Consider the following 72,089-nt stretch of genomic DNA (forward strand, 5'->3'; position numbering starts at 1 on the left):
TTTTACATTTCGGTTCTTTTTTTTACAATTATGATATCAAAGCGTAACACATTCTATTAAATAATTGTCCTGAGATTTGTTACAGACCAATCTGGTGTACAGTCCCTTTAAAAGACAATAAACTTAAACTTAACTTATGAAAAACGGAAGATATTTAAAACCTCACTATGGCAATGTAAGGAAATGAATTACTTTGACAATTGTTATGACAATTGTTTATATAGTGCATACTATGAAAAATTATTTTAAATTCAGAAAAGCAATTAATCTCAAGCTGTTCCATATATTTACATATATATATGTATAGAAAATAATGTTCATGCGATCTTCGATCATTGGTGACTCGATAGAGACATAAGCATACATATAGATATACAGTAATAAGCGGAGTTTAAAAGATAAATTGAGTTGAAAGCATCTATCTTTTAAATTCAGCTTAAATGCATGTGTACATCTATCTGTATGATTATGTCTTCCCCTATGATCGGAGATCGTATCAACATTTTTTCTATACATGTATACGCAAATACATAATCATTGTTTTGATGTTAACGCAAATACACGGAACAGCTTGAGAATAATTGCCTTTCTGAATTCTAAATAAATTGTTATAGTATGTTAAAGTAAGTTAAGAGTCGATAATTACCAACAAAAGTGCATATAGTTTAGAAGATGTCTTGTGTCTATATGTCTTACTCATAAGTTGGAGCGTTTAGGTCGATAAAATTTGATTGGGTTATGTTCTCCGCCTTCTTCATTCTAGTATTTGTAATAACAAGACTCGGACTAAAATGGGTTTTGTTTTGATTAAGGGCCAATTTTGTTGGATGCTTTAAACGAGTTTACGAGTTTTCCTAGAACGGTGAGCTACATTACTACACCCTTGTGCAATTCGAGTGCACTTCTAGTTCACAATTAGTACACTATGGATAAACTAATGTAGTTTGTAGTTTATTAGATAAGCCAGTTTTGATTCATCTGGTCCACTCAGATTGGCCTTTAAGGCCATTATTTTATACTGTATTGATTTAATGTCACTGATAACAGCATTTCCTTTCTCGGTTCATTTAATCTTCTAGAGCATTTCCTTCCCGAGTTCATTGTTTTACTTGTGATATAACAGTTAACCATTTATTGATGACCTTTTGATGTAAAGCCATTTTACTAGGCTATAAAAGACAATGGGTTTCTACCAGTCATTTACTTGTCATATTTGTCTCTTTCTTGTAGATAAAAAGAGTAAAACATTTATACTTTAACTTAATACATAAAAATGTATTTGTAATCCAATATTTTTAAATGTACATTTGTACATAGGTTGTAGGTGTACGTGCACCCTACAACAGTTTGTTCGTGAGATAAGTTGGCCCAGTAACTCGAGAGTTATGTCCTTTTTGCCCTAGTCTAGAAGGGCGGCACATTGTTATCTGACCGTCCGTTTGTCCATCCTTCCTCGCGTTTTCTGATAACTTAATAACTCTTAGCCACAGGGACCAGGTTTTAAATGACATTTCCAAATGTTCCGAATTGTTGAAATTTTATTCGGTCTTACAAATTTTCTTTCGGACTGACAATAATTCAAAGGCTGTCGGACCAAATGACTGACACATTTTTTTGTAATTTTAACGATGTCTGGTATATGTATATGTACTGGCTAAATGATAGTTGTCAATGCTGGATCTGAGAAAAAGGTCACAAACAAGTTTAAAATATTTTATTTCATCCCCATACCATTTTTAAATACACCATGATAAAACTTTGGACATTAAAATAAATACAGCATAAAACACAAAATAAAGTAACACATAATAACGATATAAAATAGTGTGATAAAATGAAAACATTTAAAATAATAGTATGGGAACATTTAGGCATTTTTATATGGAAACATTTAAACATTATAAAATTAAAAAATATGGTGCGTTTACATGACATAATATACCCACAGGGGTAAATTTATCCCAACTCGAGGCTAATGGGGCAAATTTGACCCTGAATTTTTACCCCAAATGGGTATTTGTGTTAATATGCACTTATTTGCCCTGGGGTAAATTTGCCCACTGGGGTAAATCTTGTCATATAAATGCATTTCAATAATGTCAACAGTTTTCTACACATGTGGGCAACTTTATAACAATGCATAAATGACGTGTAAATAAGTGGTTAAAAATCATTTGTTTCAGGTTACCCCCCCCCCCCCACACCTGAAACAGTGATTTATTTTTGAAGGCCTAATGACGTGTTTAGTGTTAAACCAAACATTGTTATTTCATTGACAAGGAGTGATGCAAAATGAATTTACATCAGATGCAAAAAACAACAACAACGAATCATTCAAAGATTTCAAATATAAATGTAGTCACCGAAATCAAATTTTTCGCTGAACCAGTTAGCCCAGATTTTCAATGCACTTGTGACTATGCATATAGTAATTCAAACAATGTTGGCATTTAAACAATGTGGAAAATAAAATTAAAATTATCTGTACAAACACAGTCCTAAGACAGTTATAATGAGGTGTACATTTGCAATTAAACTTGGCACTGAATGAAGACATACTTACACATTAAAAGTAAAACACTAAGTCTGGCCAAACTAGAGCTATCACAGAAGTGATAAATATCCCCATAATGATTAATGACTGTAAGTGCAATAATGTTGGTACTTCATTTGATACAATATTTCAGACCACTTTTTACTAAGTGCCAAAACTCTATTTATTCATAACCAGTGAAATGTGACAGAAATGGCAGATGCATGACAGTCCATGCAGACCAGCATTCCATTAAAGTTTCACGTGTAAAACCTTGAGAGATAGATGTGACACAACATTTTGTTTACACATTTTTACTTAATCAAGGGTCAAACACTTGTTAGACCTTAGTGAAAAGTTACATCAATACCAAGAACATAATAACCAATGCTTATCAACATTCCTATAAACTTTAATGAGTGGATGGGCAATACTTTTGAGGTACATAAGACCCAATCACTTAATGGACCTTTTTTTTAACTAAATCGAGGGCCATTGCTCTTGAAAGACCATTTTTCACTAAATCAAGCGACATAACTCTTGTCAGTCATAGTAAGTGAAATTTGACATAAATGGTAGATGCACAACATCATTTTCATGCTGATCAACATACCTATTAAGTTTCATGTATGTAGGTACATTACTTTGGGAGGCACATGCAACACAATGTGTTTAGGGACATGTCAAGATGTAATGAACGCAACTCCTATATATGTATTAGTCCCCCAGATATATCCATCTGGGTTTTGTAATGGTATAAGATGCCTTCAGTACTTGACAGTTACAATATACCGTACAAGTTTAGCAAAGCGAAAATATAAAAACTCCTGTTTTGATTCGGGACAGCGTTTGTGAAAATGAGCACAAAAAATATTCGAGTGTAAAAATTACAATACAGCTTTAATGACTAGACTATATTTCCATTTTTCTCTTTGGATAAATCAATGAAAACAAGGTCAAACAAAAGAAAAAAATAATCTGATACACAAATATTTGCACCTGATCCTATTTTTTATTGCCACTTGACAATTGTTTTTTACTAAATTTTTGGGTAGAAATAGACCTGTGAAAAATAAATAAATTCATAAATTTCCAATCGACTTAAATACTTGTAAGCTTACATTACAACCAAAATAAAAGTAAAATCCTTTATTTCTAAACAATTATCAAGTCCCATTAATACCACACAATATAAATATTGAGGATTAAAATCGACTAAAATCTTTTATGAAATTTCAAGTGACAATTAAATCCTCTAAAATCTTTAATGAAATGGCCCTCAGTTTGTTTAAATACAACAGCAATAGGGGCAAAACAAATTGATTCTATGTTTAGTATCAGATTTGAATTTAAAAAAATACCTAAAAGTAGGAAACATAAAATAATAATTTTGATTCTTACCGTATTTACCATAATACTACAAATGAGATATTTATCAACAACCAAATGTATAAAACTTTGAATTTTTTGTTGTTGTTATTGGGGAGTTAATCAAGGTCTGCCAGTGCCCTATAATGGCTGTATTACGGCTTGACCCCGTAACATCCCCAAGTGTGACTTAAAACAAAATTTTGAAGCCAAAAGGGGGAGTTTTAAGCCCATCGATTGTCAATGTTATATTAATGACCACATTTTCATTTAAATTTTGAATTGAATTAATAATTTGAACACACTTGACTTTTCACAATTTGTCAAACGTTTCGCACAATAAGAAAATAAAAAATTGTGTTTAAAATTCCATGTTTGGGAAAAAACTTTCAAAAGTGATGGCAAGAAAGTTCAACCTTCCACTAAAAAAATCATTATGGTGGCCCTGCCCAAAACTTAACCAGTTTTACATAATAAGTTGCAGAAAAATACATTATTTTGGACCTCATCGTAACATAAAAACATAAAATAGCATTAACAACTTCTCAACTACCTAGTAAAATTAAATTGATTGTATTTTCAATGACTAAGTCTTGATATAGAATGGTAATTGTTAAAAGATACATTCAGTGTTTTTTATGACCTGAAAAGTTTGAGATCAAACAGATTGTTACAGAAAAAGTATAAATACTTCAACATTTTTTGTTTATTTGAACCCCTGTTTTAAGCTGAACTTTATAACCCATGAAGTGTAAAACACCGAAGAAAAAGTGAGAGCCCAGACGTAGACTTGAAAAGTGTGAGTTAAGATGCAAAAGTGTGAGGTAAGAAGCAAAAGTGTGGGTGCAGCAAGATACTGGAAAGTGTGAGTCTCCAAAGAAAAAGTTTTGAGTTCAGAAGCAAGTGTGTGAGTCCAGCTAGAGACTGGAAAGTGTCAGTCTCCAAAGAAAAAGTGTGAGTTCAGAAGCAAGTGTGTGAGTCCAGCTAGAGATTGGAAAGTGTGAGTCTCCAAAGAAAAAAGTGTGAGTTCAGAAGCAAGTGTGTGAGTCCAGCTAGATACTGGAAAGTGTCAGTCTCCAAAGAAAAAAGTGTGAGTTCAGAAGCAAGTGTGTGAGTCCAGCTAGATACTGGAAAGTGTCAGTCTCCAAAGAAAAAGTGTGAGTTCAGAAGCAAAAGTTTGAGTCCAGCTAGAGACTGGAAATGTGATTTAATGAGCGCCAAGAAAAAACCCTGTTTTAAATGAGACCATTCTTTCAAAAGCAGCAAAACAAACCCTTAAACAAAGTGGCGTGGATGTTCAACAGTTTCATTACAATCTATAATATATTACATTTAAAAATACATCTTTGTTAAAATACATCACAACACTTTGTAGTAAGAAAATCCATCCATCATTTATACAAAAAATGCTAGTGGTTAAGTTTGATCATGAAGTCACAAAATGTTAAGTTTGAATAGTTTTAAAGTTAGTTTTCATTGAGAACATGATTGATATATACATGTACATGTAAGCATCATGTTATTTAAGAATGCAAATTAAAAATAAAACTGCTATATAATCATAGTATTTTTTTCTGTTTTATTACCATCATTTTATATATCATATCATAATAGTAGCGCCATTATGTTTTTATTCGAAAATGTAATCCATGCAAAAATAATATAATGGTTAATTCATTAAAGAATTTTTATCATAATCTTGTAGTTAATATATCTTAAATGCACTAAAACATCTTTGCATCCTAATGATGGATGGCTTACCTTATTAAAATAGAAATAATCTGGGAATTAAATAGCAAAAAATGTCCTCATCACAAAATTGCTGTAGGTTAATCTACCGGGGGTATTAAAAACTGTTATTGACAATTTCACAATTTTTTATGTGTACTTATTGCAAATAAACATAAATATTTTAATATAATATAATATTGTGATTTTTTTTCATATTATTTCAATTATACTACAATAATTATTTAGTACATATGTATACAAGACAGGGACAAATTAATAAGACTACATTTCTAATCAAAATTTATGCAAATATCACAAAAACAATTATGGCAAAACTTTAGAAAAAAAATAATTCCTAGGTCTTAGCACAAGCCCATTGTTACTTGCTATATAAACATTAGGGACAAAGTTCCGAGGGCACAGCTTAAGACGGTCGTTTAGCTACACATATAAAATCTATCGGTCGTTTAGCTACACATATAAAATCTATGTCTGTTTTTAGCCAACCTCTCAGAATTTTTAATTAAAAGGTAATAGAAAATTCTTCCATTCAACAGTTTTACACATTATTCCGTTAAAAAACTGTTAAATAAATAATTATAAGTGCTATTTTGTTTGTTTTTCAAAAACTTTTTGGCTTCCTTATCTGCCCTATTTCTGTGAATGCCAGAGCCAAATTGTCACATCGCTGGTATATACCATTTTAAGTAAAAACCCACAATTGGTAGATTCCATATACCACAAGACGCCTTAATGAACTGTTTTTAAAAATTGTCTGATCAACACTGACAGTTTTGTGAAAGTGTGAAAATGAAATTCATAAATACACAGCTGTACTCTAAAATTAAATCCTGATCTACCATAACATATTTTTTGGCAGTAAAAAATCGGACACAATAATGATATTTTTTGACCCAAAAGACAAAAAAAAATAATGCAGATAAATTACAATGCTATTCATTTATGGCATTTGATATTTATTGAACGTTGTCCATGACAGCAAGGTATGAAACAGTTGCCTCACCCTCAACCCTCATGATTGAAATTATGCACTACAGTGTTTTTTACCACTTTAAAGGGGAATGGGAGCAGGGCCCTTTGATATGGAAAAAATAGCTTTATTTTGGCAAAAAAATTGTTGTCATACCTTTTTTAACAAACCTATCAACTTATTCATAAATGAAACTTTATTGCTACATTGCTCAATATAAAGATGTCAATGCTGCTCAAGAAAAAGAAAAATGTTTTTTTACTTGGGTTGTGGAAATTATTTTTTCAAGAGGGGAAAGGGGCCGAAAAAAAGAGTGCTCGTTTATAATTTCAATAACTTGGATTATGGGTGCTGTAACCATTACCAAATAAATGATTTTCTATTGGCAAACATCACTAGATTGAATGATGTCAAAAAGAAATGCAATGCTATTGCCTATTCCATGACAAGCATGATATGAAAACAATGATCTGTTCATACTGAACTGTCCTGCGTAGTGCTTTAATACTGCAAGTGGGATAAATTCCTGCCAAATGCTAGTTCATTAAGTGGGACATCATATTCCAATATTTCACAAAGTGCTAGAACTTAGTGGGATATCATTCTGTCCATTATCTAGCAAATTAAGTGGGACAGCAAACTGTGCTAACTCTAAGTGGGATAATATCCTGCTCATTATACTAGCTTTTAGTGGGACAACTTCCATCAAAGTGCTAGCCAAAAATGGGATAATTTATCACCTAGCACCACTTGCTGACTTAAGCTGCTGGCTCATTGTGGTTTCCTTGTGAACAATCTTTTCTTTTAACCATCGATAAACACAACAATATCACAATAAATCTGCTTCAGCACAAAAGCCGGTTTTTCTCCCATAGTTTCATCCATTGATAGCTTCTCCCATTGTTTTCCCACGTAGCATCCATTGCTAGCTTTTCCCGTTGTTTTTCCCATGTAGCATCCATTCCTAGCTTTTCCCGCTGTTCTTCCATTGTGACATCCATAGCTAGCTTCTCCCATTGTTTTTCCCATGTAGCATTAATTGCTAACTTTTCCCGCTGTTTTTCCATTGCAGCAGCCATTGCTAGCTTCTCCCATTGTATTTCCTACTTAGAATTCATTTCTAGTTTTATCCACTATACCATTATTCTTCTGTTTGCTAAGCTATTTATAAGTCAGCAATAGTTTAATACATACAATATCACAATATCTGCTAAGCATGAATGAAATTTCTATGACCTAGCACTTATCACTAGATTTCCTAGCTAGCACCTATTTCTAGCTGGCACTGCTAGCTCCATGTTGTATCATATCCAGCCCAGTCACTAGGTGGGGCTACATGCACCCGTTGTCCCTGGTAACTAAAACTGACCACTCCCATATAAGCTGTCCTTTCTACACCTGCCTGAAAAATGGGAGAAATATATTTTTTATTATTTACCACATTGTAAAAGCCAAACTACCATAGTTTTTTGGGGAGGGTGTATGTTCATTTTACCACACTTCCAGATCTATGGGCATCTTCACAAACTGGAGTATAAGTCTTGTTAAGTTGTAAGGCACAGTCCACAGATAGTGAGAATTGATGTACCGTATTATACTCCAGATTATTGTCTAAAAAATGTCGGACCGCAGAAGAACGCAGTATTGGTAAGTACTGGTACAGTGTCCATCGAACAGAACAACTGATGTAGGTAACTCTGGTGAGAAATACTAAAGTTCTTTAAAGGGACTACCCCATGGTTTATAAAATGCACTTTTTTCCCATTATGGCAGTGGGTTTGGAGATAGGAAAAGTAATATTTGGCTAAAATATATTGGGAATGTTATTGTGAAATTGCAAACTAAACTAAATAAACCAAAATACTCTATACCTTAAAATCATCCATAATGCCCAATTTCTTTGCAGCATCCTTAAACTGCTCTTTAGTTTTGTACGTAACTCGGACCTCTGGAAGAGCTTTCTTGCTTTGAGCTTTTACCTCCGAGGCTGTCACCTCTGGCAGGTTGTAAATATACTGAACAAACTTGGGGTCGTAATTTTCCTGAAAGAAAATATAGAAATATAATACTAATACAACTCGTAAGGCAAGATTTTTTTTACTTTTTCACTATTATCCATGCCTGCCCCCACCTGCCCCCTTCACGTAGCCCTAACATTTATTTGAAAAAAAACAACACCTTTGCAAATGGTTAAAAATGAGAATAAATGCCCAAAAAAAAAAAAAAAAATGCCAATATTGTAATAACTTCCAAGTGGTCTGTGCTGTTGATGAGTAAAAACTCTCAGAAATCATTATAATTTACAGCAAACTTAAATGAAGCAAACTTAAAGAATTTATATTATATGTGACCGAACCTGAACTCACAACCTCAAAAAAACACATCACACCATACTAGGCAACGCCATTTTTTACTGCCATGGGAAACTTTAAATTGGTATTTCTCACTTCCATAAAATGTGATACAAGACCTATCTGTGCTTGTTACCTATCTGTGCTTGTTGCCGGTAAATTATTTTTCCTACTGAGCTTATGCATATTTCACTAAAATGTATACATTTTTATGTATTTACTCAAATAATCATCCAAACCCATGTGCCTGAAACTTACCTTGATTAGATATGAAAGGTCCCTCTGTGTAAAAGGCACAACTTTGTCATTGAGCTGGATAAATTTCAGGTGCTTCTCAAAGAACAGCCCCCTGAAACACAAAACAGCATAAGTAAAACTTGGTATCTCAATAACATGCCATTGAAACACAACACAGGGTAAATAAAACTTGGTATCTCAAACACTGCCGCCCCTGAAAAACAACACAGTATAAGAAAAACTTTGTATCTCAATAACAGGTCGAAGAACACAAATCATAAATAAATCTTGGCATCTCAAAAAATGGCCAGCTTCAGAAAAACTTGGAATCTCAAAAACTTGCCCCTTTTACACAACACAGCATAAGTAAAACTTTGGATCTAAAAAAACTAGGTACTTAAGAACAATACAGAATAACAAGTTAATGAACTGTTTCCTGAAACACAACACAGCATAAGTAAAACTCATAGACAGGCTTCTAAAATAGGACACTGCAATCATCAAATCCACAGAGCTCCTTGAAAAAAAAAATCATACAGCTTATCTCGTTTTAACCACATTAATTATTTTCAGAGTTTTACAGAACTTGAGAAGCGGTAACCTTTCTTTTTCTACCCAAAAAACAGAACAGATGAGAGAGCAAGGTTCTTTCAGTTAACAGAAATTCAAAAGCAACAAGTATCATTCAAACTATAATTAAACATGTCTTACTTGCTGACACCTTTCTTGCCAAATGTGCTTGTTCTACTGAGCTCAGGACGTATACATGACCGGCCCTGTCGCTGGTCCGGATGTCTCATCCAGTCGTCCCAAAACCTGCACACAGGGAATAGAAGACATGGTTATAGCAATGTCTATATGACCTGTGTCTTGCCAAATATGTTTGTACTGTATACTGCTGAGTTCCGAACGTGATTTAGACCAGCCCTCTCCCTGGTCTTGGGTGTCTCATTCAGTCGTCACAAAACATGTTCTTATAGGATATAAGACACAATTGTAGTAATATCTATATGACCTGTTTCTTGCCATATATGCTTGTAACATTTAGAAAATATTGTGTACTTCAGGGAGGTTTTAAACATTGTTCAGCGCCCACTTGTAATGACGTGATATCTTGTTATGTGTATTAAATTTATATGAAGCTAAATAGATCAAGACATGTTCAAACTTACGTGTCAGGCCATTTGGGTCCAAGCTCCAGCCAGAGTTTTCTCTCAAACATCCAGCCAAGCCCCGGGAAGAAGTCTGTCCGATGAAGAAGCTCTGGAAAACATCATTATTAAAGAGTTACACTTTGCTACACAATTGTCTTTTGAAAGATGTGTACCAAGTTTATCTGCTTTCTTTAACGATTTTCTGAGTCAAATGATGCTGTCAAAGCTATTTCAAATATTTTTTGCTTCAAATAACAGCTAAAAATAGATTCTGATATCCACTTGGAGAATAAGATTTCCAGAGGGAACCTCATCATTTTATGAGGGGAATAACAACATGATTTAAAGGGAATTTGCGAACGGGAAGACACCAATGCAAGACCTTAATATAACTTCACCTTAGTGCAAGAACTCAATATCTGCTTCTGTATCTATATGCATTTATTGAGTTATTGCACTAAGGTCATGATTAGTCGAGTTAAACAATTTCTAACCTGGGTCATCTTTCACCATGTTGAGTTTCCCATTATCATTCCACGCGGACACACACCACAACGAGCTGTCTTGATGAAGGACTCGGAATGTCGCCGCAAAATACTCATAGAAATCTGGGCTGATGTCAAGGTCATCTAAAATAAAGTGGAGACAGAAATTGAATCTTGGAGACAGATATTGAATCTTGGAGATAGATGTATTGAATCTTTTAGATGAATATTGAATCTTCAAGAAGAATATTGAACCTTTAAGATGGATACTGAATCTTTGATAAAGATATTGAATCTTTGAGATGAATATTGAATCTTTGAGATGAATATTGAATCTTTAAGATGAATATTGAATCTTTAAGATGGATACTGAATCTTTGAGAAATATATTGAATCTTTTAGATGGATATTGAATCTTTGAGAAAGATATTGAATCTTCCAGATGAATATTGAATATTTAAGATGGATTTTTAATCATTGAGAAAGACATTGAATCTTTGAAGATGAATATTAAATCTTGGAGAAATCTCTGAATTTTTCAGATGGATATTGAATCTTAAAAAGAAAAGATATTAAATCTTTTAAAAAGATACTGAATATTGAATGAAGATACTGATTTTTTTCCCTTTTACCAACCAGCTTATAAGAGTGATTTTTTGAGTCCCATAGAACCATCCTCACCTTCTACGATGATGACCGCTGAATGGTTGAACGTATGGAATATCTGGTTGAGAGCCCACTTGTAATGACGTGATATCTTGTAGTAGCCTTCAAATTTCCTCTGAGGCCATGGGACGTTGACTTTGCCTAAATCTGGTTGCTGATGAAAAAATGTGAGAACATTTTCAATATATGATGAAAAATCTGGTTAAGGGTTCACTTGTTATGACGTGATATCCTTTGAGGCCATTGGACATTGACAAATCCAAATCTTGTTGCTTGGAAATGAAAATTAAAAACAATTTAAACATATGTAAAATATCTGATTCAGGGCCCACTTGTTTACTAATAAATGTATCACTGCTTTCCATTAGATTATAAATTATATATCCCTGACAACTGTACGAATTAAAAAAAATATTTAATCTAACATGTATTTCCTCATATTGTGGGACACTCAAAAAAGGTACTATGATACTTATTTACAATAATGTATGTTCCTCAGGCAAACCCAGGTCTAGCAATACCTTTATATGCACAACCCCATGGTCTTGTACATATTTCTGTATGGCGTCTGACGTCTGCTGGTGACCACAATCCTGGCTGACTATCACCGGAAAGCGCTTCCTGTCTGGTCGGTGCCTGGAAACAAACAGTATTGTTAGGCTCTCATAAAAGTACCAGAGACTCAACCCCAATTTGTCAACCCTGAAAGTCCCAGGACCCAAAGCAAAAAACTATGGGTTTATTTTCATCTGATTCTCCATTTCCTCAGTGGTTAAACTAACAGTCATGAAAATATACATTTGAATATCTGGCAACGCTTTTTTGAACAATGAAAAAAAACTTATTTAAAAAAAGAGGAGCAGGGACGGTATTCCGATAATTCAATATTGGTCTAAATTGGATCTAAGATCAATGTAGCTAATCGGATTACTTGTTATAACTAACTTATAAGAGTAAATGAAGTCAATAATGTATGACCATAACATTAACTTATGTTGAATATTGAATACAACTGCGGAACTCACTTCAAAACAAGGTCCAGACTCCTGCTCACAGCATCAGCTCGATCACACGCGATCATTAAAATCGGCAAGACAATATCATCCACTTTGTCTGTGTCTTTCAACTTTAACCACGACTCATTCTCTCCTGTCGAATTTGGTCCTTTCGCTTTCGGCGGTGCTTGTGTCACAACTGCCTGCGTCGGTTTTAACTGGCTTTGCTGTTTTTTCTCTGAAAAAATGGAACGAAAAATTATCAATGGTATAATATCAATACAAATAAATACTTACAAACAGATTGATGATGATGTTTTAAGCTGAAGAGTAAAGGAAGGGTGCTGCACCCTGTCGTTTATGGTAGCACCCTTCTGCCCTCATGGAGACCAGCAGGGGTAGCCTTCTGCCTTCATAGAATTAAATGCTCATGACTAAATATTGATCTCAATTTTTTTTATTATAACCTACAATAAGATTATAAATACATACAAACTTTACTTATTTATGGTTTGAACCAAAAATTACTTCAATCAAACACCATTTCTAACATTTGGATGAAATTCATAATGTATAAGTTCTTGACAGCCCCATAGTATGGTACATAATATTGCCCTTTTCTCCCTTAGAACACTGTCCCTCTTCTGTAGCACCCTGGCTAAAACCATACTGATAGTGACTTCCAATAAAACGTTTTTGGTGCCAAAAGTGACCAATTTTATGTTTGAAAAACAGTTTTTGCATTGCAAAGTTGGTGCAATATTTAAGGAAACCATCGTTGGCAACCAAGGTACTTCCTTCCGTTATACTTCACAAAAATCCCGGGGACAATTGACAGCGACTAAATGAATTATGCATGAGGCAGGGGAAACAACTCTTTTTGCCAATGAATTTGTAAATGAAAAATTAAATATTCTTAAATATCCCTGAAGTGTCAGTATCCTTTATGGCCGAGTGGTCTTGACTGCCGTCAAAAATGATTGTACTCAAAAGGACTGACCCAAAACGATGATATTTTTCACTGTATCAAAGGGCCCACTTCCATTCCCTTAAAAGTGGAAAAACGTTGCACTTATAATAATCTTATCACAAAGAGAGCCATGGAGCAAACATCAGCATTTGTCACAGGTTTAAGTCTCAAGTTCTTTGTTTTATAAAAAATAATATCTCAACTTATCGACTGAATATATATGTTTCAAAAACTTCTATGGGAAATATTTAATACTTGGTTACATGAAATAAGTCGACATGGCCAACCTTCTAGATTAAATTACTTTCTTTATGAAGGCAACAACATAACAATTTCCTTGTAGCTTTCTCCAAATGGCCTGAGGAGACGGCATAACTCAGCCAATCCTTGACAGATAATCATATCCAATGTCTGCCATAATTTTAAGAGCAATCTTGTAACTCAGAATTAGAATCTATAGTCTTGAAATACCTATATATATATATACATACATACAGTGAACATTTCTAACATAGATATAGTGAACACTTTTGTTTTTTACAAATTTTGGGGATTATTTTAAGGGATTGGATAAAACATAATCATAATGCATCATTTAGGACTAGAAATTGTTTTTGGGGAGTAGCCCTAAACCTCTGTGCCAACATTTTAAACCATTTGAAACTCTGTTTTGAAGGAGGGGCAAATGTCAATAGGTTATGCCCCTAAGTTACTCTTTATCATGAATTTCTGGAACCGCCCCTGGAGTATCATATGAATACCGACCCTGACATGTAATGGGAAAGTGAATCATTTGTAAATAAAGCCATTATACCTTGAATTGTTTTTATATTTTAAGTGCCAACCATTAGTACGAAAATATGTCTAGCTATTCTGAAAAAAAAACAACAACACCCCCTCTTATTTTCTTTTACTAAATGAGTTATAAATCACATGTAGAATATAGACACCTGGTGAGAGCCTCTGGACATCATTCTCAATTGTAAGATAGATTTCATAGTTTAAAAAAACTTTATAATGGGAATCACACAGAATGCATCATAATCTGATATCAAAAGGCAAACTACTTGAACAAATACTTCTACATAGTATGTAGTTTGTATTTGTGTTAAATGTAGTATATTATAGTAAATTGAAATTAAACATATTCGGCAAGATTCTTGATCATATACTAAAGATGTGTTTAATATTTTGTTTTTATCGTGAAGAGCAAAACCGCTACATCCTCCCTAGGGACCCTTAACATACACGCAGTTTTGTATGGCCTAATATGGGAACGAAAATAGTTTAATAAGGCTTTACAGACCTATTCCAGTCTAGAGAGATCTATAATACCTTACCCTAGAGCAATAACACAATAACTGTTTATAGAGATTGTAGCAGATAGGGAGTTCTTGCACTAATATAATGTTTTGTTTTATGTACACACATATATATTGAACTGAGCATTAACGATTGTCGCAAGAACACTGCTTGTATCAGTTTTAAATCAACAAAAAACACTAAATATTGAAATGTTCAAATTGATTTTGGAGTTAATATACAGTTTTAACTTCAAATACTGATAAGAAAAACCAATAATGCGGGGATGATAACTTCAACGTGTAAGGACTACTGGCGAAATTTAGATGTATTTATTGGACAACATTGCAAAATATTGTGTTATTACTCTTGTATTTAAGATTGATGTCAAGATATTATTGGTTAAATATGTGACCAAACTGTTTTAAAATAATATTGATTTTAAATAACTAAAGAATTAAAATTCAACCACATAGATTTTTTTTATTTCAATATTCTGTGATCTTCTGAATATGATCGTTTTTTATCTACTGTTACAAAATAATAACTTATTATTTTTGCATAAGATTGATGTTTAGAAATTATTCAAGGTTATTTGTATGTATAATATGTTTTCAAAAATAAATGGTTTCATGTGACCAAACTGTTTAACTTATGTGTATAAGATTATATCAACTGAAGAATTAAAATTTAATCACATAGAAGTGTTGTTTTTTTATTTGAATATTCTGTAATCTTCTATCTACAAAATGTGTTGTTATTCTTGTATAAGATTGTTGTTTAAATAAATCTTCAAAGGTAATTTGTATCAGTGGTCGCAATTAGCACAAGCCCGCAAGCCCTGCACTGGCAAAATGTCATTTGGGCTTGCTCAATTTTTTTGATTTTATATAGTAGGGCTTGTTTAAAAAAATTGAAAAGCAATATGAAATCGGGCTTGTTCATCCAAAAGTCTAATTTCAATGACTGACTGTTGTATGTATGAATTTTCCAAAATACATGTAAATGGTTAAATGTGACCTAACTGTTTTAGTGTTTAAGATTATATCTTGTCAACTGAGTACTGACCTGGTCTCTGTTTATTATCTACCTTTAACCTGATTAAAATCGGTATAAAGACTGACTGCTGATTTACAAAAAAATAAATCTAAAGCAAATTTGATAAAAAAAACCTGCAGTCCCATTAGATAAAATATAGTTTTGTACACTAAATAGTCATCATTGTAAGTTGGCAATAAAACCTTAATCCAGGTATACATACAAATTTCAATGTGTACTATTAAAAATTGTCTGTGAAAACAACATGTTATGTGTCAGAAACAGTCATCGAAATAAGACTTTAAAATGTCCTTTTAACGTGCATGCACTTAAATATAAATAGAAACGGTAAACTCGTTGGTACGCTTCCTGGACATCTTAAAGGACATGTGCGGTTCTTACACTAGAGCTCGGCATCAAATATTTTGATCCTAAGGCCTTTTACAATGTATATATATTATATTCTGAATTTGAGCAAGCCCGGAAATTGTTTTTCCACTGCAGGGCTTGCAGGCTTGTGCTAAATTCTCTGCAGAGACTGTCAAATTTCGACTGACATTTATCCTTTTCCAGCAAGCAGGGCTTCCATTAAGAATTTGAAACTGGAAGTATGAACTTCCTGTCAATCACTTTTGGAAGTTTTACACTGAAATATGGAAGTTTTAAAGTCTCCATAATACAATATCTTTTGCAACTATTTTTCAACAAATATATTAAAAATCAAATAATTTTCACTTTAACTTATATTATTATAATTCATTTTACTTAAAAACACTTAAACTGATTGAAATTATGACTATAAAAGTAATATTGACAAAAGGTTTTGATTTTTTGAACTTCAAAGCTTTCAACTTTGGAAGTTTTCTTCAAAATTATGGAAGTTTTTGTACTTCCAAGGAATCAATTTTGGAAGTTTTAACCCATTTCTAGGGAGTAATATACTTCCCAACTTCCTTTAACGGAAGCCCTGGCAAGTTATATCATATGTTTACTTGGGCTACATGTAAGTAGCAGCAAAAAAAGTTACCCAATACCCATGATATTTTAAGGAAATGCTACATTAAGAACCAAATTTTACAATTGCACGAGCCCAAATGACTCCTGACTTGAAAACAGTTATTTCGCAGACTGCTATAATGATTAATAAGCCCGGGCCCAGATACACAATTACATATACATGACTGAGTACCTGACAGCTCCGATCGTAACTTACGAAGTTCCGTCAGCAATTGTTCGTTATTCTTTAGTTGTTTTTCGATCTCGCTCTGTAACACTGACAGCTTTCCTTCGACATTTTCGTGATTGTGAGGCTAGAAAATAGTAAACAGTTCAAATATCGACCTTCAGCTTATTATATAAAACTAGTAAATTCTTAGGTTTGGTCAAAGCAAGCCCAAATGTTTATCAATTGCTTTTATGTTTGAACAAGACATAAAATAAACTGGTTATGCCCATATACTAGTGTTGGGAATCCGTTGCAATTTTACTATCGATGATCGGTTCCACTCAAGGAACCGATTATCGATAGTACAATCGGTTTTTAAAATACTAGATAGTAACAGAGTTGTAGTTTTATTCAGGTACAGTATTAAACTCTTAATCATTATATGCATATACCTTATGTCTATAATTGAAGTTATTAAGTGTTGTTGTATAAAAAAAAGTTAATTTCCTTGCTCATTTTGGCTTTCATCAGCCATATTGTTAAAGATAACATCTGACCACTTACAATTTTTTAATTTTTTTTTCGATAATCGATTATAACTAAATACTATCGATTGTCGCCGATTTCAGGCCCAACCAATCGATTTTTGATTATAATCGATCATCGGAACATCACTACCATATACATTGTATTAGTACCCCTACCTTATATAGGAGATTGAAAATTGACCCAGGCTATGCATTTTTCAACTTATGATTAAGCCAGTCAAATATTTCATTTAAAATTTATTCATTAAAGCAACACACATGTACATGGTTAGAGGGGTCATAACATCAACATTTTTTTAAATCCAATTTTTCTTCATCGTTTACTCTACTGGTAGATTTAGATAAATTTACAAGTTACAGCTTTGATACTATTTCTATCACTCGCTCCAAGTAATGAAATTGTGATCTTACACTATGTTTTAAGCAAATGTCCTTATAATTTCATTTCAAATGAAAAGAAACACATTTTTTTCATCAAGGGAGATGACCCCTGGTTCACAGACATTAACAAAGGGGAGTAACTCTCACCTGTACACCGTTGCTTTTTCCGACGATAGTTTTGTACATCAGCATGTTCCAAGTCAGAAACATCGCCACTACGAAGAATATTATGTGTTTCCTCCGCATCTTGCAGTCTGTTTGCCGATTTCACAACTCGAAATTATTTTACTGCCAGAATGCTGATTTGACAACTCAAATTTATAATACTGCTAGTCAGTTGATTTCACAACTCAAAATTCTGATACTACCAGATTGCTGATTTCACAACTCAAAAAAAAGTTTCAGACACTGCTTTTTAATTATATGTTTTTTCCTTTCACAGTGACAATACTTATTTCAGAAATACTGCATGTAAATCACCTTCTTAGTGTATATATTTTTAGTTAATTGCAACATTACACAAATTTTTGAAGTATATATTTTCACAACTTTACTATTTTTTTGCTACACACTCCGATAATGCTAATAAAAATATACTTGAATAGGAAACTGTATACATGACTAGAAATTCAAATTGAAATAAATCTCACTTTCACATCTTTTAAGCCATCTGCTTCAATCTAAGTAATTTAAAAGCAAAAAAACTTTCAAAGCGCATCCGTGAGCCGCTAATCCATCATTGTGAAACTGTGCACTGAAATTGCCTCTTTTTGTTCAACATCATTACATAAACAACTTCAATCCAGTTTAAACTTCATTTCTTTGCAATTCTTTGCAATTTATTTTTTCACTCCCATCTGAGAATTGTAATGTTTGTGTTGTTGTTTTTTTAAACCGTCTTTTGCAAGTTTCTTGCATCTATCTACGGCTGCATGTCGTTGAGAAATTTCATCCTGAAAATAGAAAATCGAAACTTATTTGTTTATAATCAAATTATGATTTAGTTATTAACATTTGTATAGACTGTATAATATTTCTAATGGATCAAAGAAGTCCCATACATGTCGGTGTTTCATAAATAAGGCAATGCATGTCTGGTATATTTCTTAGAGCTTTTTTTATATAATTTTTATTTAATGTTTTCCGTCTCAAGTGATTAGGCCAAACAAAAAATTGGTTTGGTTAGGGTAACATGAAACTTGCGATGTCAAAGAAGGCCAACAGATCCCTTCAGAGAAAAACATGCTCGACACTGAAGGGGTCCGCTGGTCTTTATTATAACACAGTAAATTCTCAATCCACAGAGCCCGGGCTTTGCTAATTTGCATATTACCAAACATCTACATCAACATACTATCAGTATGAATGTACTCCCAGGGCTCTTTCTGCCCATTTTGGGAAAAAGACCCTAGACATTTTGGGAAATTTCGCATCATGAAAATGCGCAAATTGGGAAATTTTACAGTGAAAAGAAAAAGCTGTCTAGTCTCCTGTGAATTAGGAAATGATTTAATATTAGTTTATTTTCCCTTTAAAAGACCCACAATGGCTGAAATATCAATCCTTGGGGTGTATATATCTATTGCAATAAATCATGACAGATAATATTTCATATCTCTGAATGTGATGAAAACAATGATTTTTTTTGGATTTGGATTTTTTTCTGAAGATTGGGAAAAATATCTTATATTTTGCTTTGGGAATGGGTCCGATAGTCGGACCCGTGGGTACTATAGAAAAAGCCCCGACTCCCATCTATAAGGAATGTTATAATATACAATGAACGCACATCTGCCTTCTGCAAACTGTTACACATGTTTTACAAAAACAGGTGGGGTAGGTAGGCCATTTATTTTATTTATTTTTTGTTGGGCTATTTTAAACATTATTGTCACTGGAGAGGTTTTGGATGCTTTTTTTATTATTTATTTTGTATTTCTCAGTAACAAAAACTTTATTTAGACATACAGTCTGTACTGCTCGTGAATCACCTTCTTAGCTGTCATCATTGGAGAATGGCGTTAAGGATATCTTCTGTATAAAGCATTAAAAGTTTTATACTACATATTAAAAAACACTAAAATAACAAGAGCTGTCACAGTATGTGATGAATGCCCCCGAATGTGGCATTGACCTATGAACAAGGTCAGTACATGAAAAGTTAAAGATCAAACAAATACATATGGCAAGTTATTTTAAATTGCCTCTGAACATAAAAAAATACCACCCATACTTGACATCCTACATTCTTATGTCCTTATATGCAGCATTCCATTGTGAATAAACACTAAGTGTGACCTTGACCTAAGAGGTAGGGACACGGTTCTTGCACCCGACACGTCGTCTTGGTATGTCAAAAACATGTGGCAAGTTATTTTATTATCTGTCTATACAAGGGAAAGTTACAGCCCGGACACGACAACCTATACTCTATGTCATTATATGCAGCATTCCATTGTGAATAAACACTTAGTGTGCCCTTGACCTAAGAAATAGGGACACGGGTCTTGCACGCGACAAGCGTCTTAGTATGCCGAACACATGTGGCAAGTTATTTTAAAATCTGTCCATACAAGGGAAAGTTACAGCCCGGACACGAGTTATTGAGCCGGACACACGGACGGACGGACCTTCGGGGCATAAAAAGATTACTCTCGCTCCAAAATAATATCTACCATAATTTATAATCTTGTTTTATTATTCCAAAAAGGATGAATAAATGTCGAAAACAATGGTTCTTACATGTATGAAGGATACCGAGTTTAATTTGAAGGAAATGGTCATAAAAAAAACAGTATTTCTACCTTATGAGACTATATAGTAGACCACAGTAAATCTTTTAGCATTCACCAATCATTTAATATTTTTGCGTTTTCAGCTATTAAATAAATGGTTACAATCTTGTTATCAGTAATTAATATTTTCCATAACATTAATGCATTATTTAGTTGGTAGTTAAAGGTTTATGATTCAAAATTTATGTTTGTTATACATGTGTATGTATTGATTTTGAATAAGAGTGTCACTTAAATTTATTAGGATATCTTCTGTATAAAGCGATAAAAGTTTTAAACTACATATTAAAACACACACTTAATTTTTATCTTTTTACTTACTGACGACCGAAAAATGGTTACTAAGGGTTGAAGCGTATTTCGTATGCAGGGCAGGTAACCAGCTGAACCTAGTGTATTTTATGAGGCATAAATAGTATATCTAAATAAGAAAGAACATGAGGAAGTGTAACTTAATAATCTAAACACTTCATGTCCATTGATGTAAGTGTTATTCCGAATCATTAAAAGTACCGGTAACATGATATTGTGAGACATTAAATGTGAGTTGTAAATTATTTGCTTTTTACAATCAACCAGGATCCACAAATGTCCAACGAGGAGGGAAAACTATGATAAAGAAATAAGTCAAGTTTGAAAACAGTATTTTATTTGCAGGAGCAGGCATCGGCTTTATCAATATGCACTTCACTTTTGCTGAGGTACTAAAGTGTTTATGATAAAAATCAGAGAAAATGTTGACATTAATATTTGATTCACATTTGACGTTTATTTTAAATGAAGATGGCATTTGATATTCACCTATTACAAGCTTCACCTACTGTAACATCAGGGTCTATTTTAATGAAATGTTGGACCTTTTCATCTGTTACAGCACTGAATTAGTACTGAAATATTGTTGGGGCCATCATGGGCCCAGAGGTCCCTCCAATTAAGCTCCTAGAAATAAGCATAAAAATCTATATATTAGATAGCAACCACAGACCATTTTTTAAAAGTTAAATATAGCTTATTTATGAAAACCATTGAAAGCAGCTTATTAAGACCTTTACGGAACATTTTTATTTTTTTAAATAATATCTTAATAAATAAAGAAGTTATGGCATTTTAAAGTCAACAATTTGGGGCGGCTTTAATGAATTATTGCCCTTATACAATCCTATAATTAAAACACATTTCAAAGCCACTCCTGAAATATATATATCTGCCTGGCTCAAAAGTAACAAGTTACTAAAACCACATTTAACATAATCATTTATTTTCTTCCTTGAAACTCAGTCTATTCATTAAGTCCATAGAATATCTTCGGTAAACTGACACAGAAAATATACTTATAATTAAAGGCGTACAATATACTAAATCTGATTGATGCAAAAATAAACAATTTTAATGCATTATCATGTTTTACTCATTTGCCTTTATAATGATAAAAAATAATATGACTATGAGTCAAAAAATATAAGCCTTAAAAATCTTTTTTTTTTATTATCAACCTTTATAAATTGTGCGCCTTTCAGGAAGTGAAATCTGAACGTATGATCATATTTTTATGGATCAGGTGAACTTTTTTGGTAAAACCATTAAAGAAAAAAATAATATTTGAATATTACCTCAACCATTTCAGACAATTATTTTAGTTTTCAATGTGTGTGTATTTCACTTAACATTTGTTAATTTCCATTTCTAGCCTACACTTTATAACAGCGCACAAACTCGTAATAACATTTAAATTTTATTTACCACTAAACATAATTTAATGAAACAACAATTAATTTTACAATTTGCTCCAGGTGAAATTGACATGGTTAATAATTACTTCTGGCTAGATAACATCAAAACATGACAACCAAGTTCATCTACTTCCTCAAAGTTTAAACGATAATGCATTTTCTCCTTTTTCGTTTACATATGTACACTTTCTTAATTTTGCTCAATTGTGAAGAATTAGTTTTTATTATTATTGTACATTCAGGCACGTAGCTATAGGGCCAATTTGGGATCACGCAGATCGATTCCTTTGGGGTAGGTATGGGAGGGAGTATTTCAAATTTGGGTTTTTTGGTATGACAAAAACTTCAACCTGTCATAATTTCATTACACAACTGCGTATTTGCGTACAGTCAACTACGCGCCTGATATTTTTTATTTAATTGAATCATTCCTAAACTTAGATCTTTTCTGTGAAAAAAAACACACAGACCAGGTAATACAGCACCTCTGGTGTTGATGTTATTAAACATTGATGTCATTACTGCTTTAATTATTACTTTCCGCCATTAGATATTAACTGTAATGTTTACAGCAGAACGCTTTAAAACTTGCTTACTGATAAACACATCTGCAATTAAATTGTTGCAACTTTTTATTTGAAGCCTTAATGTTAATCGCACAGTTTAAAGTATGCCTTTCAATAAGAAGAGCACAGTTTTACATTGTAAGGCATGATATTACACCCTTCAACCAGGAAGAACTTAAGATTATTTAAATTTTACAGAATTTAATTGAAGCGATATAAGGTTTCAATTGGCAAATATGTAAAACCTGTATGTATATATGTACAGGGTTTCCGCCAGGAATTTCCAAAGGCATGTCGGAAGGGGAGGGTTTGGGAGGGGTGTTCTCCCGTACGTCGATTTTTTTTATTTTCGTATCCAAAATGGTGCAATTTCCTGCATTTTAAACAAGTTTACAGTTATGTTCCTATGATTTAGAACTACCAACTAAAGTCCGATTAACATTAAAATTATTTGTGAAAAGGTTTAATGGTTTCTCTTCCTTAATTATTGGTATTTCTCAAGTTTTCCGACAATACAATATCGACGATATCGATCGACTCATGTTTCGTTTAGTGCGGGTATTATTTATATTGACACCGTTGACGTCACATCAAAACTTGTAAAGCACGCTGCATGCTGGAACACAAAAGAGCCTGGAGCAAAGCGACTGCTCGTGTATTCGTATTTAAAGCTGCAACAGCTAATATTTTTAAAGCCGGGTTGGCTAAATCATAACTTAAAGGGAATGTAATGTGCATTTTCAGATTTATTTATCTTTTTTCTAAATAAATTAAAAGAACGATAAAATAATCAAAGTTTAATAATAAGCAACACAAAATATAACTTTACACTTTTAAACTAAAGACGGGAACGCGACTCAATTAATTACGACGACATAGCATAACCCTTGTTTATAATAACACAGATATCTTAACACGGTTCTCAATTATAATTTAATAATTGGCTAACAAACGGACTCGGGATTAAGAAACAAAATAAAACGACACATGACTTATGTTACCGAAATCAATTAACACTTATTGTTTACTTTGCGTTCATAGATGATTATAGGGATGAAGATCGCAATTACGACGGTGGTGTTTTTCACACATTCCCATTCTGATAAAGAATAGGAGGAGTTTGGTTAATTGGCACTGTTGAACCTCACCGACACGCCTTCATGCTGTTGTCGATCCTGAATGGCTGATACAAATGTCATAATAGTCCCGACACGCCTTCTGGCTGTCAGTCAACCGTTGCAACCGTTGTAATCGCAACAAAATCGTGTATTGTCAAAACTGATGATTGTTTTCAGGGCTCTCACTAGGCTGGAAATTTTGGGAGAAGTGACTTCTCCCTTCAGCCAATTTAGGGAGAAGTGGGGAGACTTTAGGGAGAAGTGATACTTTTCGTAACACCTGATACAAAAACTATGCCATACCACTCACCTAAGTTTATATTCACATTAAAATTGATTGCTATAACTATATAAAATGTTCATTACATAATGTATCATTTTTTGGCTCAGCAAAAGTGTATTCGTTAATGTCACATAGTTTATCTCAAAAAAGCATCTAAAATGAAACAAACAAAAAAAAGACAGCTAAGGTTTCGAAATTATCAAAATGACCTTATAAATGAACTGTCAATATAGTAGGGGAACGAATGTTGTTTTGGTACATTCGGGATAGGCTACGAATGTCACATTCAGCTATGCTGTTATTTACTTGTCTCTTGCTAAATAATTTTAAATATACTGACATTTAAAAAAAAAGACATTTAAATCAGTGTCCTTGATAAAAAAAATTACCAATACATAATGGGAGGTTGAAAACTTAAATCGGAAAATTGTTTTGACAAAATGGCGATCTCGCCGATTTTTTTTGACATCGTAACTGTGACAGGAGAAAATCACTGTAAGTAAACATTACATAAAGCAAAAAAAATATTTTTTTGTGTTTACAAATCAATTTTTATCATGGACATTTCACTAAAACCAATCAAATATTTGGTGATACGTCATGTTATTGATTTTCTTAGCCTACTTGCCGAGAATGCTATATGACCGTCTGCTTCAAAAGCAACAATGTTTAAATGTCTTGCATTGTTTGTTCAATACATATATATTAATTACTTTTTAACTTCATTAATGCTTGACTCGATTTTTCATAATTATGTCGCCTTTTCTATCTCTTTTTAACGAACTTATATCATTTGATCGGGGTCTTCTCAATGTACATTCTTATTGGTTAGCCTTCAATAGCTCCGCCTTCTGGCGATGTTTTGGTAATTGGATGACACGGCCCAATTATCGGATTAGGAGATTACCAATTTGTACGAATGACTTAATTATTGTGATGTTTTGACTAATGGGACATTGGCCAAATACTCGCTGATTGACAGATTTACAATGTGCTAAAATTTTCGGCGAAGTGAATGTCGCTTTGATGATACAAATGGGCGAAGTCTGGGAATTTTAGGCGACCACTTCGCCCAAGTCGCCCCCTCGCGAGAGCCCTGGTTTTGATAAGGACTGTCGCTATGCGGATTAAAGCATGTCGGCATAATTAACTCGTGTCGGTAATAGGCCTTGCCAGCGGAAGGCACGTCGGGCCCGACAAGCCATAAAGGGCTGGCGGAAACCCTGTATATATAATCAAATTAAAAGTTTTAATAAAAGCAAATGAAATACTTGATTATGTTATTGGCCCACAAAATAGGTTTATGCAAAAAAAAAAAAAAAATTAATGTTAAATCATCATTAACTCATTTGACTTTAATAATAAAAAGCATATGATTTAGGTACTAATATTTTATTTTACTTAATGTCATCTTACTATTTAAGTCAAAGAATTATGAAACAGTCATCGAAATTAGCCTTTTGGATGAACAAGTCTGAATTCTTATACTTTTGCCTGGCATCAAATTTTTTAACAAGCCCTGCTACATGCATATAAAAGTCCGAATTTGAGCAAGCCCTGAAGACATTTTTTGTGGGCTTGTGTTAATTTCGACCACTGATAAAATAAAATCAAAAGAATTATAAAGGATCATTAAACATGACAGCCTAAAAAAAATCCCATTAAAAACCAGCACATATTTTTATATCATTTTATTAACTGTGATCATTTTTCACTCCTGAAAAAAAATATGAATAATATATTAGTATCGAGATGTTTCACACAGTTTAAACAAACAGCGACTGAGTAATTAATCACTTTGCAAACAATTTTTCAGAAACCAAAGTGTCAACTCCATTGAAGCTTTACAATGTTATAACACCGGTCCATCTATTATTCATGGAGCCAGACACAAATATTAAACAGAATTCTCCGGGATAAAAGAGATGCATGTATTTAAAAGCCCTCACAAAGGCCAGCAAGTTTATGATGTTTAAATTATTAATACTTATTACTTTTCGACTGTATTGTATTGTTTTATCAATAAATAGGAATAATAGCTCTCTATGTAATTCAATAAGTAACCTTTACAATTGGTTTTCATATTTTAAAATACACTAAGAAATAGATAAGGCCTATACAAAAAATGTTCCTAATGTACCTAATAAAAGCACCAACCCTATTACTTCTTTTTGAAAAAGGGTGTCACTTTTTTTTTTAGACATTAAATCTGGCATTAGTTTTTTAAAGAATAAAACAACACCAAAATATGAGTGACTTTTGCAAGAATATGCAGGGCTTCAGTTAAAGGAAGTATATTACTCCCTAGAAATGGGTTAAAACTTTCAAAATTGATTCCTTGGAAGTACAAAAACTTCCATAATTTTGAAGAAAACTTCCAAAGTTGAAAGTTTGGAAGTTCAAAAAATCAAAACCTTTTGTCAATATTACTTTTATAGTCGTATTATTTCAATCAGTTTAAGTGTTTTTAAGTAAAATGAATTATAATAATATAAGTTAAAATTTAGTTAAAAGTTAAGATTTTTAATATATTTGTTGAAAAATAGTTGAAAAAGATATTGTATTATTGAGACTTAAACTTCCATATTTCAGTGTAAAACTTCCAAAAGTGATTCACAGGAAGTTCATACTTCCAGTTTCAATTTCTTAATGGAAGCCCTGAATATGATCTTGACATAAAGTTGTAAAATTGTTTGATTCTGCATTTAATAAAATAAATGGTGCAATGCCAGTAATATTGGATGCTTTGTTTGTATTTTGAAAGTAATTCATGTATTTTCTTGGCTCTGGAGTAGATGAATACTAGTTTAGTTCAAGATAGCAGCAGGATTTTTTTCTGCCCATTTTGGAAAAAAGGCTCAAGACAAATTGGGAGGATCTGCATCATGAGATTTACATATTTGGGAATTATAATTCTGGACTTTTTTGTCAATTTTGGGACAAAGTACCCACAAAATTTGAGTGTTTTCAAGAAGAGTAATAATTGGCAATATTGGGAATAAAAGAAATCATCTTGGGCAACATTTCGCTATGAAATTAATGTAATTTACCATGAATGTCACCAAAAGGTGCAATGTTGATAATGCATTTGTAATTGTCAATGAACAAATGTTCCAAAAAAAATTGTTCCCGCAGCTGAACCCTGCACCTGCAAGAAGCAGCTCGGTGTAAGTCGAGAAGTAAGGATTTTCATGATAGCAACTTCATATTACTTGGGATTTTTTCTTGAAATTGAGAATATATCTACATATTTGGCATTGGGAATGGGTCAGAAATTCTGAAGCCTGACATGGACAGAAAGACCTGAGCAGTGATGTCTCTTTCTTGTATTTGTTGCACATTTTGCACATGTTTATAATATGTTGACTTATAGCTTAACAGTGCACTTGACACCACATTAATGGGGTGAGATTGGAGACGTTCGGGAGATTGCTAAGGCCTTTGGTTCCACACACCTGTAAGTGTTCATCATCTTTATGTCAAGTTCATGTCATATTATTTTAGCATTTTAACTTTTGTTACGACCACTAGACGTATTAAGAATTCAGTATTTTTTGTGTACAAGATTATCTAAAGTAACATGTTTAAAAGTATAACCAGGCGATACAATGTATAATTATAACTATGTATCTATTGTCATGACATTGTCTGTAATCAGTATTTAAGAAAAGAAATGTTATCTTCATGGTTGTGAATGTAAAACTTTTGTCATGGAATGTCACATAATGATGAAAATATCTTGTGGTTATAAATCCATTTATCCACTTTGACATTAATCTACCTGGACATTACACCATAACCCAAACTTTTTGTGTATCCGTAATCGGAAATGTCAGCTTGTTAGACAATAAATTTGCATGTGAACATTGCTGCAAACGATAATTTATTATGATAATAATTCCCTTCATTGTATATATATATTAACATCTCACATTTGGCATTACAATCGAATGGGATTCCTTCCCTTCAACTTGATAGATAATTTGACATATTGGCGTAAAAAAGGACTTTTTTGGAATCGTGCATCTATGGAAATCAGTGTTTCACAGGTCAGTAGTATGCATAAGCAAATGAATAATCTCATTGTAAACAAGCCATTTTTTAAATGAAAGCATTATTCCAGTGCAGGTTTGCAGGCATGATCCTAATATCAAATATTTCTAACATCAGTAATCCATATAAACAGCCACTTCAGTCTCATACGATTTTTGTTTTAATGACATTGATACAGTACACTCCACGCGGAACTACCACTTTCCGTTTTCCTCGGCGGATTTTGGTCATCGCGGACACGACATCCAATTGATCATAATCCTCTTTCCTCGGCGTTTTTACTCGTTCACCCACCGAGGCTGATCAGTGGACCGTACAACTACAATCGCCGCGTTACTCGGAGGTAAAAACACCGCGAAACTCGGAGGAAAACCGATAAGAATCTCCCACTGTATCTAATTTTGTTTAATTTATTTGATATTTTTTTGCTACACCCGTAATTATTTATAAAAAGAATTTATTTCGCGTACCTAATTTTCGGACATCCAAAGGACATCAATCGTAACTTTCACACTTACCAAGTTTCAAAGACGAAGATTATCTATCTATCTACCTAACCGTATACACCACTGTTGACAAGTTAATTAGTAAATACCCATCCCAAACGATGTATTGCATGTAGAAACAGGAAGTGTGAAATATTTATTGTAGGATTAAATAAACAACAAGGGCAATCAAGGGATTAAGAAAACAAAGACATGACATTTTTGTAAAACGATCTGCCAATAAACTTGTACCACACTTATAGACTGTAAGAAGCAATTATGTACAGTTATACTTATTGAATCCTCAATAAAAGTCAACACATTCAATGATATAGGTAACTAATTAATGTGATGAATTAAAGTTGGAAATGCAATACTTCAGAAAACACCACTCATACACATTAATCCTGCATAGCAATATACATGCTCTCCATGAGATCATCGTGGGTAAAACTGTGAGTTATGTGACGTCACACAGTGTGACTGTTTGATCTGAAGCCGATAGAATGTGTTATTCATTTCAATGCATGTATAAAATGGTGTTTAATGGGATTTTAATTAACTTGATGAAGGATTTACACTTATATGCGTAATAAATAAGTTTAGAACCATTGATAACTACGGATAAATTAATAAGTGTTAATAAGTGGTAAAATGAAAATTAAGAAATAATGACCGAAAAATATTCACACTTGCAAAGTTCTCAACACCTTCATTACTCCAATCTAATTATGTTCTCAACACCTTATTATAGTAAGAGAAAGATGACAATAACAAACACAAACGCACGCTATGGTATATCTTTTAATTACATAATGTGAAAAACAACAGTTGTTTGACGATGCTGATAAAAATTTATAATAATTATTTTTAAAAAGAAACTTACTGTAATTTGAAAAATTAATTATCTAATTATTTAATACTGTTTTAACAGAAGCAATGTACTGCAGTAGCTATGCACAAAACGCGGAGTTCCGCGATAAGGTCAATAAATCGATACGATCACCGGCGCTACCGGCAATAAAACCCTCCATAGAAAACGATTAACTCGGTGCAACTCGGCGAAATTTAGCGAGGAAAAAGGTTGCGTACTCGGCGGAAATCCGCGATAAATTAAAAACGCCTCCGAGTCACCGAGGAAAGTGGTAGTTCCGCGTGGAGTGTACTGTACGTGCAAGCCTAACAAGGCCAACAGATCCTTTCAGATAATGTGTAACAAACATGCGAGACCAACAAGGCCAACAGATCCCTTCAGAGAATAGCATGCTCGACCCTTCAGGGGTCCACTGGTCACAGTAACTTCTCAATCCACACAGAGCCCGGGCTTTGCTTATTTAAATATATTACCAACCAAGTAAACATACATACTATGAACCTACTTCCGTCTATAACGGAATGTTATACTATGAACACACATCCGCTGCATATAGCGGATCGTTACATTATTATGAACGAACATCCTCCGCCTAAAGCGGACCGTTACAGTTGTACTATGAAGCACATCCGCCGTCTACAGTGGACTGTTACATTCAAATGTTAAAAAAGTTCATGCATCAGGCATTATTGTGGCTAAAAATATAACAAGCAAAAAAAGCAATCCATTAAGACTCTGCAAACCAGCATCATTTTATATATCGTTGTGTATAGATATACATAAGATTAAATGCAATAGATCGTGGCTATCATCATAATTGCCAAACAACTCTTATTTCAAAAACAGTACTGTATAGATATGGTAATGTCAAAATTTGGTACGAACGATATGAGTACGACAAATCATTAAAGCAAAATTCTACTTTTATAATAGAAAATCGGCTACAAAAGGTAAATGCATTTTTACAGTACACAAAATGTCAATAAAAACATTGCCAAACCTTACATTTAGTGATGCTTCTATGCACTAGAGGTAATCTTTCCCAGAAAAGAGTGGTGACAACTCATTCCCGTTAGGTACGAGAACCTACGTGACTTTCACTATAGGGTAAAATATGCACCGAAATTTACGGTCAAATCGGCCGCGATTAGAACGGGCCTTCAAATATTGGTGTATCCATTAACGGGAAACCGAAATTTTAAGGAATGGTTGAAAAAAGCATATATAATACAAACAAATATATATATACTACAGTATGTTTCTCTTGTTTAACCGTTTAACGAGAATACAGGGGAATAAGTGGATTACAACCACCCTGAGATCGACTTTATGTAAAAACGCCGAAAAGCAACTGAGATTTTTTTTTCAAAATCACTACTAGTTTCGACTTCTTATCAAACCTTAAGCCATGATTTAAATAGATTTGCAATGATTGAAATGATTTGAATTGAATGACTCACTATTTTTGTTTTTCAATAATTTGCTTAATATTTACTTCTTCAAAAGTTTTTTATATTTCAGAGAGGGTGTATCTTTGTGATAATCACAGCAAACCTTTTTTAATTTATTAAAAATTAATTCAACTATGTATTTTTACTTATTGAAATAAGCTACTTAAGCATGCTAACCTTAAGAAGTTTCGAGAAATTGGGACCAGATCTTGGTCACATTTGAACTGAATCAGATAAACTTTATGTTCGCCATAGTCCAAACTTGATGGAATTTATCTCAAAATATGTTTCTGTGATAAACCTATCATAACCAATTTCTATTTGTAATTGGTCTAAACTGTATTTATTACTTCAATATTTTCATTACAAACCAAATCTTTAAGGAATAGCTGGTTTTCAAACTTAAAAGACACTCAGCACCATTCCATCCGATGTTGAATGCTCTCTTTTTCAGTTAAACACATATCTTGAGCATAAATTAAGAATAAAAAGGAACGCTAACAATAAAATGAGCAGTGTATATTACATTTCTCTCACACAGTATGGGTTCATGGACACTCTGATCCTAATTTCTCGAAATGTCTTAAGCGTCACAAGCTTAAGTATCTTATTTCATGAAGCTTACTTTCTAACTTGATATAAATGTCAATGAATAAAGACAAATGAATAATATCTAATCGTTATAAACATAATTAAAACTTCATATAAAAGTCCCAATAGACTTTAGAATGTACATATTACACAAAATATGCCAAAACAAAAATAGTGAGCGAGGCTTGATCTTGTTATAACGGACTTAACATATTTCGAGATAAAGAGCCTGGTACTAACTGGAGTTCATTGTCACCAGTGTTTTGAATCGGTTCCAGTTTGACTATCGATAATAGGTTCCGCTCAGAAACCGATTATCGATAGTACAATCGCTTTTGGCAATACCTTCATTGCAGTTTTATTCTTGTGTAACGTTCCGCTGAAGGCGGAAGTGCATTCATAGTACGTTAATGTTCTTGGTTGGTAATATGCAAATTGGCATAACCAGGTCTCCGCGTGGAGGTTCAGGGCATATGTATATTATAAGATGAGTGTAGAGCAAGCTTTTCTCTGAAGGGATCTGTTGCGTCTTTGGCCTCGCACGTTACAAATGGTGGCAGCGGTTGGGTGAAGACAACTGCCGGATCGGAGTTTCCTTACCCACGAGGTTCCCAGGTGATCGTAACCGATTGAATCGATGGTCGATTATGACCAAATACAATTGGTTGTCGCAAATTTTAGGCCCATCAAATCTATTTTCGATTATAATCGATCATCGGATTCACTAATTTTTATCTCTCTCTTTTTCGGATGATTTTTTTTTGTGCACTGTACATAGCCTCTGTAATAAATTCTAAACCAATTTCCCTAATTTCGCAAATCGTCATAAAGATTCAAGAATATATTAATGGATTGACACATACAAAAATCAGCTGCAAAATTTTGACGTTAAGAAAATCAAGTATCGAATAATTGGCGATTTCAATTCACAATACATGTACATCAATTCAAATTCAAATGCATTCGTGAATAATAAATGGTCCTATGTCGGGCTATCTCATTATAACAATAAATTTGAAACAGCTATAGTTCAACTCCTATACTTTAAGTACCAGCAATGGAATTAGGTTGTGTTGCATAAAGTAAATTCATTAAGCGGCTGATCACTTTCAATGTTATCTGTTTATATCATCTTAATGCGTGCATACTTTCTATCAAATAATCATTAATTATCTATAGCACCGTTTATCTCATTTTCAACAATCTCTAGAAATTTCATTTGTCATGCCCATTGACCATAGTTACATTTGATTGGTTTAAACACAATTTTTATATCCACATAACATTTTCAAATTCGATGTAAATCAGGTTTGAGCACAATCAAAGGATTGACTATTAAGTAGACAAGTGATTTATGCCATTCTGTTATTAGATAATATTTATGACAGAATACAGAAGAAGGCTTTGGTCTTCTGTTAATATTTTTCGCGTATAATTGATTGAAAATTGAAATGTTGGTACAATACTGTCATTATTAGTTTTTGTTTCGCTGACATGCTTAAAATGTTGCGTAAATGTGAAAGGAGGAGAAACAAAACAATATAAACAGATCCAAACACAGATTCATCACTTAGAAGCTGATCGATATGCATTACAGCAAAATTGCTGCTTAAAACTCGCCAATTTTGTTCGTAAACAACGCCAATCGGATTACCTGGATCATTTTCGATTTTAAAAAAACTCGGTTGTATATGCACGGTTGACAGTGTTAGAACTCTTTATATCACACTAAGCCGAAAGTAAGTAGATCGCGTAGTATTTACATTTTAGAAGTGAAACCTTAGGAGTTTGCTCTTACAAACCTTAATCATTTATGGAATAATATACATTACCGGGAATCCAATTGAACGTTATAAAACAAATCCGAGGTGATCTTTGATTGAAAATGGGTGAGTTCCGATAAAAATACTCAGAACACCCAAAATGTGTAATGGGAATGTTCCGAACGTAATGTAACTGTGAACTTGCAGTTTTAAACAGAAGCTGGAACAAAATAAGTATGCGAATGGAAAATTAACAAGTTTTATTCAGTTGTGAACAAATTAATACCCAACAACTAGCGTGACCTTAGGTAGTTAAGATACTAAAGAATGGATTAACAGATTGTCTAGCAATATGCAGGGTTATTAGATAAAAGCCATATGATATGCTGTTTCTATGTAAACTAGAAATATACCATTAACGGAAACTAAAAGTTGACACTGTTCAAAACTTCCATATTTTTTCGGGTGCATGGTATTGAATGGAAAACGAAAACAAGCTAACGAATGTCTTTAATTATTAATGTTTAATTTTTCGCTAAGAAGAAAAGTGAATCTTTCGTAATTTTGTATATCAAACAAAGTGACAAACAAATAAAATACGGCTAAACAAGTTAACGCATGGTTCTCCATTCCCGGTATTTTAAGTATAACAAACGTACCTTATAGTACAAACACGACTGGCCCTGCTATGATAGGAGTGCTGCTTTTCGTACTAGGAGGAATGTGCATTGTGGCAGTAAATGCTAAAATAGGGACGTGTACCCGGATCTCAGCCCCGACGCCAGTGACTTCGGGGTCCTGTCTCCAAGGGGCTACATTCTTTCAATTTGAAACGTCAGATGTGAACATCTGCATCGCGCGGTGTCTTCAACAGCACCTCTGCAGGTTTGTGGACAATCAGTTATAATTATAACAACAATTATAATAAAAATTATAATAAAAATAACAATGATGATGATGATGATGGTGGTGATGATGATGATGATGATGATGATGATGATGATGATGATGATGATGATGATGATGATGATGATGATGCTGATGATGATGATGCTGCTGCTGATGATGATGATGATGATGATGATGATGATGATGATGATGATGATGATGATGATGATTTGCGATTCAGATTGCCATCAAGCTTGTAAAATGTCAACAGGTGTCAGACGCCAAATGCATCTGCCAATAAGCAACCCAAGCTGTATGAGTACCTCGATTTATATACACCTTCGGGGATTGACTGAGCTGTCCTTCTACTATATATGGCCCCTAATCCACTTAATATGCGGTTCTCTGAATATGGACTTTAAATAACGTCTACTTCAGCTAAACAACGCTGATTTGTGACGCCAGTTATGAACTGTGAACATAAAAATTGTTGAAGTCTTCTTCATCAAATACCTTTGCAGGTCTGTGAATATGGACACCACTCTTGGTCTATGCGAGCTAAACACGATGTTCAACGCTTCAGACTTGGGTATATTTATGGTTCAGCGAGACGGGTGTTCGTTTTACTCTAATCTAACTGGAATCGAGGTATTTATGTTAAAAGCCTAGTTTAAGGAATGTTTGGCATGATGATCACATGCTATGCAGTCCCCCTGTTAAATGCATTGGTGTCACAACAGGGGCCAGTTTCCAGTGTATTTGTTTATTGGCTCTGTGCCATAAGAGGTTAAACTAGGCCTTTAATATTTCGTGCAAATAAAATACCGTGTATGTACCAATGCTAGTATGCGTTGTCTGTGAAATTACATACACATTGATATCCATCAACGAGCAGAGAAGTTTTCTGCTTGAAATAGTTGGAGATCAGCTATGTACGCCTTTTCTAATCTTCATTAACACGACTTCATGTCATAAATTGTACGAGTTGTAAAGTTCCTTTAAATAACATTGTTAAATTATTTCAAAGGACTGAAAAAAACTTTTTGAAAGATGTATTTGTCTTATCATTTCAACATGATAAATATGTGTAAATGCCTTGTGGCCGAGATCTTCTCTGTCCGTCAAGGGAGATCACTGCGTAGCAGATTGTCAACGAACACTCTTAATCAGACGGAGTATGTTGTTTTCACACCTCGTGTATATTTGTGCTTCCGAATAATCGACACACTTGAATACACATGCTTATTATTTATTGGAAAAGGAGACTTGGTGACATTGTTTTCATGAATTTAAAAGAAAACATTATTTTTCAGTAAGCCTTTGTTATTATTCAATGTGTTCATATTCGAGTGCTCATTTTTCTAGCAAACAACACACGCTACTTGTAATATATTTCGATAAAAGGTGTTAGTAGTTTAGCAAAGATAAAATTACGATTGCCTTTGTAAAGCCGGTATGATTTCGCTATCCCCAGATAGCGTTACTTGGCGATTGCATTGGTCACGTGTGTCCTGAAGATCAACTTTGTGTCGGAAACGCAACTGCTGGACGCCATACTTGCCAATTGCCGGAATCATGTACAAGCCGGGAATACTGTCCTCAAAGTAACATTTTAACAGTATTGCATTTATTTTCGTTTAGTGGGGCCCACTGAAGTGGGCATCTGTAATGTAATAAAATTTTGTATATGTTCATGATTGGAGAGGTCATTATCACATTTTACTTTCTTTGCATAGGTCGACTGTGAATACAGCTAAATATATAAAAGTTGTTTTAAATCAACTCTCAAATACGTTTCTCAAGAGGAAACCAGCATTGAAGCTCATTTTGTAACGGGACACGAGAAGGTACAACTGATGAAGCTCGAACATGAATGCTTTTGTGAGAGGCAGATACTTTAAAAACTGAACTACTGTCCTTTATTTATTTATTTGAGATTGGTGCGTGGAGTCCTTTGAATATGGTTGAGTAAGTATCTGAACAGTGTCTCTATATGATAGTATTGCAGTTAGCATTACGGGGAATAAACAGCCCCAGTCATTTAGAGACTATCATTAAGATGACGCACATGCAATACATAATGCAAAGCTTTGATATCACATTGTTTTCACACCTCCAATCCTGAAACTTTGGGTATTAGTTTGTCGAGATCTCGTTAGGAGGAACAATTAAAAAAAAACAACTATGGTCTAAAAAGCAGACAGGAGGCTCAACTTGGATGTGTTTGTCATGTAGGTCATTATCATACTATACAATGAAGAGTTTATCCGCTAAGCATAAGACAATTACGACTTCTTAGTGTAGGAAGCAAATTCCCTCTCCAAATTCTTTTTTTATTCACAAAGCTTCATGAACTTTGAATGTTCAATATAGAAGAGCAGTTAGAAGACAAATGATAGTTTCCTACGCAGAATTTATAAACAAAAATAACTTGTTTTGAGCTTGATATTATATGAATAAATTTTATGAAAAGTAGAGGGGATTTACAAAGCTACTTTACGAAAGTGGTGCATCTAAATTGTATTTTCATCTAGATATAAATTCGTATTTGGCTAATAGTTACTTGAGACAGCTCTGCTAGTTTCAACTTTCAACGAATGTGAAGAGTTATATTAACTTATACTTAGTCACTCCCGGGAGTACGATGTTGAGGGGGGAATCATAGAACCCGGGGAAAACACCGGTCGGGAATCGAACAGGGGATCCTGTTAGCAAAAAACACCAATTAATTACAGCTTCTTCAGTGTGTGTTTACCACGTGATAAATTACATCACAAATGCTGCGTCGGAAGGCAACATTTTGCTTTGAATGGTAACTTAAAACAAAGATAACTTTTCTTTTTCTTCGTCAATTTGAATTAAACAAATGTCAGTCTATGCCGCTTAAAGAGCGGAGGTTGAGTGGGAGATTAGTTTCCTGAAACACTTCGACAAACCTCATTTCAAATAATGTTTTGACAGCGCTACATCAGGTGGCGGTTTTGTGAAGGCTTCTCGAAGTGTTTTAAGAAACTAAACTCTCAATCAAACTCAAGTAAAAGACCAAAGGCAGGGCTTTGTAAGCAATGTAGACTGCGCCGTTTTCATTGAATTTGATTAATAAATAGTGTAGTTATCTTTGTTTTAAATCTTCATTTATAGCAAAATATTTCCTTCAGACGTAACATAAATGACGTAATATATCACGTGGTATACACACACTGTTCTTCAAACGTAACCTTTATAGCAGGCTTAAAGTTGGTGTGTTTTACTTGACCTTGAAGTATTAGAATTGATACACCCACCTGTTTCTTACACATACAGTCTTGTGCATCATTTGTAGAATGCCAAGATGATTATTTAGTAAGTGGAAATAATCCAGTAAGTAAGGGACAACTCACGGCTTCTTCAAGTTGGTCTGAAAGGCATCTACCCGCTTACAGCAGACTCAACACAACAAGTGGACAGCATACGCCAGACTCGGCGGGAGCTTGGGTGGCGGCTGATAGTGATGCAGAACCGTACATTCAGGTGATTTTATTACTTACTGGTTTGTTTTACGGAGAAAAACACTGATATTTAAGTACTATATTCAACGTGAAACGGCGTTGTATTAAGTAGCATATCGAAAACAAAATGGCTTTCAATTAATTTCGTGTAAAAGTTTTGTAAATATTAATTATGCACTCCCAATTTAGTTTAAGCACAATTATTACAAATTTAATATACCAAAAAGAATGAATAAATCTCGAAAACAATGGTGCGTATGAAGGAAACCTAGTTATATTTGAAATAAGAATGCAGGAAACATGGCATCTCTACCTTAAAAGACAATAGTAGATCACAGTAAATCTTTTAGCACTCACCAATCATTTAATATTAATATTATCCAAAAATGCATTATTTACTGAGTAGTTCAAGGTTCACCACTTAAACTTTATGTTTGTTATACAAGCGTATCTATTGATTTTGAATAAGAGTGTCCCTTTAAATAATACATTGTTAGTTAATATATACTATATACTATGTTTAATCAGTGAACATTGACATTTTGCTGTATATAGACGTTGCAACAATTGTGTATTTTATAACAAGTGAACGGTTTTATCGTAGAGTTTGTAATATAGGGCTAATGCACCTTTTTGAGGGCGTTACCATCTGCAAAGGCCTGCAAAATGGTTTACAGCCCGAGTGCATAGCACGAGGGTTGTAAACTATTTTAAAGCTGCGCTCTCACAGATATACCATTTTTACAACTTTTTCATTTTTTTTTGTCTTGGAAAGACCAATTTTTTTCGTAAACAAGGATATAAGATTGCTGACAAAAATCAGATCGTAGATTTTCATATTTCCGTTCAAAAATTAATGTTTGGCTTAAACCGTTACTAACGGTTTAAGAAAAATGTATAAAACATCTATTTTTGAACTTAAGTATAAAAATCTACGATGTAATATTTTGTCAACAGTCTTATATAACTGGTTTCCATGGATTTTCAAAAAAATTGGCTCGTTCCAAGACAAAAAATAAAAAAGTTGTAAAACGTTCAATCTGTGAGAGTGCAGCTTTAAGGTCCTTTGCAGATGGTAACGACCGAAAAAGGGTGTATTATCGCTATTATTGCATAAAATACACACCATGAGTAATTTCTGTGTTAAAAAAGCTGTTTTATGTCACGAAAATGCAAAAACAGGTACTTGTGTGACGTCACGAGCGATGTCATTGAATTTTTTTGCATTAAGCTCGATGGGGACCGCAACATAACTTGATAGTTGCATTTTTGTTTTGACGCCATTTTTTCAGTGTTCAGTCGATTGGAAAGTGGTCTATTTTTAGAAATTTAGAAACTGGATTACTTGGATTATTTACACACAACACCTATCGGGTAATCATTAATTACCGATATATTCCTACTTTAACATTTATATGTTTTGACAACTTATATAAACCGGAGAAAAATGTTAAAACATTCTGGATACAATGTACAGCATCTTCAGCATCAGAGATTTTTTTAAAACTCTTTTCATTGCACACGACGAAATGGAATCTTGTCCATATAAGTCGTCTGTTCTGAATAAAATCGACAGATATAACTCAAGTTGAAAGGAATCACAGGTTTTAGACTTAATTAAGATTTTTTAAAGCAAACAAATAATCAAAACAACTGCAGAAAGTACTATCTAGTAACGGATACTGGACTTTATACCGAAAAAGATTAAAATATAGTGATGTTATAGGCAGTTGAAATTTCAATTTTCGAGACCGAATTCCGCGTGCCGACTCGCCAACCGAAAGACAGATAAAAGCTTCCCAAATACACAATTATTCCAATTAATGATGACCTCATAATATTCATATAACTAAAACACACATAAAATTGAAAATGTTAATGAAAATATTTACTTATTGGTCAATTTGAATAAAGATAATATGTCAGTGAAATAGTTGTCTCCCTTCGCCAACCGAAAGAGGATTTAACTTATTAATTGTTTGATTATGAAATTGATGATGAACTATGATTCAAATAATAGCATTTATATCCTTATGGAAATGGTTGATCAATAAACAGCAACTGAAAATATTTAGTAATATATTTGAAACATAGCCTTTGAAAAAGGTCGAAAGTGTCGTTAAAATCAATTTCTTTTAAACTAACTTAGATCTATAGTTAAGGGCGTTCAAAGTATAATATAGTATAGTAATGTATGAAAATTGGAAAAAGAAGTTTTTAAACAGCGAAGTGCTCATCTTCAAATAAATTTGCTTACTTATGGACAATATTTACCAGACCACATCATGTACACAAAATCAGGTGATGTTTAAAACAATATAATTATCACCCGGTATATGACACCCCACGAAGTAGCGGCACGTTCTTGGGGGACATTATTATGAATAATAATGCTCCCCAAGAGTAAAGTCATTCAAAATAACTGTTAAATTGAAATTACTACGCAATCTTCTTGCAGCATACTTAATTGTTAATGAGTCCCGACCATTTAAACCGTCAATATACATCCGAGGTTGTTTTCGAATGTCCGAGCTCTCCGAATGACCAACTGCCTTGTGCGTAAACTCCGGATGGCCCTGTTTGATATGTTCATTGTATAATATTGAATATGGATCAACGTATAATTAAGTAATATATTTATTTTGAAACAACGTTAAATTTTAAAAGTCGATTGATCAAATCTCGTTTTATATACGCAAAGGTCGAGTTTACCAGGTCTGGATCGGTTAAGGGTATCGCTACACAGGGTCGAGCAGATTATAACTCATGGGTGACGTCATACGAGTTCCTGTACAGTGCTGATTGTGTCAGCTTCCAGGTCTTTCAAAATCTGGAGGGAAACGATGTGGTATGAATTCCAAAACCCTAACCTTTCTTTTTCTAAAAGTATTTTATAGCAAGTGTTGTATGTTTTATTTCCCATGAATGTATTCGTCTCATGGTAAGAGTATGTTGAGCCTCAACTTCGTGCATCCTAATTTTAGTAATTTACGTGTACTTTGTACATCTAAATTTAAGATTATTGCTAGTGAAGTGTACTATTGCACAAATAATTAGGATTCCCAAGAATAAAGTCAATAAATTTAAATGCAAGGTTAAAATTACTACGCGATTACAGTGAAAACCGGCCATATATATTCGAGTTTAGTTTGGTGGCAACTTGCCGAGGTGTTACGAATAATGATTGGTAAGTTCGTTCATTAAAATCTAAAGATAACGTATTCTCTCCTTTCCAGAATGTATCTAAACGCTTCACTTTTGCAGGTGTTCACGGGAAACGATGACCAGAATACGATTGTGACTCACTCGCTTGAGTTTGCTGTGTCCGGGAAATGTTTCCGCATCAAAGTACTTACGTGGAAAACTAAAAAAGCCCTGCGCTTTGACTTGATTGGTTGTTCGGCAGTTTGACTTTGTCTTGATTGGTTGATCGATATTGTGACTTCGTCTTGAATGGTTCGTCGACAATTTGTCTTCGACTTGATTTCGTATACATATTAGTTGGTTAATCGACATTGATTCTTCGACTTGATTGGTTGATCGATATTGTGACTTAAGTATTGATTGGTTGCTAGACAGTGTGCCTTAGAATTGAAAGGTTGGTCGATGTTGTGGCTCAAACTCCTCTGCAACATCGTGCAAGGGAGAGTGATTTGGCCCATTAGTTTTTTTTAATGTTATATCAGCATTAGTGACATTAGTATTTATGGTTTTCCCTACAATCCTTGTCAAACTAAAATAATTTAAACACTAAAAGCACGTTTTGAGTCAAACTTAGAAATTTTATTTTCTGAAAGCCTTTACAAGAATAATGTTTTAGTCCTTTGGTAAAAGTTACATCATGTCAAATCGGTTAAAAATGTATATAAGTATCTATCATGTGTTTCCGGTCCAGATAGAAAAATCCGACCCGAGGGCACGCGCGTAAGCCGGTAACGAGGCTTGCCGAGATACCGGCCACGCAGCGTGCCCGAGAGTCGGATTTTTCGATCCGGACCGGAAAAACTTGATTTATATTTTTTCTTGCATATCTACAATTATCAATTTGTGGAAAAATTGACGTAGAAAACGCACATTTTTACATTTCACCAAAAGCGCATGCATGACGTCATAAAGCGCAGTAATTTAAAATCAGTATTGGAGTCAAATAGTTTCTTTAAAAATCGCGTTTTTTACGATTATGTTTTTTCAATTTTAATTAAAAGTCTTGCATACTGATAAATCTGACTGCACTTTATTGAAATGGCAAAATATACTTTTCATAAATCATACAGTAAAACGCGTTGTATCACGTGACTCATCTTACATGGGGGTGTAAGACGGGATTTCCAGCACTTGCACACGTCAGGTATGCAATAATATACTTTCAACAATATTATTTTTTTGTTCTTCAACGCTGAATCTGTACTTAAAATTGTTAATTTTATTTGCGTTTATAATTGTATTGTTTTTGTACATGTGCTATGTATTGATATTGTTGCATGAATGCTATAAAAGTTGTTGTTGTTGTTTCATTTATCATATTTGCTTAAGCCTTGAATTGAGATCTCGGATGGTCCTCCTCTCGACCCGCGAAGACATCCAACTGGGAAAAGTCTTAGTCGGGGACTGGTTTTTTAATGATACAAGTTTTTTTTTCAAAAAACGTCAAGGAAGTTATTCAGACAGCAACTCTTTCTACCATTTTCATAGGGGCAAAGATTGGTGGATGCACACTTCTTATATTTTACCTTTTATGCAAGCAGATTGAGCGTAATGGCCAGTCTAATGCATAGTATTTTAACCATTCAATATCCATTATTTTTATTTTTTTATTTTCTGGTTTTGCAACGTTTTCCTAGGCCATATTATTGTTCATATACAATATTACTGTTTCCATTGCACAAACATACAACGCAAGATCTCAGATCTAAATATGCGGCCTTTCCTTGCCATGCCTACCTACATATTGCGATCGTGGAATACTCGAAGCGTTTCTGCATGGCTGAAGTAATGATGCGTGTCACTTGTATCATTGTATCATTGGAACCAGCTTTGACCTTTTTCTACTGTAACAATTGCTAAAAGATTTATTTTCAACATAGGCTACAGTGTGTGTATACCACGTGATAAATTGCGTCATAAATGCTACGTCGGAAGGCAATATGTTTGTTTAAAAAAAGACACTAAACAAAGATAACTTCACTTTTTCTTCACCATTTTCAATGAAACATAACGCAGTCAACGCCGCTTACGGAGCCCCACCTTCGGTCTTTCACCAGAATTTGCTTGCGAGTTTAGTTTCTTAAAATACTTCGACAAACCTTTTCACAATACGGCCTTACAGAGCACTGTCAAAACATTATTTTTGAAACAGGTTTGTCGAAGTGTTTGATGAAACTAATGACCTCATCAAATTTCGGAAATAAAACAAATGCTGGGCTCTTTAAACGGCATTGACTGTCTTTTGTTTCATTTAAAATGGTTTTGTTAATGAAAAGTTATTTTTGATTTAAGTCTTAATTTTAAGCACATTTTTGCCTTCCGGCGTAGCATATATGACGTATTTTATCACGTGGTATACACACACTGGGCTACGCCATGCAAAATCAATCAAATGAACTACTGCAAAAATACTTTTTAACCCCGTCTTACATGCTGCGTGGTTTAAACGTCCTCTATCAATATAATTTGGATTTTAATCTTCCTCTCATGGCATATGTCAAATATGCACAAGTCCGATTCGAGAGAAAAGCTGTTGTCACCACAGCAGGTGTGTGTGTGTGTGGGGGGGGGGGGGTCCAACGTAATTTATTTTTGCGGATTTTTAAGTGAGGGACATGTTGGATGCGGAACAAAATGGCGGATTGTTTGAGTATTTAGGCTGGTAAGCTAGTTTATATTACTTTTATCGCAATATAAACATGCATATCCGGAGGCCAGACGTGTAAGTTTCTCTCGTTTTTTTAATGTTTCTAGAGGCCCTAACAAAACGTAATTAGATGTATAAGCTGAACGATTGTTTGTTTACAAAGTGAAAATAGAAAATTGCGTGAACTGAAACTGTGTTTTGAGTCAAATATACCGTTCTTGGACATATTTTAGCTAAAGTTTATTGAGACTATGCATTGTTTTCTTTACGACGGCTCTTGCACTTAACAAGGGCCACCTTTTCAATGTTAACACATTTGCCGTGGATTTTTATGCAGTTTTTGTTCGCTGCTGAATTAGAACGTACGTTAATATAAGGGTAATTAACACACGAGCTGTAACACATGTTAATAATTATAACAAAAGACAATGTGCTACCCAACAAGAACATGTAGTAGTATAAAACTAGGTGGAGCGATCTTTATAAAATAAAGATTTGGCTCCTTTTGCTGGGGAGCGATCTTTGCTTTTTGCTATCGTATATGGTCTATGGGAAATAACTCGTACAATGGAGTACATAGGTGTATACAAGAGTGATGTACCTGTGAACGATGGGTTCCCGGCTTAGTGTGTCATATGAAGATAAGGTGTGGAAATGGAAATGATTTTATCAGTTGTTTTAATATGAAATACACTATGTATAATATTTTAGAACACCAACATTGTATAATTTTGTTGTAGTGTATTTCTGGTGGGAGGAATCTTACCTTTTAGCGCCTTTATAATTAAGCATAGCTTACAACACGTTCGCGCATATCCATTGTCCGTACTTGTATTAAGTTTTACAGATGAAAGTTTAGTAAAGTGTATACACTGTTTGTTTAATAACATACCAGAGCTTACACTATCCCCGTTTACGTAGACTTTAGAAAAATGCCATATTATACCTATTCCCCGCGTTTGACGCAGGAAAAAATGCTAGATACAACAAGGCATTGTTTCCTTTTCCTCTCACGATTTTCTTTTTCCTATCCGAATTAAGGTCTCCGGATTTCACTTATATTTATTGCTAAGATGATTACTTAATTATCCGAAAATATTTGCTTTATTTCTAGACAAGCAATGTTAAATTGAGGTCAATCCAATACATTCTTCAGTCACGTATTGTATTTTAAACTTTGTAGTATGTTCACTTAATTACTCCTTTGGCGCACAAAAATAGTTTTATCCGAAGTTTAAGCCATTGTAGGTCACTCGATTTTACCATCATTTACTACAAGATCTTGCGATGTATTACCGATATTTCTTCTTATCATTTTTACGCAAGTACTATCAGATTGATTTAAACCGCTTCAAGCCTTTTGTATTCTTTTATCATTTAATAATTTTAGTTTTTAAACCTAAATAACCGATCACGAAAGGTAACTGACTAGAGAAGCAGTCAATAGTTACATTGTCGTTTGATTTGAATTGACAATTTCCTACTGAGTGATATCCCTTTTCGAGCAGAGAAAATCTGTGACACCGCGTAAGACAACTAACTTGAATTGAGCTTATTATCGGTTTATTTTTGATAAATAAACATGTTGCGTGTATTAATGTAATATTGTACTTAAGTTTTACGAAATAACTTTTTACATTGAATAAATGTATCAGAAAATTTACTGTCTGTTTCTGTGATTTTCAATTAATCTTAATATGCAAATCATTTTGCAGTTTTAGCTCTTGTCCTTTTACTTATAGGTTCTTGTTTGTTTTTTCAGAGTCTTCTTCCACCCTATCAATGCGTATGTACCTCAAATACAACAGGAGACAGGAGGGATTGACGAGGACTTAGGAGGTATGGAGGAGTGACGAGGAGGCTTTAATGAGTTTCTAGTAGTGTTTTCCAAGCATTTGAGAAACGTGAGGGTTGCATTGTGCCCATTCCTTTAACAAATATACTTGTGTCGAATTAAAGTCAGTGTACGGCGAAATACCGTTGACAGATCTGCATTTATAATGGAACCAAACGAGAACGAAATTCGTCTATATTCGTGCCTTAAATGTAGGTACTTTTTCTTTTCCTGGAGGAATCTGTTGCACCATTTACGAGTATGGCATACATGCGCGTATTATTCCTACACATGTATATGCTGCGAGCAAACGTTTCAGGATCGGAAAATATTTTTGTTGCATTTGAAGAAAAGACTTGGTACAAACCCGCGCGGTTAATGATGCTACTATAAAATCAAGTGTCATGAAGTTTTCAACCTCAGTGAGTGTTTGGATGACAAGTAGTCAAGTCGTACATTATTGGTAAAAAATGGATCTATTGGATACACGAAAATATAAGATGAGGAGTAAATTAAAAAGCAGTGCCTCTCGAAACAGACATGAGCCTCTCTCCAAAATGTATATACGGATGGTTCTCCCGGCTGAACAGACGACAGCTATCGCCAAAAGCATGCTTGACCGTCAGTCGAAACCTAAAGGGACTTGGATTGACTTGGAATTACAAAGAATGAAAGAAGCCAGCAAAAAACGAAAGGGCAAAGTGCTCAGTGCGGGTGTTATCGGTAATAAGGGCAACAAGAAACCTAGAAAGGTGGCACCATCTAGACAGAAAACGCCGAGACAAACTTCAGAAAAGTCCGAAAACATCGTTACCATCGGGCAGGTATAAAGCTGAATGTTTCACTCACTCTCCTTCTCATTAGCGCTTAAGGATTTTGTTGCGATGCACCAGTGTGATATTTGTTTGAAAAGTTTCGGAAGACGCGATAATATGTTGCGACATAAAAGGTCTGTGCATTCAAACGAAGATTCGGATGAAGACGCTATGTCTGACGTTACTGACCAAGAGGATATTTTTGGATCTGTTGATGAAAACGAGTCTGAAAACAGCGACGACGACATGTCTGTAACCTCGGAGAACTCTTCGGGTATTGATCCTTGGCAAGAGGTTGTCCATGAGGCTTTTCAAGAGTGTCAATCGCAGTACGAGGAGGAAGTGCGTGAACTTATGCAGGATGATACCGACCTTAGTGAAAGCGAAGCCAAGAAGGATGTCTTTGAGAATATGCGAGGTACTTACAGAAAGGCCCTGATGAATAGTCTTGGGGCAAAGCTGATGTGGTTTGACTCTATCAAGCGAGATACCATCTATAAAACCATAAAGAAAACAGTTAATCAACTTAAAGACACCGAGAACTACGACGAACAGGAAGCCGTAAAGTACGCCATCCTTAAGCGGAGATTTCTGTTCGATAAGGTCTTGGACAGTTACGACGTTCCTCAGTTGGATGCAGAGCAAGAGGAAGAAACAAAACAGTGAAAATCATTTAAAGATACTTTCGTTCGGACTAGAGTGCTTTGGGAATTTATTTGTTTTCAATCCTTACACAATGCAGAATACAGACGCCATTTAATTCCATAACACAATTGTATCTGATAGTTTTGCAACACTTACTTGTTTTTAAGTAAAAGAAATGTCTTTAATGATGTAAAATAAAATGTCTTATAATACGAAACGGAGTTGTTGTTGTGTGTTTTAGTTGTAGTTTTATTTATGTTTTAAGCGTTTTCCATATAGAAACAAGACAAATGTTGATGCTGGGTATCAACGACGCCGCCAGATCAGTTAAAAATAATAATGATTGCATTAAAATATTATGTTGATATTGTATTCAGTCATATAGTTTGTAAAAAGGTGTGCTTAAAATTAAACATCTCAACTGTCCAAATAATGAACTCATTTCATTGTACCGAGCATTAGGTTTAAAACTACAATTACTACCAAATTTAATCAAGTAAGTTTTTTATCTGGTTACAATTCATACATATTACATAAGTAATATTCTCGATGACATTTTATTACCCAGCTTGTATGTCTAAAGGACTGGTTACGTTCTATTTTTATGCCTATGTTATATGCGTTTACTAACACATTCATTGTGTATGTCATCTGCAACAGTGCAAATCCATCTTCGCCTTTGATATCTGCAACACAATATCTATAATATGCGTTTAAGTCTGCGCCCGTAACCAGACTGCTGTAAATGTGCCTTTTCGACTGGTGTTTCGAGTTCTTTTTCAATCCTAGTTTGACTATTGTTATCAATTTTAAAATAAAGCGAACTGTGCTGATTATATCCTTGTACAACATTGCTTGCCATTTTTTGGTGAAAAATATAGAGAGCCAATAGCGAGAAATGTCTATAATACTTCCGACCATCGTGAATTAAAACTCTGCTAGCAATCAAGCGATCTCCGTCTGATTGTTTCAATCGAACACATCCATGCTATTTGATAAACTCAACGCTCACATATTTTTGTTGTATTTTATACCTGTTCTTATAATACTGATACTGCATATTTTCTTAGTTCTTACTTGAAGATAAAAAATATCAAGTTACCTTCTGTTTTGGTTTTCTGATTTTCCTAAAGGTATAGAATGGACACGTCTAAAGAAAAGGGTAAACCAATCAGGTCTCGCTTACAGATCACATAACCCTACATGGGGGGGTTACCTAAATGTAAAGAATGGAGAAGCCTAAAAAAGAGGTCAACCAATCAGGTCTCGCTTACAGTTAACATGATCCTACATGTTCCCATATGAAATTTTCGTCGGCCCGGAACTACGTTGACTAATTACATGTAAATTGAATCCAATGAATAATTAAGAAAATAGAATGTATGCAATTTAAGTTAAATATGTTGTGCTGCTCTAACGAGGTCATCCTTACAGACATATTGATATAAATATATAGTGCTTAAAGATAGATTTAGGGTTCTTCAATACATGTTTCGTGGAATGCATACGTATGACAATACGAAACATCAAGTCTGTTACACGCTTCACGTTTTATATAGTTCAATATAGCGTATTATAGTCAGGTGTGGCTATACAGAAAAGATGCGCTCTGTTGAACCCTTCTTTATCTTTATAAGTCCGTCATCTTTATCTATTTCCTTCCAACGGGAAACGAGGCTCAAGGAAGGGTAAGACGGTCCTCGGAGTGACTCCGGAGGTTTGAGGAGGGTATTAGGAGGCCCTCGGAGTGACTCCGGAGGTTTGAGGAGGGTATCAGGAGGCCCCATGGAGTGACTAAGGAAGTTTGTGGAGGGGGTCAGGAGGCCCTCTGAGTGATGGAGAAAGGAGTCAGGATCTTGTTTAAGTGTTCGGGGAGAGCCTCGTTTCCCGTTGGAAGGAAATAAATAAAGATGGCGGACTTATAAAGATAAAGAAGGGTTCAACAGAGCGCATCTTTTCTGTATAGCCACACCTGACTATAATACGCTATATTGAACTATATAAAACGTGAAGCGTGTAACAGACTTGATGTTTCGTATTGTCATACGTATGCATTCCACGAAACATGTATTGAAGAACCCTAGATCTATCTTTAAGCACTATATATTTATATCAATATGTCTGTAAGGATGACCTCGTTAGAGCAGCACAACATATTTAACTTAAATTGCATACATTCTATTTTCTTAATTATTCATTGGATTCAATTTACATGTAATTAGTCAACGTAGTTCCGGGCCGACGAAAATTTCATATGGGAACATGTAGGATCATGTTAACTGTAAGCGAGACCTGATTGGTTGACCTCTTTTTTAGGCTTCTCCATTCTTTACATTTAGGTACCCCCCCCCATGTAGGGTTATGTGATCTGTAAGCGAGACCTGATTGGTTTACCCTTTTCTTTAGACGTGTCCATTCTATACCTTTAGGAAAATCAGAAAACCAAAACAGAAGGTAACTGGATATTTTTTATCTTCAAGTAAGAACTAAGAAAATATGCAGTTTCAGTATTATAAGAACAGGTATAAAATACAACAAAAATATGTGAGCGTTGAGTTTATCAAATAGCATGGATGTGTTCGATTGAAACAATCAGACGGAGATCGCTTGATTGCTAGCAGAGTTTTAATTCACGATGGTCGGAAGTATTATAGACATTTCTCGCTATTGGCTCTCTATATTTTTCACCAAAAAATGGCAAGCAATGTTGTACAAGGATATAATCAGCACAGTTCGCTTTATTTTAAAATTGATAACAATAGTCAAACTAGGATTGAAAAAGAACTCGAAACACCAGTCGAAAAGGCACATTTACAGCAGTCTGGTTACGGGCGCAGACTTAAACGCATATTATAGATATAGTGTTGCAGATATCAAAGGCGAAGATGGAATTGCACTGTTGCAGATGACATACACAATGAATGTGTTAGTAAACGCATATAACATAGGCATAAAAATAGAACGTAACCAGTCCTTTAGACATACAAGCTGGGTAATAAAATGTCATCGAGAATATTACTTATGTAATATGTATGAATTGTAACCAGATAAAAAACTTACTTGATTAAATTTGGTAGTAATTGTAGTTTTAAACCTAATGCTCGGTACAATGAAATGAGTTCATTATTTGGACAGTTGAGATGTTTAATTTTAAGCACACCTTTTTACAAACTATATGACTGAATACAATATCAACATAATATTTTAATGCAATCATTATTATTTTTAACTGATCTGGCGGCGTCGTTGATACCCAGCATCAACATTTGTCTTGTTTCTATATGGAAAACGCTTAAAACATAAATAAAACTACAACTAAAACACACAACAACAACTCCGTTTCGTATTATAAGACATTTTATTTTACATCATTAAAGACATTTCTTTTACTTAAAAACAAGTAAGTGTTGCAAAACTATCAGATACAATTGTGTTATGGAATTAAATGGCGTCTGTATTCTGCATTGTGTAAGGATTGAAAACAAATAAATTCCCAAAGCACTCTAGTCCGAACGAAAGTATCTTTAAATGATTTTCACTGTTTTGTTTCTTCCTCTTGCTCTGCATCCAACTGAGGAACGTCGTAACTGTCCAAGACCTTATCGAACAGAAATCTCCGCTTAAGGATGGCGTACTTTACGGCTTCCTGTTCGTCGTAGTCCTCGGTGTCTTTAAGTTGATTAACTGTTTTCTTTATGGTTTTATAGATGGTATCTCGCTTGATAGAGTCAAACCACATCAGCTTTGCCCCAAGACTATTCATCAGGGCCTTTCTGTAAGTACCTCGCATATTCTCAAAGACATCCTTCTTGGCTTCGCTTTCACTAAGGTCGGTATCATCCTGCATAAGTTCACGCACTTCCTCCTCGTACTGCGATTGACACTCTTGAAAAGCCTCATGGACAACCTCTTGCCAAGGATCAATACTCGAAGAGTTCTCCGAGGTTACAGACATGTCGTCGTCGCTGTTTTCAGACTCGTTTTCATCAACAGATCCAAAAATATCCTCTTGGTCAGTAACGTCAGACATAGCGTCTTCATCCGAATCTTCGTTTGAATGCACAGACCTTTTATGTCGCAACATATTATCGCGTCTTCCGAAACTTTTCAAACAAATATCACACTGGTGCATCGCAACAAAATCCTTAAGCGCTAATGAGGAGGAGAGTGAGTGAAACATTCAGCTTTATACCTGCCCGATGGTAACGATGTTTTCGGACTTTTCTGAAGTTTGTCTCGGCGTTTTCTGTCTAGATGGTGCCACCTTTCTAGGTTTCTTGTTGCCCTTATTACCGATAACACCCGCACTGAGCACTTTGCCCTTTCGTTTTTTGCTGGCTTCTTTCATTCTTTGTAATTCCAAGTCAATCCAAGTCCCTTTAGGTTTCGACTGACGGTCAAGCATGCTTTTGGCGATAGCTGTCGTCTGTTCAGCCGGGAGAACCACCCGTATATACATTTTGGAGAGAGGCTCATGTCTGTTTCGAGAGGCACTGCTTTTTAATTTACTCCTCATCTTATATTTTCGTGTATCCAATAGATCCATTTTTTTACCAATAATGTACGACTTGACTACTTGTCATCCAAACACTCACTGAGGTTGAAAACTTCATGACACTTGATTTTATAGTAGCATCATTAACCGCGCGGGTTTGTACCAAGTCTTTTCTTCAAATGCAACAAAAATATTTTCCGATCCTGAAACGTTTGCTCGCAGCATATACATGTGTAGGAATAATACGCGCATGTATGCCATACTCGTAAATGGTGCAACAGATTCCTCCAGGAAAAGAAAAAGTACCTACATTTAAGGCACGAATATAGACGAATTTCGTTCTCGTTTGGTTCCATTATAAATGCAGATCTGTCAACGGTATTTCGCCGTACACTGACTTTAATTCGACACAAGTATATTTGTTAAAGGAATGGGCACAATGCAACCCTCACGTTTCTCAAATGCTTGGAAAACACTACTAGAAACTCATTAAAGCCTCCTCGTCACTCCTCCATACCTCCTAAGTCCTCGTCAATCCCTCCTGTCTCCTGTTGTATTTGAGGTACATACGCATTGATAGGGTGGAAGAAGACTCTGAAAAAACAAACAAGAACCTATAAGTAAAAGGACAAGAGCTAAAACTGCAAAATGATTTGCATATTAAGATTAATTGAAAATCACAGAAACAGACAGTAAATTTTCTGATACATTTATTAAATGTAAAAAGTTATTTCGTAAAACTTAAGTACAATATTACATTAATACACGCAACATGTTTATTTATCAAAAATAAACCGATAATAAGCTCAATTCAAGTTAGTTGTCTTACGCGATGTCACAGATTTTCTCTGCTCGAAAAGGGATATCACTCAGTAGGAAATTGTCAATTCAAATCAAACGACAATGTAACTATTGACTGCTTCTCTAGTCAGTTACCTTTCGTGATCGCTTATTTAGGTTTAAAAACTAAAATTATTAAATGATAAAAGAATACAAAAGGCTTGAAGCGGTTTAAATCAATCTGATAGTACTTGCGTAAAAATGATAAGAAGAAATATCGGTAATACATCGCAAGATCTTGTAGTAAATGATGGTAAAATCGAGTGACCTACAATGGCTTAAACTTCGGATAAAACTATTTTTGTGCGCCAAAGGAGTAATTAAGTGAACATACTACAAAATTTAAAATACAATACGTGACTGAAGAATGTATTGGATTCACCTCAATTTAACATTGCTTGTCTAGAAATAAAACAAATATTTTCGGATAATTAAGTAATCATCTTAGCAATAAATATAAGTGAAGTCCGGAGACCTTAATTCGGATAGGAAAAAGAAAATCGTGAGAGGAAAAGGAAACAATGCCTTGTTGTATCTAGCATTTTTTCCTGCGTCAAACGCGGGGAATAGGTATAATATGGCATTTTTCTAAAGTCTACGTAAACGGTGATAGTGTAAGCTCTGGTATGTTATTAAACAAACAGTGTATACACTTTACTAAACTTTCATCTGTAAAACTTAATACAAGTACGGACAATGGATATGCGCGAACGTGTTGTAAGCTATGCTTAATTATAAAGGCGCTAAAAGGTAAGATTCCTCCCACCAGAAATACACTACAACAAAATTATACAATGTTGGTGTTCTAAAATATTATACATAGTGTATTTCATATTAAAACAACTGATAAAATTATTTCCATTTCCACACCTTATCTTCATATGACACACTAAGCCGGGAACCCATCGTTCACAGGTACATCACTCTTGTATACACCTATGTACTCCATTGTACGAGTTATTTCCCATAGACCATATACGATAGCAAAAAGCAAAGATCGCTCCCCAGCAATAGGAGCCAAATCTTTATTTTATAAGATCGCTCCACCTAGTTTTATACTACTCATCTCGCGTATTTGTTGTAAAATTACCTACCAGATACACTGGTTGATTAACCATTATATACATATTATTTTTGAATAACACTTTAATGGCGCTACTATTATAAAATGATATATAAAGGAAAGTTATAAAACATATTTTACTTTGATTATTATACAGCATTTTTACAAATTCTTTCTGAAATAACATCATGTCTGTAATAAAAAGCTCTCGATGAGAAAAGTTTATATTTTGCAACTTTAAAAGATACTTTACAAGTAACATTTTTGCATTATTCTCGCTCGGTACAAATGGGGATCTGGGTCCTGATCATGGTTTTTAAAACGTTGCAATTATTTAATATATAGAAAAGAATAGTAAATGTTTATGCAATTATTTTAATAAGAATATTACATGTTTTTGCCATTCACCAAACATGATAAGAATATTACACGTATTTACAACTCCTCAAAGAAGTGGGTAAAATTGTATATGAATTAGAAGCTAAATAAACTTTCATCGAGTTTAAGAGAGAATTTAACTTCAATAAATAACAGTGAGAAACAATCCGTATAAACATACATTTCAAAGAGAATTGCATTAAATACATACTTATAACACAATATGCAAAATAATAAGAGACATTTATTTCGATAGATCTAATATATGATGCACTGGCACCGGATTTTCAAACTCAATTATTTAAAAAAAAAAATCTTATAATTCCTGTAGATTATACAGTACAAAGTGCACATTTATAAAAAAAACTTTTTTCAATATTTTTTTTTTCACATTTTCGGTATTATAAATTTTAGTTTGGAATTATAAGATTTTTTTTGATTTTTTAAAAACAAATTGAGTTTCATAAGCCGGTGCCAATGGTATGATGGCATATATAACTGCGATAACCTGTTAGCGTTCGCGAATTGTTTCGTGTTAACCACTTAATTTTCGCGATAGTTTTCTAGCTATCTAGTTAATATTCGCGAAACTGTTTCGGTAAGATAAATGTAATAAGACTCAAAACTGACTTAAAAGTGCCAATAACTGCCACCTGTTACCCATTTTGAGCTGTACAACATCAACAAGTTAACTTGTTGTGGTTGACGAGTTCCACTTAATAAGTAATATAACAACTGGTTAACCAGATAAGAGTCGTTTTTTGACATTTTTGGTTTCAGAATCAGCTGAATTTGGTATCAATGCATTAAAATTATTCATATAAGATAACTCACATTAGAACGGGCCCCAATTTCTCGAAACTTCTTAAGTCACTTATAACAGGATTAAGCTAAGCTCACAATTTTTGTTTTTCTATAATATGCGTTACATTTTCTTCTTTCAGAGTTTTTAGACGTTTTGTAGTAAATATTTTTATGATTATCATAATAAACCATTTTTAATTTATCAAAATCGATTTTTCGTATGTATTTTGACTAATTGAAATAAGCTAGTTAAGCCTGTTAAGCTTAAGAATTTTCGAGACATTGGGGCCTGATCTCAATCGTTTGGGAAACTGCCGAATATTCCATTTTTCATAAAGCGTTAGTAACGCTCTTATCAATAAAACACCAATTATCGAACGTAATATGAAAAAAAGCGATCTGATCTGTCAGCAATCTTGTAACACTGGCTTCTAGACATTAACGCAAGAAATGGCTAATTCGAAGACAAAAAAAATGTCAACACGATCAATTTGTGAGAGTGCAGTTTTATGAACATAACTTACGACTATTATATAATAATTGTTTTAGTGAGAAACTGTGAACGGGGCGAAGTAAGCACATGGAAGTCAAATGTTAAAATTCTTCAGCAAACTTTTATAAAGTCATCGTTGTTCATGGTAGTTGTCCTCCAGAGGCTTTCGCGTGGAAAGTAGTGCGTCAGAAGCCAATGAGTATGGATTATACCTTCATGGCTGTAGTGGATTCCGGACCAAGCGCATGTGGAGTTGGAATTCCCGTATAAAAGGTTGTGGAAAGCAACCGCCCATCCCGGAACGGTTGTATTTTCGTCCGGCATCTGGAACTTTCCAGCCAAGTCATAGAAACCATCAGCATGACCAACAGCGGTGAAATATTGGCCCTCGATGTGACCCGCAACACAGGTGAACTTCATCACCGACTGCAGTTGGTTACGCCATACGCCAGCAATTCCGCAGTCGTTTTCGTCATCCGGTATTGGTGTGTCACACAAATCTACGCCATTAAAAAGCAAGTAAACATTTGTCATAAAGATATGATTTTTTTAATTATTTATTTTGACTTTTGTGAAATAACTGTGTTAAAGCTGCACTCTCACAGATTGAACGTTTTGACAACTTTTTGTCTTGGGACGAGCCAATTTTTGCGAAAATCCATGTCCACCCGTTAAATAAGACTGCTGACAAAAAATCAGATCACAGATTTTTACATTTTAGTTCAAAAATGATGTTTTCTGCATTTTTCTTAAACCGTTAGTAAAATTTGCTCTTTCCAAGACAAAAAAAAAAAAAAAAAAATATGTTAAAATGGTAAATCTGTGTGAGTGCAGCTTTAAAGATAAATCAAAATTATTTTGGTATATTGTCGTTATGGCTGTTGATCTATAGTGCCAGGTATTTTGACAAAACCTCATTTACGGAATTTAAGTAGTGCGAAAGTGGTGTTCAATAGGAGGTTGAAGGCCTTTGAAAGATCAATATTTGGCAAAAAGATGTGTAGGATTTATAAGAGACTTGCTTAATTCAAGAAAAGAAAATCTAATCAGATTTTCCACTAGAAAGCATTTGCATCTTTACGCTAAAGTGTAACAATATTAGAAATGGTTTCATGTACAAAAGTGGTCGACACCATCCAGGAAAAAGATGTATTGGTATTGTTTTTTCGGTGATTGCATCTATTTTAAGAAAGAATAACTGCGCGTAGCTACTAGAACAATCGGTGTTTTGCAAACGTCTTACTTTACACATTGGGTACTCGTGAGGGGATTTGATTTCTGAAAACGGTTTTGCATCCAAGTGAACTCATTGATATCAATATTTCATATGTATTGTAAGTGTTGGACTAGGTCTGGTGATAAGCGATATTGGAGCTGTGTTGTTAGTGTGTGTCTTGGTCTGTTGATAAACAATATGGGATGTCTTGGTCTGTTGATAAACAATATGGAATGTCTTGGTCTGTTGATATACGATATGAGAATTCTTGGTCTGTTGATAAACAATATGGAATGTCTTGGTCTGTTGATATACGATATGAGAATTCTTGGTCTGTTGATAAACAATATGGAATGTCTTGGTCTGTTGATAAACAATATGGGATGTCTTGGTCTGTTGATTAACGATATGGGATGACTTGGTCTGTTGATAAACAATATGGAATGACTTGGTCTGTTGATAAACAATATGGAATGTCTTGGTCTGTTGATTAACGATATGGGATGACTTGGTCTGTTGATAAACAATATGGAATGACTTGGTCTGTTGATAAACAATATGGAATGACTTGGTCTGTTGATAAACAATATGGAATGTCTTGGTCTGTTGATAAACGATATGGGATGTCTTGGTCTGTTGATAGACAATATTGGATGTCTTGGTCTGTTGATAGACAATATTGGATGTCTTGGTCTGTTGATAAACAATATGGGATGTCTTGGTCTGTTGATAAACAATATGGGATGTCTTGGTCTGTTGATAAACAATATGGAATGACTTGGTCTGTTGATAAACAATATGGAATTTCTTTGTCTGTTAATAAACAATATGGAAAGTCTTGGTTTGTTGGTAAACGATATGTGATGTCGTCGTCGGATGATAAACGATATGGGATGTCTTAGTCTGTTGATAAACGACATGAGATGTCTTGGTCTGTTGATAAACAATATGGGATGTCCTGGTCTTTTGATAAACGACATGGGATGTCTTGGTCTGTTGATAAACGACATGGGATGTCTTGGTCTGTTGATAAACGTTATGGGATATCTTGGTCTGTTGATAAACAATATGGTATGTCTTGGTCTGTTGATAAACGATATTGGATGTCCTGGTATGTTGATAAACAATATGGGATGTCTTAGAATGTTGATAAACAATATGGGATATCTTTGTCTGTTGATAAACAATATGGAATGTCTTGGTCTATTGATAAACAACATGGGATGTCTTGGTCTGTTGATAAACAATATGAGATGTCTTGGTCTGTTGATAAACGCCATGGGATGTCTTGGTATGTTGATAAACAATATGGGATGTCTTGGCTGTAATAAACAAAATTGAATGTCTTGGTCTGTTGATAAACAATATTGAATGTCTTGGTCTGTTGATAATAAATATGGGATGTCTTTGTCTGTTGATAAACAATATGGGATGTTTTGGTCTGTGAATAAACAATATGGGATGTCATGGCTGTTGATAAACAATATGGGATGTCTTGGTCTGTTGATAAACACTATGGGATGTCTTGTTCTGTTGATAATGATATGGGATGCCTTTGTCTGTTGATAAACGATATGGGATTGGATTGGTCTGTTGATAAACGACATGGGATGTCTTGGTCTTTTGATAAACAATATGGGATGTCTTGGGTGTTGATAAACAATATGTGATGTCTTGGTCTATAAATAAACAATATTGGATGTATTGGTCTGTTGATAAACAATATGGAATGTCTTGGTCTGTTGATAAACAATATGGAATGTCTTGGTCTGTTAATAAACGATATGGAATGTCTTGGTCTGTTAATAAACCACATGGAATGTCTTGGTCAGTTGATAGACGATGTGGGATGTCTAATATGGGATGTCTTGGTCTGTTGATTAACAATGCTGAATGTCTTGGTCTTTTTATAAACAATATGGGATGTCTTGGTCTGTTGATAAACGGCATTGGATGTCTTGGTCTGTTGATCATCGACATGGGATGTCTTGGTCTGTTGATAAACGACATGGGACGTCTTTGTCTGTTGATTAACAATATGGAATGTATTGGTTTGTCGATAAACAATATGGGATGTCTTGGTCTGTTGATAAACAATATAGGAGATGTCTTGGTCTGTTGATAAACAATATAGGAGATGTATTGGGTGTGTATCTCAATAAATCACTGTCCTTGTGCATTTGTTCACGCCGTTTTAATCTTGTACAACATACGCATATCTTGATGATGTAGTGCACACATGTAGTGCACCGGTAGACGCTGAAGTCACGTTTCGCAATCTCTTTATTGTGACATTTTACACGAACCATGATTATGTTTGACAGCAGAAAAAAATCATTTGAATGCTATTGACAGTTTTTATAAACGATACGTTAAGTCTTTATCTGTTAATAAAGGATATTGGAGATGCATTGAGTGTGTACATCTCAATAAATCACAGTCCTTGTGTATTTGTTCACGCCGTTTTAATGTTGTACAACGTATGCATATCTTGATGACGTAGTGCACAAGTGTAGTGCACCTGTACACCTTCAAGTAACGTTTCACAATCTATGTATTGAAAACATTTGAATGCTATTACCGTATATTCCCCAATGTAGTTAAAATATAAAAAAATAAACCAGTGTTAAATATAATTACAAATATGTCATAAGGACAACAGAACAACGTAAAAATTATACATACCGAAGGGGTTCGTTTGATCCGGAAGAGCACTTGTGATGCTAAGGATACTGACAACAATCGAACACGCGAGAAGTGACGTCATTCTTAATTTGTTCGTTTCGCATGCGATCAATCTTAAATGATTACACATGTTTTCGCATAAAAACATTTTAAAAATCCACACATGAAGTTTAATGCGATACATTCAAATGAAACGATAAATTATTTACATAAACCCTTAATTAAAGTAAATACAAATTATGTTTTAATATAATGTTGTATTTGCGTTAAACAATACAAAAACAGATCTTGTCTTACGAATGTAAGCCCTTATCAAATTGAGGAGTTCATTAAAATCCCAACAATGACAATTTGTAAATTACTTTCAACAAGGTTTCATTAACTTCGTACGTCAGTGTTTAGTGAACGCTGATTCGTTTTGCACATTGACCACATCTATATCCTGATACACTCTATTACATTAAAAATCTTCCGATGTTTTGCTTTCGCCATCAACGAGCTCGTTGATTGATTGTTATTGTATTTTACAAGCTAAAATACACCACCGCTTGCAAATAACTGCACCTGGTCGCTCTGTAGAAAAACGCGACTTAAAGTAATATGAGCAGGGTGCGTTGTTATGCCTCCCTCATATGACCCCCCACCCCTCCCCCCTCCAAAATAAAATAAAATAATAATAATAATAAATAAATAAATAAAAATAAAATTAAAATAAATAAATAAATAAATAAATAAATAAATAAATAAATAAATAAATAAATAAATAAATAAATAAATAAATAAATAAATAAATAAATAAATAAATAAATAAATAAATAAATAACATTAGCCTGCCCCTGAACCGAAACCAAACGGGGCAATATATTTATTAAAATGCCAGTTACAGTTTGTGTATACCACTTGATACATTGCGTCATAAATGCTACGACGGAATGAAATCGTAAAACAGAGATAACTTTTATTACTTTTTACCATTTTCAATGAAACAAAGTGCAGTCTATGCTGCTAAACAGCCCACATTCATTTTATTACTAGAGTTTGATAAGGCGGTTAGTTTTCTCCGTCACTTCACCAAATTTGTTTCCAAACTAATGTTTGGACAGTGCTCCACCAGGGGGCGGTTTTGTGAAAAGGTTTGTCGAAGTGTTTTAAGAAACTAAACTCTCAATCAAAATCAAAGGTGGGGCTCTGTAAGCGGCGTCGAATACGCCATGTTTCATTTAAAATGGTGAAGAAATAGTAAAGTTATCTTTGTTAAAAGTCTTTATTCGAAGCAAAATATTGTCTTCCGATGGAACATTTGTGACGCAGTTTAACACGTGGTATACACACACTGAGTTAAGGGTGTCGAAAATGGTCGGGAGACAGTAAAGATATCTAACCTACCATTAATTGCCTATAAGAACGGACAAGCTTCTAACAGAAAATATTGAATTCAGTACAAGTTTCCAAATTTTTGATAATTATTATTGTAAATACCCTCTAGTTTTTATAAGACTGATTTAAATGCATTTTTTATTCTGACCGTTTTCTTGCTTTCCTATTGTTGCTTTAAACATGGTTAAATATATTTAAATTTAATTTATGAAAAAATTGGCAATGTTTCAAAGTTGAAAAAAATAACAATTATTCATACCTCAGAACCTTGATTAGATACGCATTCACAATCGATCAAAACGTTTTAAGACATTCAAGGAATGTCGATACGTTACGTTGAATACGCATGTTAAATAGGTTTCAAAGAGTTTTTGGACAAAAGAAAACCAAAGTCCACACAATGAGTTTTGAAGGTAGTCACTCTTATTCAAAAGTCAAAACATACACGTGTATAAAAAACATAAATTTTGAGTGATAAGCCTTTAACTACACATGTACTAACGAAATAATGCAAATATGAAAAATATTAATTACTGAAAACAAGATTGTAACCTTGCATTTAACAGCATAAAGCGCAACATATTAAATGATTGGTGAATGCTTAAAGATTTACTGTGATCTGCTTTAGGCTTCTAAGGTAGAAATACCGTGTTTTATGCATATTTCATTCAAATTAAATTCGGTATCCTTCTTAGAAACAATAATATTTACCATATATTCATCCTGTAAAGTGACACTCCTATTCAAAATTAATACAAACACATGTATAACAAACATAAGTTTTGAGTGATAAACATTTAACTGCTTGCTTAATATTGTATTTATTGAAAATATTAATTACTGATATCAAGATTTTAACCGTGCATTTAATAGCAGAAAACGCAAAAATATTAAATGATTGGTGAATGCTAAAAGATTTACAGTGATCTTATATCGTCTCATAAGGTCATAAGCATACCGTGTTTTTTTTGCACCTTTCTTTCAAATTTAACTCGACATCCTTCATAAGAACCATTGTTTTCGACATTTATTAATCCTTTTAAGCATAATAAAACTATGTTATTAACTGTGGTAAATCTCATTTGGGAGAAAGAATGCATCTTAAAGTTATTGTGGCGGCTCGTTCGTATCTGAAAAAAAACGTTTAAGTGGTTTTATCCGTGGAAAAAGACGCAGCATGCCTTGCATACATTAGCATGATGATGATCGGCAATTCAATGCAAGGTATTTTTATGTTTAACTTGACTTGCTAATTAGTGTGATTGTCATTTTAAGCATTATAATGTGCACGCTAATGAAGTTCCGCTGAACATGCGTCAAATAAAATAAATAGAATAATACAAATGATTTCATGCAGTAAACATAATGTGCGGTAAATTATTCTTCAAAATGTAATTTTGCATTGGCTGATTGGTAACATTTATTAAACAGAGGCGATATTCTAATTCAAACTACTGTACACAAATAGACATTTATCAACAATAAAACTATGTTAGATACAATATTAAAAGAAACAATCCTGTGTACATCCGGATATGTTTATAGTTTCGTTATTTAGCGCTTTACAATGGTTTGTATGCAAAAGTATGGTAACACAGAGCGCCGCGTATGCTGAACTGAATTTAATTGGTTTGTCAGCTCTCAAATTCAACGAGTACGTAATTAAGTAAGCAACGCTTTGACAAAATTGCTATGTGTCGTTGTGTGAGCCTGAACAAATTCGCATCGGATGATATCAAACAGGGATTATAGTTTATCAGTCCTAAGTTAATTTAAAGAGCGTAGTGGATGCTTAACCAATTTATTGGTATTAGTTTCCTTTATAAACGGCAATATTGCTTCTATTTTCATGTATTATGCTATTTCTTTCCGCAATTTTCAAGGTTTTGTGTTAAAAAATATATTTAACATTCTCACTTTCATATCAACCATCATGCACGCTGATTTCTGTGTAACTTGGTTGATGTTTTCCTTTTTTTTCTTTTCTTTTGTTCTTTTCATTTTTGAGGAATTTCTGAAATCTATCAATGATACAAAAATAATTTAAAACGTGTTATACATGAAACTATATACATTTTGTTTGTTTATGTGTGTGTGTATTCTATATTTATGTTTATATTTGTGTAATGTGACGATGAGCTTTTATGCTTAAGTCAAAAATATTTTTTTTTATTCTGATATTGAGAGCTTTACAACGGTTGTTGCAACAGAAAGATAGATGTGAGCGCCGCCTTTTTTGGTTTGCGTGTGTGTGTGCGTGTGTGTTTGCGTGTGTGTGTGTGTGTGTGTGTGTGTGTGTGTGTGTGTAAATTTATAATTGCACCAGGCCTAGCCTCCTTCGGCGAGTGCTCCGATAAGATCGTTTGTCATATGAGTTTGTTTGTAGCATAGTGCATATACATAATGTTACCATGGCTTAAGCTACCCTGGTTCTTTAACGTGCACCAGCGTATAGCACCATCACACGGGACACCCTATATAACGTCCCTCCAGGAAGACGATTAATATTGTTTGTAACGCGAAGTGTGTGTCGATGTATGTTGTATTGTCGCATTGTGTGTGTCGTTGTCTGTCGTCTTGTAGCCTTTTTGTCTCGTTTTCTGTCATTTTTGTCGCGTTGTGTTACGTTGTCTAATGTATTAACGTGGTGTATGTGTTCTTGTCTGTTAAATTGTCACGTTGTGTGTTTTATTGTATATTGTCTTGTCTCATGGTTTGTATCGTTATTTGTTGTTTTATCGCGTTGTTATTGTCGTTGTATATTGTCTTACCGCGTTGTGAGTCTCGTTGTTTAGTTGCGATGTGTTCTAGTAATATGTTATGTTTTTGTGTTGTGTGTCTAGGTGTAAGTTGTTTAGTTGCGATGTGTTCTAGTAATATGTTATGTTTTTGTGTTATGTGTCTAGGTGTAAGTTGTTTAGTTGCGATGTGTTCTAGTAATATGTTATGTTTTTGTGTTGTGTGTCTAGGTGTAAGTTGTTTAGTTGCGTTGTGTTCTAGTAATATGTTATGTTTTTGTGTTGTGTGTCTAGGTGTAAGTTGTTTAGTTGCGTTGTGTTCTAGTAATATGTTATGTTTTTGTGTTGTGTGTCTAGGTGTAAGTTGTTTAGTTGCGTTGTGTTCTAGTAATATGTTATGTTTTTGTGTTGTGTGTCTAGGTGTAAGTTGTTTAGTTGCGATGTGTTCTAGTTATATGTTATGTTTTTGTGTTGTGTGTCTAGGTGTAAGTTGTTTAGTTGCGTTGTGTTCTAGTAATATGTTATGTTTTCGGGTTGTGTGTCTAGGTGTAAGTTGTTTAGTTGCGATGTGTTCTAGTAATATGTTACGTTTTTGTGTTGTGTGTCTAGGTGTAAGTTGTTTAGTTGCGATATGTTCTAATAATATGTTATGTTTTCGGGTTGTGTGTCTAGGTGTAAGTTGTTTAGTTGCGATATGTTCTAGTAATATATGATGTAAGCGGCGAACAAATTCAAGCTTCTTTAATGAATTATAAGCACCATAAACGTGCCTATGGAAGTATACTTCAGAGTCGGTGGGACTTTGAGATACTTCCAACAAAGATGGCGATCATTATTTTGATATGCTTTTATTTTATTATATGCTCGTCTGTTGAGGTGTTTTGATAAACAATGGAACAATTGTTTCAATTAATTAGTAACTGAATACACAAAGTATCGACTTTGAGTTAACTAGTACATTTTTATTGAATATGGATTTTCGTTGAAAGTATCAGTCTACGAAAAATTGGCTACCAGCAAAATCATACAGAATCATATTTGATCTGTTCAAGTAATATATTGAAAGTATTAAAGGCAGGCAATCACGAACACAGTTTCGGAGTGTATTACATAGATCAATAACCAAATTGATTTAAAATGGAGCGATTTTCAACGTTGACGTTCACAAAACAAAACAAACAAAAGCGCAAATTTCATTAAGTACTTCCTCAATTTATTTAAAGATTCCGATAGGATTGCATCATGGGAATAAAACCAGTACTAATGTCCATTTTGAGTGGCTTTAATTACGCACCAATAGTAGGGATCGAGTCAATAAGCATATGTAACTGGGATTGGGAAACAGCTTTATTTCAACACTTCCGCGGAATCTCGGTAAACCACGTTTCCACAATACATGTAACACCTACTTTCGGGTTGGGAGATCGGCCATGGAAGATGCAATTAGTCATCCGGCGCGAATGTTGAATTATGGGACTACAGGGACAAACAAATTTAGGAAATTCAATATTGATCTTATTCTTATCCTAAGCCATGCCTCAGTGAGCTCATTCTGCCTATTGGTCAGCTTAATATACTGGCCAGTCAAAACACTTAGATTATTATCTTCAACTTAAATTCAATCCAGGTTGGTTATAAAATACGGCCCCAGCTGAAAGTAAAAAGTATGAAATCAACAGTCGCAGTTTGATTCAGACTATAAATTGAGAGTTATGATAGGTGAAGTTCCCTACTAAATGCTTGAATGGTATTTTGCGGGAGAATTTCGACCAGTACTGTTACTTAAGGTCTTCCATACTTCAAATATCCGTTTTGTATCCATCTAACTATTGAACGATACTGGGCAAACCTTTACCTTTGTAAACCCCAAAACCTAGTGCAAATGATTAAATAACGCAACTTTTTTCAATATAGATAGCGCGACTCGAGCTCTGTCAGCCTTATCACTATACATTTTAAAACAAAAATACTTTGACCACTCGCCTGTGGAGACAATTGACAATGCAGGGTTAATAAAGTTTTTTGTAACATGAGATTTGATTGGAAGATGAGTTATCTCCCCTGCCTCAAGCATATTCATTATAAAAAGACTTTTCAGAAAATTTCCCATGGTATGCATGAAGTGAAACGGAAAACGTACCGTAGTTGCCGACGATGACATGTATAATCGATGAGGACCGATAGCACACATCTTGAAAGCAAGCCTGCGACAAAATGTCATAAGATCACGATTTCCAAGCGAATACTCGTTACACCAAATACTTACTGCTTTTAAAATTCGATTTACGATACGATCGTTGATAATATGGCCACACTGTCTTTTAACGATTGTGTCCCCGTATTATGGACTCCATTTAAGGTGGGAAAATGTTTACTGGGCTTTATTAAATACACATTGTGTTGCAGAGAATTAAGACATTATATGCATTACCTTGCATGATAATGGTCCGAGATGTCAATTCTTGTCAAGGATAAAGAGAATGTCCTTCGTCATCCACTTTATTCTCCTGACTTATGATAAGTACATTGTAAAGGCTTTCTGGAAGAATATATAGCACACTACCAGGGTGAGGAATCACGTTACTTAGAGGGGTTCTCACATGGGTCACCTCGTGCCACAACCGATGTAAACAAACAATTACATAATTTCCAAATAACATTTTTTACGGAAAATATATGAACATATTGTTTAGCCTATAATATTCAATGTTATTTTCTGCTTCTACACGTTTGAAACATTTTGAATTCGCTGGTATTTGTATGATGCAATCCTTGACCAAAATTTCAACTTGCCGGAATAGAACTATGCAAGTCTGAATGTTTGGCCAAGGATATTATCATTAAAGTAAATAGAAATTAACGTCACTTAATTGTTTGTTTATACCGTGGTGACACATGTGAGAACCCCTTTAAGTCACGTGATTCCTCACCCTGACTACGAATGCTATTGAAAGTGCAATTCACCAAAGCCTTTAGCAGATATCAAGGGCAGATTATTCTGACGCTTTTAGACAATGGATATCACGATTGCAAAAATGAATTCTTGTACATGCGAAATATGAGAGGATGCAATATAATGATTTCGTTAAATGATTGTTGTTTTTATATATTTTAGCATGTTACATAACTTTCTGAAGTACCCATTGTATTCTCAAATTTCAATCATATAATTGCAGCGAACCTCAAATTACTACATTGTGAATTAAGAAGATTTTTACCAATATTAATAAATGATTGTCATACACATTCGCTGAAATGCGTCGAATTGAATCTCGCTTCATATATTAAGCTTCAAATTCAAACTCCATTTTGAAGATACCAATTGAACAATCAAAACAAAATGGATTGTTGAAACGTGTTTACATTTTCATCATATTTCAAAAGGGGAAATTGAAACGAAGTTTTTGCATTTGTTTGAAAGCAGTTTTATTTATTTACATCCAGGTTTTGATTTTGGAATCAAAAGCTCTTTTAATCGGCTGCCAAATTGGGTATTTAAGCTGAATTTTACATCGCAGCTTATTTTAATAGCTTATACCATTTAATACAATAATCTGATCGATAACAGTGATATCGAGATAGATGTTACAGCAGGCGTCCAAGATGGCCGACACTGGATTTCAAAGTACATTATTCGTAAAAATATGTGCACGAGCCGTGACATTTAATCGTGAGTCATTACGTTTTAAATTTAAGGAACTATGTACTTGTATATAGGAAGCCAACTTAAGATCATTTATATTCAAAATCGCGTCCATAATGTCTTCCAAATGTACAAAATTGATTTTCTCCTTTTGCGTTGCTAGTTTGTCAGAAATAACCTTAATGGTATTGATATGAATTAACACATTTGATTAATTAACAGTATTTTGAGCAAGATCAACATTAAAATGGCGTCCAACATTGCGGACAAAATGTACCAAAATGAGACCTTTCTTTCAAAGTTTAACACTGGTTTTTATAATTGGTCAGTCACCATCTATTTTTTTTAACATTAAACAATTGTCGGAATGTCCTTTAATGTGATTCGAAAGGTTTTTATACCATATCAAGTATAATGTCGTTCAAGATGGCCGCAAGAATATATCCCAGTGAAGGTCACTCTCATTTTTTATAAGAATTGGGCTTCAAGTTTGATTTTATCAAGAAATATTCTTACACTAGTGTGTCAGAAGCCAATCCCCTCAAATACATGTTTCTTCAAATGTCAATTACAAAATGATGAATAGTAAAGGATATTTGATGTTCTTAAGATTGAAAATAAAATAAAATAATATATCAATAAAAGTTGGAATTTTAGAAGCAATATCCTGGAAGGAGGAGGTGTAGAGCATAACACTTATTTAACGTTATTTTTATACAAGCTGTTTTACTAGTTATTACTGACGAACATCGCATAGTACCTGAACTAAACTGACACTGCAAATTATCCAACGCTTCTAGGAAAAGTGGAGAATATTCGGCCATAGTTCTATACATTTAAGAACAAAATTAAATGAAATCGTTTTGAACTTCTATTAGCGATTTGCCATTGCTTAAAGCAAGGGTTTTCACATTGCAAATGAAATGAGATTGTTCGATGTCTGACCCTATGAAGCTCACGAGAGTCCCTTCAATACAATACTTAATCCGTATCGGATACACTTGTATTCTGCATATGAAGGGTGCTCTGAAATTCCAGTGGTTGACTTGATAATGATATAAACACCGCAGCTAGTTCAAAGCCTATTGCTCTATCCCTCAATTTTAGCGAGTTCGGTCGAATATGGCTTGGTAGTTTATAGCTTTATTTAAATTGTATTCAAAGGATATTTGCCACTTCCAGTCCAGGGGTCGGTATGAAATCTGGCTTTAAACTTTCAACCCATGCGGTCAAAAATTACTTAGATGCTCTAAAATTTCGATCATCAGTTCTCTTTAAGGAGAAATGTATGTTCAATGTTGCTCACGAGTTCATGACTACATTTGTGAACCGAACTCATTTGAAATCTTCGGAAAACGAATCAAACTTTTTAAGCGTCGTGAATACGAAATATTTGGGTTACAGCGTAAGAGTAAGTCTCATATCAAAAACTTGTTTTCACTTAAACGAGGGAAGTGAACGTCATTATAACAGCTTATCCAATTAAAAACACGACTGAACTGACGTCAGTTTTCTACAAACGAATGTCATTAAACAGAATAAAAGATCGTCGGATAAAATACGTCTCGACATAATTATGTAAGATGGAACGACCCTTGGTCCATTTACGGACACTCGAACAAGAAACATGTCTAACTTCAGATGTGGATTCAACCATAGGAAGAGTCGTTACTTGCTGTTGAACGAATGAAAAAAGAGAGTAGATAATTAATATCAGTGAGTTGCAAGGCAACGAACCAACGAAGAACGGAATAAGTTTGATCTTGATGCAATGGATACGTCTTAGCGACCATCAAAAGACCGTGGACAATGACTTTAGGAATGAAAATATGTGACGTAGCCATTTGGGCGTAAAAGCGCGCTTAACAATAGGCGAGGGAATTGGACATAAGAAAACCCTGAAAACCAAAATATAAAGTGGAATGTTTCTAAGACCAGAAATAAAAAAAAGAATATAAAATTTTCCCGTTGTAAGAGGTTCTGAATAACAAAGCAAAGATTCTGCCCGAGGAGGTTGTGTATACTTTTACTGCAAAGCGAACCAGCTAAAAGTGTAGCTGTTTGTATACGAGCCGGAGCTTTTCCGTTCAGGGTAAATATTTACATTTCCGTTAAATAGTGATTATTGGTCGAAAAGTCGATACAGTATACCCGACACTCATAGAGTTGAAAGTTTATAAATGCGAACGAAGATGGTACAGCCCACGGAAAAGGAACAGGTACGGCCTAAAATCACTTAGATGTGTACCGTAAGCTTAATTTACTTATTTCTTTTTGATATTGCATATGAATCGGTTAGATAACTACTGACCAATATGATACTTGGTCAGATAGTCGTCATTTGTCAAGTAGCCGAGCGGGTTGTCAATAGCATTTTTGACGTCATGATAACAGATGTTAAATGATTTGAAACTAAATTATTGGGGCTATGGTCGTGAGCATTACAACAGTTTTTTATGCCCATAAGTAAACATTGTTGGTGCGTTACCACTCAATTGTAACTGCATTGCATATAACCCATTACCTCGCACGTTCTAATATGCATATCATATGGAATATGAATGAGGAGACATCAATGTGATACTAACATGACACTTGTGACTCTCGAAACATCCATATTAAAATCGACCCTTTTTATTCCGTTCCAAATTACTTTTTTACTAGAATATCTGGCTCTGGGCCTTATTAAAATTGGACGCTTGCCGCACTTGCGATTTTAAGCCCCGAAATAAAATATGTATTTGTTTGGCGATCTCGTGTTATAGTCCGTTAAAGGCACCCTTTTTCCTGTGATGGGAAACTGGAAGACATTTAAATAATATCTTGTCTACTGTTTACATTTTACCTCTGTTCTTGCCAACGACTATCGATTTGTCAATTTGAGAACAATAATATTAAAAAGGTCGAGTTTTAGTTCGCATTTTATCAGTGAGATCATTCCCGGGGAAAAAGGTTATCCTATGTTCCTGACAACCAAATATGATGCAAACATTTCAAAGACATAAGCGAATATTACTTTAAAGGGACTAGACACTAGATGGTACAAAGTTTTTAATATAAACAAGTCTAGAATTGTTAATACGTATGAGGCCGATGTACACAACGATAGAAATTGTATGTAAGTTTTTCTTGTAATTCTATCATCTGGTGTCTAGAGATAGGCGTGGCGGCTTTAGTGTGAGGATTTCTGCCTTACTGATAAAGTCATTTAAATGATACGTTGATGAATACGGGCCAAGTATAAACAAATGCATTAAGTATTCACTTGAGTGATTCCTTACCTCCAGGAAGAGCAACTGAAACGTTGACAGGTGCTGTCACTGGTCCACAGTCAACTAGCGTGCACTGTGGTACAGTGGCGTTCCATAAACCAGTGTAAAAGCAAACGATGGTCTCATCTGCAGAAATAGTAAATCCTGCATCGCACGAGTAAACAACGTGACTTAGGTACACGGTACCAGACGATAAGCTGTAGGAGCCGTTTTGAAGTGCTGGAGGGAGGCCACAATCCACAAGTTGACAAACAGGCTCACTCTCGTTCCATAATCCGTCTAATAAATAGTCTAGCTCATACAAATCAAACAACATTAACACACAAGAACAACCAATAACACTTTCGTGACTCCTTACCTCCAGGAAGAGCAACTGAACCGTTGACTGGTGATGTAACTGGTCCACAGTCAACTAGTGTGCAATGCGGCATGGTTCCGCTCCATAAACCAGTATAAGAGTAAACGATTGTGTCATCTTCATAAATAGTATATCCTGCATCGCACGAGTAAAAAAACTTGACTTAGGTACACGTAAAGAGGTGCTTGAGGGAGGCCACAATCCACAAGTTGACAAACAGGCTCACTGTCGTTCCATGTTCCGTCCTCTAGACATGCTTTTTGGTCTGTGCCAACAAGTTTGAAGTCAAGATCACACAAATAGTTTTCAAATTGTTGAAACGTTGCTCCTGGTGTAAGGTAAAAATACTATTATGACACCATAGTGCTAAGCTAACAGATATTTATACGTATGAAAACAACGATACGCTACTGCACAGAACCCATACAGTATAAACACACTAGAACAAGATTAAACGCTATAGTGTGGCCATACCTCCTTGAAATACAACTGAACCGTTTACTGGTGCTGTAAGTGGTCCACAGTCAACTAGTGTGCATTGTGGCACAGTGTCGTTCCATAGACTAGTGTCTGAGCCAGGGATGGTGTTGCTTCCGGAAATAGTAAACCCTGTATTGCACGAGTAAACAACGTTACTTAGGTGCACGGTACCAGACGGTAATCTGAACGAGCCGTCAGGAAGTGCTGGAGGGAGGCCACACTCAATAAGTTCACAAACAGGCTCACTCTCGTTCCATGTTCCGTCCTCAACACATTCAGCATGACCACACTGGATCAACCAATAACTCTTTACCTCAAGGAATTTCAACTGAACCGTTTACAGGTGCTATCACTGGTCCACAGTCGACTAGTGCGCATTGCGGCACGGCGCCGTTCCATAAACCAGCATGAGTGTAAACGATGGTGGCATTTTCGGAACTAGTAAATCCTGTATTGCACGAGTAAAATTCGTGACTCAGGACCATGGCACCAGATGATAAGCTGTACGAGCCGTCAACAATCGCTGGAATGAAGCTTCAATCAACTTATTGTCAAACAAGTTCAAGATTTGTCCAAACACCATCACTTTGACACGTAATTGTGTCGCTCCCAACTGGTCCATACCCTGTTACAAACATAGATGGCCACTGTTCCATACAACGGAACCGAAAGTGGAGGGATAAGGTAGTTGACAATTTTTGCATGCGTTATTGGATTGGCACACGTGACTGGGTCACACAAGGGAATACTTCCGTTCGGTGTTGAATTATTCATGCATGTCCTGAAATGGAACGTCGAAAAACCATCAACATAGTGTAAAGTTCTGTCCTCGCTTAAAAGGTTTGAATAATGTCTCGAATTTCGTCATTAAAAATACCAGGAAACGTCGAAAAACACCAATATAGTGTAAAGGTCTGTCCTCGCTTAAAAGGGCTGTATAATGACTCGACTGTCGTCATTAAAACTACTTCCACTGTGTATGATCTTATTGCAAATACTATTTATAATAGACATACTCAGCAAAAGTAGTCAGGTCATTACCTTATATGATTAAGTCATATCATTACTGGATTTTGATATGTTCATATTACATCCCCCCTCC

General features: G+C 34.3%; 2 protein-coding genes across 4 annotated transcripts; both read right to left on the bottom strand.

Moving 5' to 3' along the window:
* Nucleotides 1-1,699: 1,699 nt before the first annotated feature.
* LOC128221896 (alpha-1,3-mannosyl-glycoprotein 2-beta-N-acetylglucosaminyltransferase-like) lies at nt 1,700-30,932 on the bottom strand. Of its 3 annotated transcripts, none has more exons than XM_052930551.1 (12): nt 30,825-30,932; nt 18,063-18,868; nt 17,035-17,131; nt 12,542-12,749; nt 12,038-12,152; nt 11,532-11,670; nt 10,860-10,994; nt 10,384-10,474; nt 9,923-10,027; nt 9,233-9,323; nt 8,495-8,665; nt 1,700-8,025 (listed from the first exon to the last, which is right to left on the bottom strand). In XM_052930551.1, exons 2-12 carry the CDS (start codon nt 18,159-18,161, stop codon nt 7,912-7,914), a joined length of 1,365 nt encoding a protein of 454 aa, XP_052786511.1. In that variant the 5' UTR covers nt 18,162-18,868; nt 30,825-30,932; the 3' UTR covers nt 1,700-7,911. The 3 variants fall into 3 exon arrangements, with proteins under 3 accessions (XP_052786511.1, XP_052786509.1, XP_052786510.1); XM_052930549.1 differs by having other exon boundaries at nt 17,011-17,131; XM_052930550.1 differs by having other exon boundaries at nt 17,011-17,131; nt 30,820-30,902.
* Nucleotides 30,933-52,160: 21,228 nt separating this feature from the next.
* On the bottom strand, nt 52,161-59,475 carry LOC128221633 (adhesive plaque matrix protein-like). Its single transcript, XM_052930237.1, has 4 exons — nt 59,120-59,475; nt 57,003-58,457; nt 55,431-55,718; nt 52,161-52,234 (listed from the first exon to the last, which is right to left on the bottom strand). Exons 2-4 carry the CDS (start codon nt 58,039-58,041, stop codon nt 52,161-52,163), a joined length of 1,401 nt encoding a protein of 466 aa, XP_052786197.1. The 5' UTR covers nt 58,042-58,457; nt 59,120-59,475.
* Nucleotides 59,476-72,089: the final 12,614 nt, after the last annotated feature.

The sequence above is a fragment of the Mya arenaria genome, chromosome 16, assembly GCF_026914265.1.
Source record: "Mya arenaria isolate MELC-2E11 chromosome 16, ASM2691426v1".
Lineage (NCBI taxonomy): Eukaryota > Metazoa > Mollusca > Bivalvia > Myida > Myidae > Mya > Mya arenaria.

Excerpts from the sequence above, each read along its gene's own strand:
- LOC128221896 (XM_052930549.1), bottom strand. The coding sequence starts at position 18,161 with ATGCGGAGGAAACACATAATATTCTTCGTAGTGGCGATGTTTCTGACT. Across the intron at positions 17,132-18,062 it reads GAAAAAGCAACGGTGTACAG|CCTCACAATCACGAAAATGT; the intron begins GTGAGAGTTACT and ends ACTATTTTCTAG. Across the intron at positions 12,750-17,010 it reads GTTACGATCGGAGCTGTCAG|AGAAAAAACAGCAAAGCCAG; the intron begins GTACTCAGTCAT and ends CCATTTTTTCAG.
- LOC128221633 (XM_052930237.1), bottom strand. The coding sequence starts at position 58,041 with ATGTCGTTTATCAACAGACCAATCCAATCCCATATCGTTTATCAACAG. Across the intron at positions 55,719-57,002 it reads ATTGTTTATCAACAGACCAA|ATTTGTGTGACACACCAATA; the intron begins GTCATTCCATAT and ends TTAATGGCGTAG. Across the intron at positions 52,235-55,430 it reads AATCCACTACAGCCATGAAG|AGTCTTCTTCCACCCTATCA; the intron begins GTATAATCCATA and ends TTGTTTTTTCAG.